Source organism: Gastrolobium bilobum, unplaced genomic scaffold (assembly GCF_033153095.1).
Source record: "Gastrolobium bilobum isolate Gb01-03AN ecotype WA unplaced genomic scaffold, APGP_CSIRO_Gbil_v1 utg494, whole genome shotgun sequence".
Lineage (NCBI taxonomy): Eukaryota > Viridiplantae > Streptophyta > Magnoliopsida > Fabales > Fabaceae > Gastrolobium > Gastrolobium bilobum.
Window position 1 is genome coordinate 708 of NW_026898552.1, and position 72,089 is coordinate 72,796.

Consider the following 72,089-nt stretch of genomic DNA (forward strand, 5'->3'; position numbering starts at 1 on the left):
ACACAAGATCGGGTGTGTGGGAGTTCAGTGGTATGCCCCAGGTTGAGGTTCCTTATGTTGCCCCAGATGACCATATTGTTGAGCCAGAGGTGGAGGAGGAGGAGGAGGAGGATGTGGCTGAGGTTGAGGAGATAGCTGAACCTGAAGGTGGATTTTCACTGCGTGATGTCATGAAGGGCATAAATGCAATGACAAAGAAGATAGGAAAGATGGCGCTGGCACATAAAAAATGGAGAAAGAAAGGGAATGAAAGGTTTAGACACATACAGGGAAGGTTTAAGGGTGTGGAAGACAGGCTTGCTCGTCTGGAGCTTGCAAGAGGTGGTGAGGTAGCTGAGGCAGCAGGGGATGGGGGTCATGTGTCAGATGAGGACGACTCGGAGACGGACACAGACGGGGATGACGAGTAGATTTAGGGTTTACATCATGTTATTATGTTTTGTTCATGTATTTCCTTTAAGTCGTTGATGTAATGTAACTTTTTTTAATGAATGCAGAATTGTTATGTTTTTTGGATCTATGTTATGTTGTGTAATGAATTGAATTCCATTTCAATATTGTATAACTTATGAATGGAACCTTTTTAGCAATTTGATCATCACGGCACAAAACAATATTGAACAGGTCACATTCGTCCATAACACATCACAGCAAATCAGTACATGTGTTTAAAAAGGCTACATCTTGTATTGTTAACCGTAAACAAACGTTATGACAACATACGACTTGGTTTTAGGAATTTAATGTCCACATGGGTTTTTTGACTCGGAAATTATGCTCCCTAAGTCACACTCCCTTAGTGGATCAGTGTAGAGTGGAAACCTAGGGCAAAAAACATGTGTAATTCGGATTTGGGGTCCTAAACCAACAATTTAGTCGATTAACCTGTACTGGTTTAGGTTAAACCAGTACAGGTTAATCGACTAAATTGTTGGTTTAGGACCCCAAATCCAAATTACACATGTTTTTTGCCCTAGGTTTCCACTCTACACTGATCCACTAAGGGAGTGTGACTTAGGGAGCATAATTTCCGAGTCAAAAAACTAAGATGAAGTTAAATTCATACATGGTTTACGTACTGTGTCAAAACGTTGGTGTATGCGCACCAAATCTGCGTTGTAACAATTTAAACACATATAATTTATTAATACAAGCATCATTACATCAACCCGTTCATTTTTTTCAAATACAAATATCATGACATCAAATACAAACATAGCACCGTCATTACATTCAAATACAAACATCATGACATCAAATACAAGCATATAAAACCATAAATGCCTATAATGTTAAACCATCAAAACATTAAGCCCCTCCCCTGCTTCCTCCGCAATTCATCTTGTATTGGGAATCCTCATAGGACATGTACGTTTATAGTGACCAATTTGCTTACACAGGCTACATCTACTCTGAGTGCTTGTCGGTTGAGACTCAACCCAATCCATCTCATTCTGTATCCTTGACGATTTGGGTCTTCCTTGTGCACGTACCAAAGATGCATTTGGGATAATGGTTGGGCCATCAATTTGTGGAATCAACAACTCATTGCCCATTGGATACCAATGTGCAGCATATACCTTATCAATTTGTGCAATTGATAACACAGGATCAACATAATCATAGTGGTTCAACTTTTCTACCTTGCACACCGCTAAGACGTGACTGCAAGGAAATCTTCTAGATGTGAACCGTCCACATTGACATTTGCGATTGAGTAAGTCCACCCTCATTATGTCACCTGCATCATGAGTTGATTGATTGTAGGCATCCTCAACTTCAAATAGCTGCAGGTCCCTATCAAAAACCCGCACACGGAGGCTCTCTGTTAATTGATCATTTTTTTGGATGATATCCTCAACTTTTTTTGCAATTCTCCAACCCTTTGCCTTTGCTTTTTGGATCTTTTCACGTCTCTTGACGAAATACTCAACAAGTCTACTTTGAGTCATCTTCACCAATGTTGTTATAGGCAAATTACGTGCACCCCTCAGGACCTTATTCACACACTCAGATAGGTTAGTCGTAATGTGACCAAACCTCCGACCCTCCTCATCGTAAGACCTGCACCATTTTTCTTTGGGAATCTGATCTATCCATGAAGCTACTTGAGGGTTACTGTCGATAAATTCCTAGAATCTGATATCAAAATGAATCTTTGAACTCAAGTACCCTGGAATACAAAATGATGCGTTAGATACAAAAGGATTAATTATATACAATTTGTACATATTAAAAAGAAGATTGTACCTAGCTTCATCAGGGTTTTCTTTAATTCCACATCTCTAAACTTAGTGTTAAAGTTGCTTCCGATGTGGCGTAGACAAAACACATGATACGCAAATGGTGGCTGCCAACCGGCATGATCTCTTACAGCCCTGATGATGCTAGGATGACGATCGGATATTAGACAAATGCCATGCTTATGCGTGACGTGAAAACACATGAGGCTAAGAAACCACGACCAATCATCCAATCTCTCACCCGGAGGACCAATAGCAAATGCAATAGGGAGAATGTAACCATCTCCATCTTGTGAAGTTGCAATCAAAAGAGTTCCTTTGTATTTACCGTACAAATGCGTGCCATCAATTTGGATTATGGGTTTACAATATTTGAAGGCCTCAATGCACTGGTGAAAGGTCCAAAATACTCGGTGAAAGACAGCCTTATCCGTATACACTCGACGTTCATCAACACATTGGTTCGTATCAATCTTGAACACAGAACCCACATTAACCTGCGTCATGTATGTCAGCCAACCAGGCAAGAATGCATACGATTTATCCCAGTCGCCAAATAACTTGACAATGGCTTTCATTTTAGCCTTCCAAGCTTTCCTGTAAGATATGTTGTATCCATACAAACATTGTACCCTCTCTTGAATAAGAACTGGCTTCAATGATGGATCTTCTTTTAACATACCTATATAAAAAAAACACTGACCAACAGTCAGAATACAAACTGATTAACGTAAACATACCTTAGGAAGTTAGATATATCGAATAATACATACTGATAATGGTTGCACATATCACATCAGAATCCAACTGTCTATGATCCCGGGTAAGACCTTGGTTTAGGCAGGTGTGTTCTTTAACCCACTTACTAACCACCCAAGTATTTCCATTCTTCGGCAACAATGCCCTCACATACCAGGGACATCCATCATTATGGTGTCGACACTTCATCACAAATCTATGGTCATCACTTTTTGCCACAACGGCAGTACGGTGAGCCTTCATACAATATAATTTGACTGCATGTTGCATTTCAGATTTGCTACGAAACTCCTGATACAAATATAAAGGATCCCCTAATTGCCAGCCACCGTGATCATCATCGTCACCATACAATATCTCCGTCTCATCATTAGGGTGGGCCCAATTAATGAAGGAATAATGTGAGCTTTCATTCCAAAATGGCTCGACCTCAGAACCTACGGATGCATTATAATGCCACCGTCAATACCATTCATAACAAAAAAAATAATTGCTAAATTAAATCTTTAAAAAACAAATCTTACCACTGCTAACAGGGTCAACACGAAGTGGTCTCGTAACCTACGAACCCGGGGATGGTGAGCTTGTGTCAGCGTCGAAATCATCCTCTACGTCAGTATCTGACGTGTCACCTAGCGGAATAACACTCTCAGGTTCACCGTCCTCATCGCTGTCCATATCGGCATCCTGTTCATCCTCATCTATTTCCCGCAGTGTTATCTGACTTATGACATGTGCAGGTGCAGATAAATCGACTACTCTTTCTTCATGACCAAAATACGGTTCACTTCTTGTATGCATGGGTGCAGATGAAGATTGACCACAATCTAATTCAACATATATCTCAATAAAATTTTGAAATTTTCGGTCAACAATTGCATCTATGACACATTCGACATCTTCATCATCACATATATCGTTACCAATGTAGTAAATAGCATCCTTACCAACTGTTGTCTCTACCCTGGCAATCATCCGTTGAACGCATTGGCTGCCTTGCAGACCCAATTTTTGCTGAATTCTCTCCTTTAACTCATTGTATGTAGTGCCCCGTTTGATTTTCAACATTTTCGTTTTTCCTTCAAATTGAACACCATTGGGGCCTTCATAATGCTTTTCATCATAGTAGATCATTGTCACATACATGTTTGGACTTGTGCTCATCTTCCTCACGAAATTGGGACTTGGGTTCTGAAGTTGGGGGTTTGGGTTCGGATTTTGGGGTTTGGAATTGGGCAATGACAATGATTTCACAATATTAGGTCTGTAGAGATGGTGGGATGAAATACAATCGGATTGAGAGGATTACACATGAACAAAGGGAGCTATTTAGGTTTACACAACAACAACAATCGAAATGAGACCGAAAACATGGAAAATATAGGGTTTCAGTCGATATATAGTCGACTAAATATCGTTACTTAGTCGACTACATATCCCAAAAATGTAGTCGATTAAGATGCTTTTCTAGTCGACTAAATATGCGGTAGTCCACTTTCTGAAGTTTGACCATTTGCTCGACTAAAAAAGCAAGGTAGTCGACTAAAAGGGGGCAGGTTGGTGGATAGTTCTGGATCAGGGGCAAATTGGTTATTAATTAATTAATGAGGGGCAAAAGGGTCAAAAAGCCAGCCATACCACCATTAGCAGTTTTAATTTGATTTTTAGTACAAGGAAACACATGTGTCAATAATGAGGCATCACAGATCATATGATCTGACGCGCCTGAATCAATTATCCAACATAAATTCCTACTGTGAGCAGAGAGAGCAAGAGGGTTACCTAAAATGCCTTCATACACTGTATTGGCCTGAGGAGCGGAGGAGGAATTACCATCTACAAAAATCTGAAGTGCTTTGGAGGGGATTTTTCGGCGAGGGTGTTTGGTGAAGTCCCACCATTCCGGATAGCCAACGATCTCATAGCATCTACTCTTCGAGTGTCCAGAATCCCCGCAATGAGAACACACTAGAGGTTTTGCCGAGGAAGGACCTCTGCGTGGTTTGGGAGATGAGGGCACAGCAGTGTTGCGTGGAATACAAGACAGAAAAGTAGAGGTTTCCGGTGAAGAAGCAGGGCGGCTCATTGTGACTCGTTGGTGATGCTCGCGACGGACAAACGCGTAGGTGCTTTCAAGATCCAGTTTGGTTTCTTTTCGAAGGATGTCTCCACGGACCTGATCAAAATTGGAGTCCAAGCCATTCAATAAGATGTAGACGCGGAGACGGTCCATGGAGAAGTGCGTCTGAACCACGCCATCAACGGTGGAAGCAGAGGAGGCCATGCGGTAATCAATCTCCTGAAAGTTGGAGAAAAGCTCAGTATAATAGACCGAGAGGGCTCGTCCATGTTGTTTAGCAGAGAAGGCACGCTGATGGAGTTCGAACAGGAGGGTTTCATCAGACCCATCGTAGAACGTCCGACGAGCAACCTCCCAAATTTTGTGTGTAGATTTCAGGCGGATGAACCGCTGCATGAGGGCTGGGCTCATGGACTCAATGAGCCAGCTTTTGACTCTGTTGTTTTCGGTAACCCAGGTGGCATGGGTGGGATCAGTGGCTGGCGGTTTGGACGTGTGGCCAGTGAGGAAGCCGGACTTATTACGGGCTCCGATGCGCATCTCCATTAGTTGAGACCAAATAGGATAGTTGGATTCATCCAAAATGAGAGTTACGGGAAAGGAAGAATGTTCTTGCTGAATAATAATGTTGGAGTGAGGAACGGTGGAAGAGGGTGACGAAGAGGTGTTGTTGGTAGTGTTTTCGGTGGAGGTGTTGTTGGTAGTATGTTCGGTGGTGTCCTCCATGGCTGCTAGGGAGGTAGGGATCTGATGCAGAGAGAAAAGAAGAGCGGGTCAGGTTTGGGAAATTAGGGATTGGAATATTGCAAAGGAATTGGGATGCGGGTTGGGTAAGAAAGGTTACACAGGAAAGGAAGGATACATGTTGTGGAAAAAATTAAAGAAGCGATGTGGGGCCGTGTAAGGGTTATTTGGATCAAAAAAATTCAACTGATACCATGTTGAAACTAATTCATAGAACTGTACAACATCTTCATTCATAGTTACCTCTCAAATGAGGTTTATTTATACATGTCATGTTAACAACTTATCAGAATAAATAGGAACATAAATATACAAACAAACTCTAATTTAAACAACTTAATCTAAACAAACTAAACTTATCTCAACAGTAATTTAAAATTAATTTCTTTCTTCAACACTCACGTTGGGTTATAGAAAGTCATGGCGGCAGAGCTAATCGCTGGGGTATTTCTTCAGTCTTTCTTTAAAGTTACTTTCGACAGGTTGGCATCCATTGCTTTCCTCCGTGGAAGCAAACTTAAGGTTGTGCTGAAAAAACTCGAGCTTACAGTTAATTCTATCAACCATGTGGTTGATGATGCAGAGAAAAAAATCGCTGGTACCTGTAGCTAATTATGTGGCTAACAAAAACCTGACACATCAGCCAATATACTTTGCAGTTATGTGTAACGAATTACGTGGCATTCAGGAAATTTGAACTATTCATGTAACATTCTGGTTGATAATTTGATGAACAATGACAATTTCATCACTGTTACGTGGATTGTCTTATATTGGATGCAAGCATGTACTATGGAATGCCTTGTTTGTGGGGCTAGAAGCTTAAGAAAAAAAATGCAAAATACGATATAAAGGGTAAAAAAATGTAGAGTAAATATCTTTTTTGGTCCTCAGCAAATTCTACGATGCCTGCTTTAGTCTTTAGCAAATAAAAAGGCTATTTGTGGTCCCTAAGAAATTCAAAATGGACCCATTTAGTTTAAATCGTGGTCCATCACAAATTCAAAAAAGACCCACGTTAGTTCTTCAAAAGAATTAAAATGGATCCACTTTGAATTTCTAAAGGATCGCGAATAACCTTTTTATTTGCTAGGACTAAAACGGGTATCGTAAAATTTGCTAAGGACCAAAAAAATATTTACTCAAAAATGTATTAGCTTCGGCTTGGAGTATAAGTCATTTGTTGTAGGAAGTCTCCTAATTAAACAGTTAGTTAGGTAATAACATTTCACAATATGTGGTTTTTTTCAATATTATTAAACTCGACCTGAATATTGATCGAATTGGGAAAATGAATTACTGATTGGATTGATTGACATGAACATATATAAATATTAATATTTAAATTTAATTATATTATCATATTTAAAATGTGTTAAATAAGATTCAGTATATAAGCTCAAAAATTAGCCAATCACACTTTTACAAGTTTGTGAAGCATAAATAAATAAAAATACATGTTATTACTACGTCAATTTAAATGCAACTCAAAATCTCCATAAGCATTCCTTTTAATGACATTTAAAATGCTGGATGTTGAGAATTCATATTTTTCCAATTCATCTACATTAAAATAAAATGACATATAACATATGTCATATTCTTTTAATTTATTGGTCCGCAAATTACTTCAGTATTGGAAGTTGAGATTTGAGGTCATTTTAAAAGAGTATACTGTCGTTATTCAAGAATTGCAGTTCCAGAATTTGCAGCTCCCATCACGTGAAGACTGCAATTTGACCGACACAACAGGATGCAAGATGGCAGCGTGCAACTGCAAGGTGAGCTTAAACTTTTGACTTGTTTGAAAATTAGTTTTAACAAAAAAGATAATAATTTTTTTTCTTTATTTATGAGTTTAAAAAAGCAAAGAATTTTTTAGGAATTTTCATAAATTTTTTCGAAACTCTTATTATTTCTAAAATTAAAGTTTCTTAAATTCGGAGAATTTTAATTTACAAATAAGGGAAAAGAATACATTTCATTTTTCTTTCCTCTCCTTCATTTTCTTTGAATTTTTTTTCTACCTTTTTCCTTCAAATTCTCAAATAAAACCTTAATATATTATATAGAAAGTCTCAATAGATTCGATTAGCCATGCATAAGTACAATTGAATTAATAAGTTGGTAAATAATATTTCTAAAATTTCTTTTGACCAAAATACCTTTGGGAATTTATCAATGCGCAAATTTAAAAAGGTACGTGGATAAAAAAAACTTACTTAATTCCACCAGTCATTGCAAAATTTTAATGTAAAATTATTAAAAATTTTATGTCACGTATTATTATTAGGTAAGTTATGCAACTAAACAATTCATCGTATACATATTATTATTAGGTAAGTTGCGCGACTAATTATTATATAGAAAAATTGTTTGTCATTTTAAATAATATAAAGTTATTTTATTTTAAATAATATAAATTTATATCATTTTAAGAGAGAAATAAAGACAAAATAATATTTTTTTATTTAAAATTTAAATTAAAAAAAGCCACCCACTTTCTTCCCCATAATTTTTATTCCTTGTGTCTATCTCTCTTCTAAAATGACATAACTTATGTTATTTAAAATGACAAACATCAAACTCTTACTATATATTTGTAAATAGATTCTAAATTGTTATTTTTTTCTTCATATTTTCTTATTTAATTTGTAATATTTAAATTCTTTGCCTGGGAAATTAACACATAGTAAATAATAAAAGGCACATGCTAATGTAAATAAGAAAGGCATCTAATTATAAAACATGAGTTACAATATTGATTGTTTAATTTATTGTTATCTTTTTTTTTTTAGGTTACAAGGAATAGAACACACAACCACACACTCACACACACCCTATTACACACACCCACACCACTAGGCTAGCCCTAGTGGATAATTTATTTTATTGTTATCTTTTAAAATAAAAGATCTTGTATACATATATTTTGATATTATGAAACCTAAAACAAATTAAACTTAATTATATGAACTTTCAATTAATAAGAATGGATAAGCTATAAATATTTGGACATAATTTTTTTTTGCTAGACAGACGTAAATTTTAATTTCATCAAAGTAAGCAACAAATCAAAAATTTAAAATGAAAAATACATTAAAGACTTAAGCTAAATATTTATCGTAATTCTTATATCACATTTTATATATAGGAAATTAGGATAGATGAAATGGTAGATGTGGATTTAAATAGAGAAAAAAAAAAATAGAGCTGTTGGAAGTTTCAAACATATATAATGGAAATAGTAGATAGAGAATTAAATAAAAAATTTGGAAGTTAATTGCAACTTCATATAGGCCATTAAACAACTAGAAGACTTAAATTCATTTGACTCAATTAATGTAAACCTGCATTTTTTTTAGGGTTATGTTTATGTCATTTTACATGAGATAAATAACTTTTCCACACAAAAAAAGGTTGGGTCCCACCACTCTTTTTTTTTCTCCTCTTATCTGTGGGTTCCACTGATATTTTTATTTTTACAACATAAGATAATTTCTTTCCTACAACATAAGAAAAATATATCTTTTTTTATTATGTGCTGTTACTCTATAAGTTTATCTGAAGCGTTACAAAGAGTTGGATATATTTATATTAACTGATGTTTAAAAAAAAAAACAGACATTAGATCAAATGTTTAATTTATTTTCTCCAACTATTAACTATGTTTCACATATTAAAATTTAGAGGTAAATATCAAATAATGGTAGTTTACTTAGCCAGGAAGGTGAAGTTATTTGGAATCCCCCAGAAAGATTGCTAACTTCCTCTTTGGTGGATCCATCAAGCAGCACATATGGTAGAGATGTAGAAAAAGAGGAAATAATCGAATTTTTACTTTCAGACAATGTCACTGACAATGTAAAGAACAAGCAGGTACCTATAATTAGCACAGTGACAGTGGCGGAGTCAGAATTTATTTTTAGTCAGAGGCAAAAAATTTGACATGTCAAAATATTTATCATAATTACACATACCTTTTATTTTTTAATAATATATATTTATGATATATATTATTCATTTAAAAATATATTCTGATATCATAATTTGTAACATTAATTTTCAAAGTAATAGGATTAATGTTATTTTAACAAATAATAAATATTTATTTAAAATTTAAAATATAAAATAAAATTCAATTAGTAAAGAAAGTGCAAATTATATGTATATATACATATATGAAATTTTAATGTGATTTTTATGAGCATTTTCATGTGATCTTTATGAATATTATTTCATGTGATTGTAATGAAAATTTATTTCATGTGATCTTTGTGAATACTTTTTTTTATCTTTTACATTTCAATTTGGTTTGGGCTTATAAACTTTAGGGGATGTATTAAATTATGATTTTAAAAGACTTTTTTTGAGATAAAAAATCTTATAAATTTTAATAGAATTTATAAGATTTGAAAGGACAATATGGATTTATACGATTTTAAAAAACCATATAAATTTTTAACAAAAAATTTAAAATTACAAGAGTCAATAAAAATAATAATAAATAAATGAAATGATATTAATAAAAAAATAAAACCTAATATAATTTTTTCAATCAGTAAAACTTAATATAATTTTTAACAAACATTCAAAATTATTAAGCATCAGCTCTTCACATATCTAAAGCTATACTAGTCATCCACGCATCAGCATCTTCTTATTCCTGCTCTTGGGTTTGACCAATGAGTTAAAAATTATCTTCTTCATTAACTGGTGATACTGAAGATGAAGATGCATCTGCTATTTCAATTGAAAATTTATTTGAACAACATTCTTTGCGAAGAAAGTTATGTAGTCCTATACATGCTAGCACAAGCTCTGCTTGTGTTTTAAATGGAAATGAAGGTGTTGACTTAAAAATTGTGAACCGTGATTTAAATATGCCAAATATCCTCTCAGTTACATTTCCCAATGATGCATGATGAAAATTGAACACGAAGAATATTAGGATTATTTGGATTTTTAATAGAGCTTGCCACCAGATTATTAAGATTTTTAATATGTATCATTGCCAAACACGAAGAATATTAGGATTTTATGCTCATTATAATCCAAAAATTATACAAAAGAAGAAGGTCGACAAAGAATGTATGTGGTAAGCTTATTAGTTCATTTTTTGAAATTAGATACATGTTTATCGTCAACTCTATACAACTATGGTAAAAAAAATGAAACACATCATTAATCGTGAAGGAGGAATACCAAAACCTGGTAAATACATACGACAAACACAATCATTAATCATGAAGGAAGAATACCCAAATCTAAGAGAATATATGAGAGTCAAAAAAGAACATACCTTGGCTTTGAGAAAATGCTAGAGTAGATTGTGAGGCATTACAGTAGAGAAATCTCAAGAAATTCTAGGGGTTATGGTGAGATTGTGAGAAAGACATCTTATGTATATTTCTCACTAAAAAGTCTCACGAAATCCACACCAATGGAAAATTCATTAAAATCGTCAAATTTTTTAATACCACAATATTGTTTTTCCTTTGTTTAAAATCCTGATTGAATACCAACGGATTTGGACGGAGTCTAAATTAATATTTTAAAATTCTAATCGAATACCACATGACTTTTTTTCAATCCTTTAAAATTCTAATTGAATACCAATGGAATTTTTTGTCCAAAATTAATCCATTAAAATCCTCTAAAATCCTAATCCAGTACACCCCCTTAGTTTGCAACTCGGTAGGCCTTACAGACCACATTAGGTTTATTAGTTTTTTATAATAAGTCAGGTCAAACCAATAAATCAAGCCTTTAATAGGCTAATAGGCTAGTATAGGCTCTAAATATTTTAGATAAGTTTAGGCTATTAAAGCCCAAACATGCAGGCCTAACCTACCCCATTTACACCCCTAGTCGTAACCTGTGAGGAACATGAACATAGAGGGACAGAACAAACTTCACAATTAAAAAGAAACATGGAACAATCAGCGATAAATGTCTAAAATCATTTAAATGACATTGGATCCACATAAATCATTTAATCAATATTTTAATATTAATTTTTTTAAAAAATACTAAAAAAACAAAGAATTTATTAATGGGTATGTACAAGAAATTTTCATACTCCATATATATACATATATCTTCATTGAATTTTCTCTTTAACAGTTTTTACTTATTAATTGCCAAAAAATTTATTCCTGTTGTGAAATCAAATACAAATAACACGAAGAAACAATTTAATTTCATTACCACTAGCAACTGTAGCTCTACATTAAATTATTTTTAAAAAAAAAATAAACGTAAAACAACACTCTATTTTTCAAAACAAATAAAATCAATAAAACAACCACACAAAAAAGTTGTAAATAAAAAAAAGGCATGAATTTCACTCATGTTTGAAACACCCAATAAACAATTATGGTCAGCAAAGACAAAAAATTTCCCTTTTACAATGTTCAAAAATGTAAATAAATTTTTTTCTCATCGGATAATATAATTACAAATGCATATTCTAAGAACATCTATCCGTAAAATCTTGAGAAAGGAACGAAATATCGTACATTGTCGCAGAATGGCTGAGTTCCGGGTGGTTAGTGCGAATAAGAAAAAAAAAAGGTTAGAAGAAAATCCTAATTAAAAAAAGATGAAAGAAGAATAAGAAATTAAGAAGAAAGCGTTATCTGGTCACACACACAAAGCAGCTCAAAATCTTCGTCTGTTATAAATTTAGCTAAGGCCAACTTACAATTTGAGATAGGACCCAATTATAGTTATTTATATAATTATATATAATAAATAAAATTTACAGAAATGTAACTGAGGCCCGGGCCCTACCTAAGCATAAAGTGGCTTCGCCACTGCATAGTGGGTTTCGGTGGGATGGGAAAGACAACCCTTGCTCAGCTTGTGTACCATGACCAAAGGATGAAGGAGCAGTTTGAATCTAGTAGAGCATGGGTCTGTGTTTCGGATTATTCTAATGTTGTTGGACTTACAAAAGCAATTCTTGAGTCGTTTAAGTTTTCAACAGATGCTGAAGACTTTATACCACTCCAAGATGAATTGGCGGAGAGAGTAATTGGCAAGAAATATTTGCTTGTTCTAGATGATGTCTGGAATCTTGATCGGGAAAGTTGGGAGGCCCTACATGCTGCCCTTAACTGTGGATCTCCTGGAAGTAGAATTCTTGTCACTACACGTGATAACAAGGTAGCATCAGTCATGAATTCCCAACTACTTTGTTTAAAGGAATTGAAGGAAAATGATTGCTGGAGTTTATTTGTGAGACTTGCTTTAGGGGACAAGGATGTAAGTGAATATCGAAATCTTGAATCAATTGGCAGGAAAATTATAGAGAAGTGTGGAGGGTTGCCTTTGGCTATAAACGTATTGGGAAATCTCTTGGGAGGAAATCTGTAACACCCTCTCTTGTAGGCCTCCAAAAGAGTTGTTTGCTAAGCGGAATTGAAGTTCTTTAATAGTATTTTAAAGACTAAAAAAATTCGCTTTTACATTGCCAATTAAAACTAAAGAGGGGATCTGGTTAATTACAAAAATCAGAGTAAACAAAATTTCTTAAACTTATTAAAAATATAAATTTCCTGATGGACCTTGCTGTCTTTAAAAATTCGTATAAAATCCAGTTCAACAATTTAAAAATATATTCTTTGTAATCTGGAAACTAGACATCTGGGGATTCACGTTCATATAAAATAATAGTGATTTGGAGTTCGTTTTCCCCTCGAAACATAACTCGCAAAATAAGAGAGAAAATAGTGGAAATATCACAAATGTCCTGGCTGGTAAAATTCATAATAAATCGATCTTTCAGAATTTCTTTGCAAGGTTTATATATAATGAAACTAGACACCTGGGGCTACGCGTGCATATAAATTATAAGAAAATCGGAGGTCTGTAGCCCCAGTACGACAACTTACAAAGTGCTCGCAAAGACTTTTCAAAACTCAGCATTTAGATAACATGTCAAAATCCTTTTCGCAAACGTTTCAACATCTGTTTCCAAAATACTTGCTGGTCATAAAATCGTAATGCACTAATAAAATCATAGTTCACGTAATACAAGCTTCTCAATTTCATACAGTCATCCATAAAATATCACATCAATAGTAGCATGCCCAAACAGTAGAGGTCAACAGCAAATATCCAAGTCCTCAAAAGCTTTTACGTCCTCCTGCCATTTTGTAAAAATAGCAGCCCCAAAGGGGTGAGAGAAAATCCCAGTAGTGTGGCAACAAAACCATAACGCAACAATATTAACTAGGCACAAAATCATAAATAGTCACTTCAAACATTTAATCATTTTCATCATATATCATAACGCGTATATAACGCCCTTTTTCCTTTACGCTCATAGCACCGTCGTGCGCATAGCATCACAGTGGGTATTCCTAATGGCTCCCATGAAGGTGAATCCCACTGTGGAACCTATGCGGACTGAAGCCAAGTGTCTCCTCTCCTGGTACCAGGCATGCCTATATGATGCATGCTCAGTCACATGTCCTCAATACAAATATATATATATATATATATTCAAGATGTCATGAATCAAGTATACATGCCATGTTATGCAATCGCACTCAACAGAAAAATGTATTATGATGTAAAATGCATGCATATATCATATCATCCTTTCATATGCTTACCATTGGCTCATCATCATCATAACATACATAGAACAAATGTGAGCAACACATCACAATTCCATACACTAGCCAATAGTCACATTAGGTAATACCGCCTACACATACCTTGTGTCCAAGCAATAATCAACAGCACCAAAATTCAGCTCACTCAATAAGAATTATGTGCACCTAAAATACATGTGTGACAAATCAGAATTTGTCCCATGCCATTCCCATAGTTCATCAACGAATTTTCATGCTTTTCATTTCTATTCTGTGATCGGTTTTCCCTAACTCCTACACCATATTAATTTCTTACTCAAGTTAATATACCAATTGTCCTTAATTAACAGAATCCAAGCTAGTTACACATGCATGTAAATTCGGCTCCTTGCCCATGGATTAAGTGCTACATATATAGTATTACCTAACCTGATTTACACTAACTAGAGTGTGCTAGTGAGGCATACAGTATGCTGCCAAGTAAATCTTAAATTCTTAAGAATTTGATACAGCTACATGATCCCACACTAGTTACCTTGTCCTAAATTAACAGAATACTCAGATCAGAATTTTAATACATTTTTCCCATATCATATGAAATTTCCATTCCTCTGGGTACTTAATTTTATAATCGAATTCCAAGGTCTTTAACTAAGTAGATTTTCTGACTTATGTTTGGTTTTATTACTTATACTCAATAGTCAACACTCAAGGTTCCTCATCCATACAGATTCGGTCTTTATGGTCATTAATTAGGGACTCTCAGCTTATTTTGTTTAACATAGCATTATTCATTTAAATTAAGCATGTGTTAATTAAACATTCACTTGCTGCCTCCATCGCTTATTAACCAAGGCAAGGTATCCCCCTAACATGTATATGAATGGCCGAACAACCAAGACAAAAGGGATTCTAACGTTTGACTTATATTTACTTGTTAACAACACCACAATCCAAAGCCCCAACACATTCTGATTCGATTTCTTTTTTTTTTTAAGGTACTAAGTGTGTGTAATTTTTATTCAATTCAAAATTGACAAAATTCTAAGACTACATAAGCATACAGATTCAGTTTCGAAAACTATTCCCTAGAGGCTCAGAATTTTAGTTAGATCAAACTGCTTACATGACTTAAAATTAAATCAATAATCCTTTAGTGTGAGATTTATCCAACTTAAACATGTGCCACACTACTAGTTTTCTGTCTTCATATTATTTTACTGATGTGCATAGCTAAAGATTCTAGCACCTACCTAAACGGTTTAGGCTAGAGGCTAGAAGTCATAATTTTGTTCATTTATTTATCCTCTTCTACAAGACCAATGATGCGCTAAAAGGAACCAATAAGCATGCTGTAATTTATCTTTTACACAAGCAGAGTCACTAGTCTACGAAACAGATTAATTGAGACCCAAAGGGAGCTATTTCCATGCTCCAAACGATCCTTTAAGCTAGTCTACACCAAGGTTCCAATGCAACAGAATTAGGAGCAAGGAGAATGAAAAATGTACATCCTCCTAGGCTGCATACCACAACCGAGACAGACAGAGTGAAGAGTCTAAGGTTTTAGGTTTAATTACCTCCTCCCAAGTGAGCTACGGTTCTCTAATGGCCAAGAATAGAGTCCCCAATATAGGCGTCACGGTTCTCCCTCTTTTACTCTCCCAAGTCCACGAACTCAGCCACATGCAAGGGAGTTTACCCCATTAAACCGATTCATGAAATAGAAAGTAAGGAGATGAAGAAATGTCTCACCTCCTTGATGGTGGTTGCTTCGGCTGGAAAGGAGAAGAAGGGATCGCCGATTCTGCATGCAGAGGGACTCTTCATCAACCGAGGATGGTAGGGTGGAGCTAGGAAGCAACAAAGAGTTTACTTCTCCACTCGGTTATGTCTAAGGCCGAACCGAAAGATGACAAGCAAGGAAAGTTAGATGATGGTGGTTCTTCTCTATTGGTTTCTACGGTCATTTGGAATGAGAGGAGGCCCAACTTTGTTTCTGTATCTAAATTAAATCTCCCCCGTACAGTCTCCCCCAAATAGCGCCTAGGAAGTACTACCATAATGGTTTGAATGCTGATAAAAGGGTCACCAGAGACCAGAAGATGCTAGGCTTTTTCTCCGTTCATGCGCACAAGGGCTGAAGGGGTTTGAGGGTGCTTTGTGTGAGTAACTTTGGACAATGATACAAGCAATCAGAGTTCCTTTTCTCCATTACACCATGCGCATGCAGTGATGAGGGAAACAAGTGGCTGATTCTCTACCAATAATAGGCGGACATGTAAGATTTGTTTGGGGTAAGATAAGGGGTCATGTGGAGAAGTACCTTGGGCTGATTTTTTGGCTTCAATTTTGGAGATTTGGGTCGTGGCCCTAATGGAGGGTGGTTCCAAATATATAAGTCCAATAAAGGGTTTGTTCTTTGAAATAAAATTAATCACATAACTCTAATGAATACTCATATAGTTCTAATTAGTGTTACACTTTCTATATGTTATCTTCATTTGTCCCTATATTTTTAACAAGGGTGTCAATTGCCTACAATAAATATTCATCATAATTGTTATCCCACTACTTAATCAAATTGAATTTAATTCCATTCTTGGGGAATAGCTATATGTCATAATTAAATTCTTCCTATACTTATAACTAGAATTTCACATGCATAACATAGATACTCACCTTCTATGGTAATACAAATAATTCTCTACTTTCATTTAACTCGCCCCTAAAGCAAGCATTTATATAAAATCCGAAGGCACGTGCTCTGCCACATTCCTAATCGCAGTTTAAATAAATTCCTAATTAGACGGGATGTTACAAAATCTCTCTCAACTTTTTTGGAATAAGATACTGAACACTGATATGTGGATTTTATCGAATAAAAGTAACATTAATCCGGTACTGAGATTGAGTTACCATCCAATCTGAAGCGTTGTTTGCTTATTGTTCCTTGTTTCCCAAAGGTTACCGGTTCATAAAGGAAGAATTAATCAGGCTTTGGATGGCAGAAGGTTTGCTGAAATGCAACCCAACAGATGAAAGCGAAGAAGAGTTGGGTATTCAATTCTTCAATCGTGTCTAGAGTCAATTTCATTTTTCCAACAAGCAGGAGGTAGAGATGATTGCTCCGTCATGCATGATCTTGTCAATGATTTAGCAAAATCGGTGTTAGGAGAATTTTGTTTACGAATAGAGAGTGATAGGGTGCCAAATATCCCTGAAAAGACACGTCACATTTGGTGGTGCTCTGATGAAGTAAAAGATGTTGATAAAATATTAGAGCAAATTTACAAAAAAGGTGTAACACCTCGTATATATCCCGGCAATGTTATTATAATATCGTATTAAGCTGCGCTTAATTAAAAATGCGGAATTACTTTTTCTTTTCAATTATGATGCCATTAACATTACCAACTTGCTTAATAATCCATTAATAAAATATCGCTTGTATGTAATTGCAATAAAACAGCTAACTGAAATACCTCATAACATAGATAATATAAGTGTGGCTCTAGTCACGGAACTACAACAACGTAGACCGGACCATCTAACAGTTTATACAACTCCAATCTAAAAAGTACTAACAGAAAGTGTCATGGACAATCCCCATGTTCACTCAAATAAGGCAACATGCCCAACATCAGTCTCAACAACAACATATCATACATAGTGGAAAACATAAACAGCATCCAAATCCAGTCATGCTAACATAAAGCAGTAAAACATAATCAGCTAAGCTCCGGCCTCCTGCCGCCTGAGGCATCAGTACCCATACTACCTTATCCTGAAATAAGCATTCCCCAAACGTGGGGTAAGATCTCTAAACTAGAAATCTCAGTAAGACAGTGCGTCCTCAAGGATCTTCCACCCCAAGCTCACTTACATGTGCAATATAAGTTCAAAAGCAGTTTATCATTTATCATTTCTAAAATAATGCAATGCAGCAGATAATCATGCCATGTGTGTCAATACTAATCTACTGGCCAGAGACAGTGCAGGTATACGTCTATCACCTACACACCGTGCAAGTACCACTTGCATTCACCCCGGTACACCGTCTTGTATAGCGCTACATACTCAGGCTTCCCGTCAAGATGAAACAACACATGCATATTAAAAGTCATTACATGTAAAGTTCAATCATCATATCAAATATCCGAAAGCATGTACACAGCATGCATAAACCATACCCCCATGGGACATGGTGGAACCACAACATGGCTAAACCGAGGACACGAAAGCTTACCTCTAAGCTAGCTATCCAATGCCACAAGCTCAAAGTCCAACCACAGCAGATCACAATATGATATGGACCAAATATAAATCAATAACATGTACCACATGCATACAAATTAAAGACAACGCCTTTTCATTACGCTTTATGTCTTAAGGCTTCTCACCAAGTCATAAGCCCTTAATCACTTGATTCTGACTTAGTTTAATTAAAACAGAAGTTCAACTTCATCAATCTAGGGTCCACAAACCCCCAATAGCCTACTGTCCTCACAGCATAGCTATTGTTCTTCGAAATCCCAGAATATCCGGATATTCCTCGGGACCATATCCGGATATTCAATATCCGGATATCTCACTGTGCATATCCGGATATCCAGAATCCCATATCCAGATACCAAATATCCGGATATCCAAAACCCCATATCCGGATATCACATATCCGAATATTCATCAGGCAGATATCCGGATATTTCACGACAGAATGCAGTTCTGCATTTTCGTGAAGATATCCATCCAAAGTTGGGTTTTTAACGATTTAAAGCACCTAAACATGCATTTATAGGTGTGTTCAACATTACCCAACAACAAGTTATCATCTTTAAGCCTTAACATGCATCAAGCTTTCATTTTTAAGCATTAAACTCATGATCAAAGGTTGGTATACATACCAAAGGCCAAAACAGAGGGTCAACTGCTCATGAAGCTCCCAAAACAGCTTCAACAGCTACTGGGAATATGGTGTACGAAAATACTACACCAAGACTTGACCTTTCTACCCAAATGTTGCTTCTTTAAGCAACAAAATGCCCAACTCAAGCTTCCACAACCAAGCCAACCAAGTCAGCCCCAAAACTCTCACCAACAGTGGCTGAGCACTCAGAGAAAAGCACCATTCTCCCTCACCAAGCTCACTCTCAAGTGTTTACAAAGGAAGGATGAAGGAAAAACAAGAAAGGAAGTGCCTTGGACCCAAAATGGAGAAGAAACCCCACAAGTCAGCCAAGCTGATCAGCCACCCTCAACTCTCACGTTCTAAATCTGTTTTCTAGGGCATTGTACCCTTAGAAATGGGTATTTATAGCCACAAGTCACTTAAACACACAGTATTAACTTTAATTGCTACGCTTAGCATTTTAATCCCAAACTTTAGATTATGGAACTACATAATTTTCTAAGATTTATCATATTTTTCTTATAATTTTCTGAGCACCTTTCCGGTACGCGCTTTTCCAAGCCAGTACCGGTTTCTAGCACCAGTTCTCATTATCTGGACTTGAAACTCGTTTTGCAAGTCCTACATATTATTCTAGTAATTAACATGCACTTACTTTAATTTTCCGGGATACTTTTTCGGTACTCATTTATACCGACTAGCAGAATCAGTATCTGCACTTTTCTTCCGAAAAGCGACTTTCAGCAATATTACCCACTTACTATAATTATTAAAGCCTCATAATAATTATTAGGGTCAATTATGGAATCATTTCCTATTTTCTCATAATTTATTAATTAAATTCCTTAATTAACGGTGCGAGTTCTTACAAAAGGCTAAGCCTGTGTTTAAATATGTCAGCTTGACCAAGCCTGTTATCTGTTCTGAATATAATTATCGGTATGTGGCTTGACTTATTTACAAAAAAATAAATGCCTGGTTTAGCTTATTAAAAAAAAATAAGACAACAAAAATTTATCCAAAAAAATATCCAATCAACAAAACTAGTGATTCCATAAATATTCATAAATTCAATGTATATCTAAACAGCATAATATAGAACAAAATCATTCAAAAAGTCTGTTTAACTAATAAAATAGGGTGAAATAAATTGAGGAGAGAGAAGGTTATTATAAGTAGTATAAAAAATATACAATAAAATAAAAATTAATATACTAGGTCAGCCGGAGAGGCTCTACGGCCGAGCTTTTGAATTGGAGCCTGAGGCCTTTTTATTAAACGAGCTTTTACACAAGTCCAAGCATTGTTTCAACAACCAATTCTAGACATGTAACTTCAGGCTTTCACGAGCCGAGCCAAAGGCCCTTGATTTGTTTACCACCCCTAGCTAGTTGCCAACAAACTACGGGTGGTTCATCAATATTTGCCTAAAACTAAAAATAAAAAGTTGAAGCTTTTGTATTTTATAAATGGGCTTTATTAATCTCATGTAATAGGAGAGAAGTTCTCTCTTGTTGTAGAGATAATTATGTATGGGACTCACCTGCTTATAAAAAAAGTAAAAAAGAAGAAAAATAATACGAAAATCAATGTATGTATAGGAGAAAAAAATATTCCCATATAACATAAGAGTATATTTTTCCTTTATTAAATATTACATTATATTTATATAAAGAAAAGATAAGGTAACAATTGTCTTAATTACTTTGTTTAGTTAATTTTTAGAAAAAAATACTCTCATCAGGCACTGAAGGTAGCCATGATATTATTTTAAAGTAGCGTTTGATTTTATTTTTTTTAGTTAATGTTTTTTTTAGGTTTTTTTTGACTTTTTTATCCTTTATTAATTAATTAATAATTATTTTATCCCTCATTCAAAACTATTTACTAATCTATCCCTTTTTAATCGATTAACTTGAAGATTTAATCGATTAAATTATCAAAACTAACAAAAATAATTGACTTAAAGATTTAATCGATTAAATCTTCAATTTAATCGATTAAATCTTCAAAAAAAAAAATGAAAAAACATTTGAGAGGCTTCATGACATTTGAGAGCCTGCCGTTAATCCGTGCGGTTTTTCTATTAAATGCAAAGACGAAGAGGTAAGGGAGAGGAATCAGTGACTCTCACTCATTATTCTTCTTCTCAGGTACCATGTTTTTTTGCTTTTTCAGAAATTGAAAAATTATGATATGGTGTATTGAATATAAAGGAAGAGAAGAAAGAGACAATTGAAAGAGACCCTTGTTGTGAGTACAGACATGGAATTGCAATAATGAAAAGTGAAAGGAAAGGGCTTTCGGAGGTGGACAAAAAATTGCAATATAATAACGACATTGTCTGGCCATAAAACAATTGTAGGAAGCCGCTCAAATGTCTTTTCGTTTTTTTTTTTTTTTTTAAAATTTAATCGATTAAATTAAAAATTTAATTGATTAAAATGAAAATTTAATCGATTAAATCTTTAAATCAATTATTTTTATCAGTTTTGATTATTTAATTGATTAAATCTTCAATTTAATCGATTAAAGAGGTGTAAATTGTGTTGGATATATGCTCTTTTGGTCACTAAAGTCCTATTGGGCTTCAGTGACACTTGAGCCCATGAGGCTTAGGGTTGAGTTATGTCTAAGACCTAAGCGTATATATTCATAGTTTTCTCCTCTTGTGCCTCCAAGGTGAACAGATCATCAGAAACAAACCCCAAGAGGCAGACGTTCATCATCTGAACGGTTGCCCACACAACCATCTCATCCTCCTCGAGAGATAGTCTGGAAGATCACAATCCAGCTTCAAGGAGGTTGTTCGTGCTGCGGCGCTGAGGTGAGCTGTTCGTGAAGAGGAATCCTACAAGGGAAGATTCTACACGAGACCTGCGCACCGAGAGGTAATTGTGAAACAAGGATGATTCGATAAGCATACCAATGTACTAGGTCCTAAACCGCTTCCGCATAAATCTAAGATTTCCTTCAATTGGTATCAGAGCCTTGGCTGTACATTGGTATGTGAATCTAGTTTCACTATTCATGTAATTAGTTTTGCTTCTTGAAATGTGGCACCTAGGGTTCTAGGATTATGGTATGAATCTAGCATGTGTATTTTATAATTCATTTTCATAAAAGTTTAAATTTTAATCGGTAAAAATGCTTTAATCCATGGTTAGGGTCTCTCGTGTATTTCTCGATTTGTAACAAGGAGGCTAATCCCATATGATTAGGTTTCCTCCTTGTTGGTTTTGTTTATTTTTGGAATTTCTGTGTATTTTTTCAAATATTTTGTAAAAGTTCAAGATCGAGAAACCGCGAGTAAGATGCGCAGTCAGAACTGTCGGAGACTTTTCGAGGTCTTCCCGATCTCGGAATGAGGCGATCTATATATGGTTGGAAAGAGGACGGAAAGACGAACGCAACGTTGGGTGGCTTACCGCCATCTGAGTTTACACGCGCCCCCACGCGCCTCCACAAGATTCTGAGAGTGGCCGCCACTCTCCGGCAAAGAATGGGAGAGTGAGGGAGCGTCCGGCCACCTTTTTGGGTGATTCCGGCGGCGGTGCACTCGTCTATACGTGACGGTCCTTCCCCTGGAGTTTCAGCTTGATTTGACTTCGGGTGACGGCGCGGCAGACCTGACGGCTAGGGTTTCTCTTTCGCGTCCTAGGGTTTCTCGCCAAAGGATTGGGTCTTTGGGCTTTTGGGCCCATGAAACCCTAAAGGGGCTTGAGACAGATACTATGGGCTAGGCGAAAGTCGAATTCCAAAGTTGTATTATTTTATTTTATTTTATTTTCTTTAAAATAGGAAGGCCATGGATTAAAGTAATTAGATTTTATTATTTAATGCTTTTATTGATTGGTATAAATTATATGATTGATAACATGCTTTATTGCGATAACATGCCATATAGAATAGGTGGTGCCATATTGTTGCATAACTTGTATGATTGCATGAGCATAATAGCTATTATGTCTTCAGCGACTAGTATGATAGTTATTATGGGATTATTTTGATTTTAAATCATCCTAAGAAATTAATTAATAATTATTATGATTTTTATTAAAAATCTAGATTAATAATTGAATTAATTAATTTTGGATAATTAACATCAAGACAAATAATCGTTATGGAAATTATTTTGATTTCAAATTATCCTCGTAAATGATAATTATTATGATTGTTGCAATCTAGATTAATAATTAAGTCAGCTATTTGGATGATTTAAATCTGGAAAAATAATTAGAGAAAATTTCCTAAGAGAATTCTTTTATTTTGCGAGTAATTTGTGGGTTTTTCTGAAATGGTCATGGAATAACACACGCTGCATACAACATTCATGTATCATGATTGTTTGGAGCACACGCTGACGTAAAGTGACCGGATTCCAGGACCTTAATGCTTTCAAAATTATGTTAAGCTTAGTGCACGTTTATCGGCGCTCTTACTTATATAGTTTTTGAAATCAAACAAAGGATACTCTCAATTAAATAATTCTTGGAAATTAGAAAATGTTGCTTATGTTGAATGGAAGGAGATTTAAATTAAGAGATTAATTTAACCTTCAAGCGCATTATAGGACCATTAATAAAATAATCATGTGAAGTCCCATCGAATAAGCATGATTGGATTTTATTAGATTGGACTTAAATATCTATGGGAGGAGATTTAAATTAAGAAATCAATTTAACCTCCAGGCGCATTGTGGGCCTATCAATAAAATAATCATGTGAGGCCCCAACGGATTAGCATGATTGGATTTTATTGGGCCTTAATAAATTTCAAAATTTTAATAAAGTATTGTACGACCCATCGTCGATAATACTAAGTTATTAAAGATAATTTTGAAATTAAACAATGAATTCGACTGGGCTTATGAAAATTCTCAAACAAAAATGTTGAACGAGTGAAGGTTTTAAAAATTAAATAATTTTAAAACCTGCGGGCTCCATTTGTGGGTTTATTAGTGAAAAGATTATCGCTGAAGCCCCATCGGATAAGGATAATCAGATTTCACTAGATTAAATCTTAATAATTTCAAAATTTTAGTAAAGTATTGTACGGCCCATCGTCGGCAATGCTTAGACACTAATGATAATTTTGAAATTAAACAATGGTTAATTACATTCAACTTTGGTAAAATTGTTAACCCTCCTATCGAGGCTCTGGCAATGGCACTGAAGGCCCAAATAACAATTTTGGTTTTTACAAGTGACTTGCCCATCGTAAGCCTTGTAAAGATAAACTGAAGGATTGTTAACAATAAACAAGAGTAGTTACGAGAATCTACTTTCACTTCGTTTGTTTATTGCATTATTTGTTTGTAATTGTGTGCTTTATATGTTTTTCAGAAAATATCTTATAAATGATTTTGAGTCGAAAACCTCTAGATGGTACCAACTATGAATAAGTGAAAAGCAAATCTTTGATATTGTTCTAAAACATGGAAGCTAAAATTTGTCCTGACAATGTGAGGGCCATAGCAACCTGCAGAGAAAGCGTTTAAGGAAACTAAGATGCATTTCTCAGATTGAGAAAGGGCAGATATGGTAGTTTGTTGCTATATTATTGTCAGTCTTTCCAAATACTTGCAAAAGCAAGTGTACATGATTAAGAGTGGAGTAAAAATGCTTCAGACTCTTAATGACATGTTTGCTGCATCTAGCAGCTCTGCTAGACAGAATGCAGTCGGTGCAGGTTTTGCTAAGAGTCTTGTTAAATCCAAAGGGAAACCCAAGGGTGGTAACAAGAACAAAATGACTTGGTTATCAGTTGTCAAACCAGTTGCTATGAAGAAGCCGCAAGGCAAGTTCTTCAAGTACAGACTAAAGGGACACTGAAAGAAAAATTTCCCAGAGGTGATGAAAAGAACCAGACATGGGCATATCAAGGCCTGATCAGTGAATGAATTATTGATTCAGGAATCACTGATTATGTTTGTTACTCTTTGTAGTAGTTCAAACATGGCATACCTGTCAGCAATGGACATAGATATTTTAAGCTTGAAAATGGGAACTTGTGTCTGCATTTGCAGTAGGACAAGTTATTTATAAGACTATGGTTTTGGGTGACTATTTGTTTGTTCCAGATTTCAAGAGGAATTCAATTATTGTTAGTTGTTTTGATTAAAACATGGTTTGACAATGCAATTGATTCCTCAGTTACATTTCGAAGTTCATCTTCGTCTTGTTTTGTTCTGGTACATTGTTTAAATAGTCTTTATTACCTATGTCCTATACCCTTTTTAAATTTGTTATGTTCAATGGAAAGGATGATGAACAAGAACTTTCACCAAAGAAATAAAAATTTTCAAATGAAATATAACTTTGGCCTTTGTGATTGAGTCATATTATCTCAAGTAGGAAACATATTTTAGTTAAAAGAGGGACTGAAAGTTCAATAATATTTTAACTAACAGCTACATGTTAGTCCTATTTGGAAGGTAAAGTGGCCAAGCAATCCTACAAGGGCCAAAAAGGTTTGCGCAACTATTCAACTGGAACTGGTACATACTAATGTATGTGGACCAATTAGTGTTCAGACCAGAAGAGGTGAGGAGTACTTCATTATATGAATGTTTACTCTGGATTTGGACAGATGAACCAAGTGCGCCATAAGTCTAAAGCTTTTGGAAATTCCAAGAGGTTTAGTCTGAGGCAGAAAAGCATGTAGGTGTTCAAATCAAAAACCACTTTGGTCTACTAAAGTGTTTGGCTACCTGTCTGGTAATTTCAGGTCTTACCTGATTTAAGAGGAGATAGTTTTCGTAACTGTCAACTCTAAGAACGCGTTAGTTGAATGAAGTTGCAGTATGCAAAAATCAAACATTTCTAGACTTGGTGAAGATCATGTTCAGTTATTCATCTTTGTCAATGTTGTTCAAGGGAGATGCCTAAGAGAAGGAAATGTACCTTCTTAACTTGGTTCCGTCAACGTTTGTTGTAAAGACACCTAAAGAATTATGGAAGGGGTGCAAGCCCAGATCAAACCATATTCGAATTTAGGGTGCTACGACACACGTCCTACAACAGCAGTCAAATGAGATGGAATCTTGTATGGAAGTGTGCATATCTTTTGGCTACCCTAAGAGAACTAGGGATGATTTCTTATTTAGTCTTAAGGACAAGATAATCTAAGTGAGCACTCACATGATTTTCTTAAAGGAGGACTAGATAAGAAATTACAAGCTCTTAAGTTAGGTTATTCTCGATGAGATTTATCTCAGATCAAGAATTTCCAGAATCTCTAGAAGCTTCATCCATTGTTCCCTTGATTGTTCAAGAGGGGATAGATATATCTCTAAGTGAACAAACAAGAGAACCATGATTGGAAATTCAACATGATAATATATAAGTGAAACTAGTAGAAATATTAGTATCACATGTAAAGGAACAATATCAAGGATAAGCGGATCCTCAAGAAATTGAAGATCCATCATTTGACCTACTTTTTGTTTTACCTATAAATACACAAGGTCTAGTGCAGTACATTCGTAATGGGAGAGAACCTTGTTAACTCTCAAGTTGTCTCTTGTTGAGTGATATTGATCCTACTAGTTACGATAATGCACTAGAAGATGTTGTTGATCAAGTGTTGCTCAGGCTATGAACAATGAGATGAAATACTTGTATTTCAACTCCGTTCGGTCCTAGTAAATACACCAAGAGGGGTAAAACCCACAAGGTGCATGTGGACATAAAAGGCAAAGAGAGGATGGACAGAAAGGTGAAAACCTTCAAAGCTAGCTTGGAGACATTTTTTGCCAGACGCCATGCTTGAGTCTATCCAGATTCTCTTAGTTGCTATAAGTCTCAATTATGAGATTTCATTTTGGGAGTTGGATGTCAGGATATCTACATACAACAACCAAAAAGGTTTATAGCAAATGAGTAGGAACACACGGTATGCAAGTTGTGAAAGTCTATTTCATAGACTTAAGCAAGCATCCAGGTCTTGAAACATCAGTTTTGATCAGGTTATCAAAATTTTGATTTTGAGAGAACCTTGATGAATGATGTGTATTTGTATGTAAAGGATACAACGGAAGACAGTAGCTTTTCTGGTACTTTATGTAGATGATATGCTCCTTATTAGAAACAATGTGGAGGTAATATCAAGCATAAAGAGTTGGCTAAGTTAGTGTTTTGGTATGGAAGTACTGGGGAAGCCAATTATATTCTTGGTATAAAACTCTTATGAGACCGGAAGAATAAGTTGTTGGCATCACCTCAGGCTACTTACATTGACAAAACCCAAAATTCAACATGAGAATTCTAAGAGAAGAATTATAATTCTCAGATGTGGAATTCATCTTCCTAAGGAGTGACCAAAGACTTCTAAGAAGGAAGAATGCATGAGCAAGATATCTTATGCTTTGGCAAAGGTAGACTCACGCATATCATGTTCGGCGTTAAACCAAACATCTGTCACGCAGTGGGAGTAGTGAGATAGTACCATTTTGAACCTAGAGGAATACTAGATTATTGTTAAGCATGTACTCAAGTATCTTTGGAGAACGAGAGATTATATGCTGATATATTCTAGTGGGAGTCTTGAAAAGTTGAGTTTTCAAAAATTCAGTTATTTCAAGTGGATATTGACTCAAGAAAATCAACCTCGAGCTATGAGTTTTTCACTAAACTCAGATAGCATTAGAGGTGGATCTTGCAAACCCAGTTACTAAGAGTTTGCCTGAACTTGTGTTCGAGAGGCATGTTACTTCTTTGGGTCTTAGGATGATCTCAGACTTGCATTAAGCAAGTGGGAGTTATTGGTTTTATTGTGCTCTTGGAATAAGACGATGAAACAATAAAATCATTTTCTGAATTTCATAAATAAGGTTTTATTTATTTATTTTGCGCACTATTTACAAACATAAAGGTCCGGATCAAATTGTGGAGTATATGATCATATGGATACGTTCATGGAGGACATGATCATAGGATCTCACAATTGATGAATGGAGTCACAGCCGTTAAATAAAGTTGGGCACTTTATTCAGGCTGCAATATTTTATGAAATGATTTTGTCCGAATCATTGTAAAATATTGGTGTGAATTAACATTCACATTGAAAGGATCAATGAGAGATTTGATTAAGGTTGTTTTTCTGTCATAAGGTATCAAATCTCCAGTTAACTAGTTATGTGATTGCTCTTAATCCTGAGTTTATTATAAATAGGTAATCAAATAGTTTTCATTCTTTGATTTACCAACGGGTGAGGTTCGATCTATTGACGGCCAATAACTCGGTATTTTGGGAGTGAGATTATTTGATTATCGGTATTTATGAGATAAACAACATGGAATTTGTAGGATATGTCCCCTTGATAGGTTTCGGTACTTGGATATTAAAGACACTGGCCAGTGCATGTAATCCATTAGAGAAACTATCATAGTCAAGGGAATAAATAATTGATTGAGTTACAGAAAACTTGTCAATCAATTATAGACATTCTACAAAGGGGCAATGCATATTCATGTTATAAAGGTCATTAATCTTGGAGTTCACGTTCGGGCTTTTAGTGGAGTAGCGCCGAATTAGATAATCTTTCAAAGATTATCAGGAGCCTTGATCAATGACAAATGGTAGGTCCCCAGGCTAGCTCGAGACAAGGGATGGGGTATATTATCAGATGATGATAGCTTATGGGCTACATGGCCTTGGGTTTACGAACTCAAGTTTGTATCTTAAAGAGCAAGTGGGAGATTGTTGGATATATTCTCTTTTGGTCACTAAAGTCCTATTGGGCTTCAGTGACACTTGAGCCCATGAGGCTTAGGGTTGAGTTATGTCTAAGACCTAAGCGTATATATTCATAGTTTTCTCCTCTTGTGCCTCCAAGGTGAACAGATCATCAGAAACAAACCCCAAGAGGCAGACGTTCATCATCTGAACGGTTGCCCACACAACCATCTCATCCTCCTCGAGAGATAGTCTGGAAGATCACAATCCAGCTTCAAGGAGGTTGTTCGTGCTGCGGCGCTGAGGTGAGCTGTTCGTGAAGAGGAATCCTACAAGGGAAGATTCTACACGAGACCTGCGCACAGAGAGGTAATTGTGAAACAAGGATGATTCGATAAGCATACCAATGTACTAGGTCCTAAACCGCTTCCGCATAAATCTAAGATTTCCTTCAAATTGATAGATAATTTTGAACGAAAGACAAAATAATTATTATTTAATTAATAAAGAGTAAAAGGATAAAAAAACCGTTATTTTTATGTATAAATACAAAAAAGATCACCTTATTTTTATTAGTTTTTCGTATTTTCGAAAATTTACAAGTGAAAACAATTGTTTTCACTGTTTCCCCTTGTAATTTCCTTTGCAAATTTAATGAAGAGCAGCAATTTCGTCACTGTTACGTGGATTGTCTTGTATTGGATGCAAGCATGTACTATGGAATGCCTTGTTTGTGGGGCTAGAAGCTTGAGAAAAAAAATGAAAAATAGGACATAAAGGGTAAAAAATGTATTAGCTTCAGCTTGGAGTATAAGCCATTTGTTGTAGGAAGTCTCCTAATTAAATAGTTAGTCAGGTAATAATGTTGCACAATATGTGGTTTTTGTCGATATTATTAAACTCGACCTGAATATTGATCCGAGTAGAATATTAAATTACTGGTTGGATCGGTTGATCTGAATATATATAAATACAAATATCTAAATTTAATTCCAATATCCATATCTAAAATACATTAAATAAAATTCATTAAATAAGTTCAAAAATTAGCAATCATATTTTTACAAGTTCATGAAGCATAAATAAATAAAAATATACGTTATTATTATGTCAATTTAAATTGCAATTCAAAATCTCTATAAACATTTCTTTTAATGACATTCAAAATATCAGATGTTGTGAATTCATATTTTTGCAATTCATCTACATTAAAATAAAATGAAATATGTTACATTCTTTTAATTCATTATTCCACAAATTGTTTCAGTATTGGAAGTTGAGATTTGAGGTCATTGTAAAAGAGTATACTACTAGTAAATAAAATTATAAAAAAATTTAAAATGAGTTATATATTTTTTTCTGACAAAATGAAACAATTTTGTAACCCTAAAAATGCATGACTCGATTAGGTCATTGATTTTGATCGAATTTGATGCATGACAGATCCAATACTTGGCTTGAATTGATCCATTGACTGATTTATCAGATTTTGGGTTGACTCGATTTAACCGGGTTCAATTTTATAACACTAATTTTTTAATTAAATTTATAATTATTTTATAATTTCAGAAGTAAAACGCATACCGTAATATTATATATATTTTTAAACGAAGTTGTAAAATAATTATATGACTTCCCGTGAGCCTCGAGGGCTACGAGGGTCGAGGGGAAGGTTTCAAAACTATAGTATATTTTATGGGCTTTATAGCTCTGCTATTATTGTAGAGGTTCAGATTTATCAGCAAAGAGAAAAAGTGTGAGACTCATCATATTTTTTGAAAAAATAAATAAATATAATACGTCATAGATTTTGGTGAGTCTATATGGTTGCAAAGAAGAAGTGTTTTACCCATATTTTATAACAGAAAAAATATTTCTGCAGTTATTTTATATAAGTTACTTGCATTTATTTTTAAAATGATGTTATTTTAAGATTGTAAAATTAAAAAATTATAATTATAAAGACTATAATAATTCTGAAATAAATTAAAATTACAAAAATATCATGATTTCTGTCCCAAAATAATATCATATTAGATTTACTGCAGAAAAAGCGAATTCATTTATAACAGGAAACAAGTATATGATGTAGAATAATTCTTTTGTTATATTATAAAGACAATTAACGTTGTCCATAATTTTAAAAAAAAATGAAAAAACAATACAAATATTGATGTATCCGTAAAAAAATTCTATTGTTATATTATAAAGACAAATACAAATATTGATGTGTCCATAATTTAGGAATTTTCATAAAATTATTCAAAACTCTTATTATTTCTAAAATTAAAGTTTCTTAAATTCGGAAAGTTTTAATTTACAAATAAGGGAAAAGAATACATTTCATTTTTCTTTCCTCTCCTCCATTTTCCTTGAATTTTTTTTCTTCCCTTTTCCTCCAAATTCTCAAATAAAACCTTAATATATTATATAGAAAGTCTCAATAGATTCGATTAGCCATGCATAAGTACAATTGAATTAATAAGTTGGTAAATAATATTTCGAAAATTTCTTTTGACCAAATACCTTTGGGAATTTATCAATGCGCAAATTTAAAAAGGTATGTGGATAGAAAAAACTTACTTAATTCCACCAGTCATTGCAAAATTTTAATGTAAAATTATTAAAAATTTTATGTCACGTATTATTATTAGGTAAGTTGTGCAACTAAACAATTCATCGTATACATATTATTAGGTAAGTTGCGCGACTAATTATTATAAGAAAAAATTATTTGTCATTTTAAATAATATAATTTTTTTTTTTTATAACAATATAAAGTTATTTTATTTTAAATAACATAAAATTATGTATTTTAAGAGAGAAATAGAGATAAGATAATATTTTTTTATTTAAAATTTAAATTAAAAAGCCACTCACTTCCTTTCCCATAATTTTTATTCCTTGTGTCTATCTAGATTCTAAAACGACATAACTTATGTCATTTAAGATGACAAATATCAAACCCTTACTATATATTTGTAAATAGATTCTAAATTGTTTTTTTTTCTTAATATTTTCTTATTTAATTTGTAATATTTAAATTCTTTGCCTGCAAAATTAACACATAGTAAATAATAAAAGGCACAGGCTAATGTAAACAAGAAAGGCATCTAATTATAGAACATGAGTTACAATATTGATTGTTTAATTTATTGTTATGCTTTAAAATAAAAGATCTTAGTATACATACATTTTGATATTATGAAACTTAAAACAAATTAAACTTAATTATATGAACTTTCAATTAATAAGAATGGATAAGCTATAAATATTTGGACATAATTTTTTTTTGCTAAACAGACGTAAATTTTAATTCCATCAAAGTAAGCAACAAATCAAAAATTTAAAATGAAAAATACATTAAAGATTTAAGCAAAATATTTATCGTAATTCTTATATCACATTTTATATATAGGAAATTAGGATAGATGAAATGGTAGATGTGGATTTAAATAGAGAAATAAAAAATAGAGCTGTTGGAAGTTTCAAACATATATAGTGGAAATAGTAGATAGAGAATTAAATAGAAAATTTGGAAGTTAATTGCAACTTCATATAGGCCATTAAACAACTAGAAGACTTAAATTCATTTGACTCAATTAATATAAACCTGCATTTTTATTTTATTTTTAGGGTTATGTTTATCTCATTCTACATGAGATAAATAATTTTTCTACACATAAAAAGGGGTTGGGTCCCACCACTCTTTTTTCTTTCTCCTATTATCTGTGGGTTCCACTGATATTTTTATTTCTACAACATAAGATAATTTCTTTCCTACAAAATAAGAAAAATATATATATTTTTATTATGTGCTGTTACTCTATAAGTTTATTTGAAGCATTACAAAGAGTTGAATATATTTATAGGAAAAAATATTTATTCTTTTAAATGACATAACTTATCTTCGAGCATCTCATATTGATCCTTTTTTGTGCTCTCAATATTCCATCTCAGGTTGGTTGGGTCACAGAAAGTCATGGCGGAGCTAATCGGAGAAGCATTTCTTTCGTCTTTCTTTCAACTGACTTTGCAGGGGTTGGCATCCAGTGATTTCTTCCGTGGAGGCGAACGTAAGGCTGGGCTGCTGAAGAAACTTGAGATAACCTTAAATTCTATCAGCCAAGTGCTGGATGATGCAGAGAAAAAGCAGTACCAAAACCCGCGGGTGAAGAAGTGGCTTGATGAACTCACACATGTTGCGTATGAGACAGAACAACTGTTAGATGAGATTGCTACTAATGCAGCACTGAAGAAGAAGCTCAAGGCTATTTATTACCCGCAAGGTACGAGGCTTCTTGTCACCTTGTATGGAATAAGATACTGAAGTCTGATAGGTGGATTTTATCGGATAAAAATAACATTAATCCGGTGAGATTGAGTTACCATGTCCTTCCGTCCAATCTGAAGCGTTGTTTTGCTTATTGTTCCTTGTTTCCCAAAGGTTACCGGTTCATAAAGGAAGAATTAATCAGGCTTTGGATGGCAGAAGGTTTGCTGAAATGCAACCCAACAGATGAAAGCGAAGAAGAGTTGGGTATTCAATTTCATTTTTCCAACCAGCAGGAGGTAGAGATGATTGCTTCGTCATGCATGATCTTGTCAATGATTTAGCAAAATCGGTGTCAGGAGAATTTTGTTTACGAATAGATGGTGATAGGGTGCCAGATATCCCTGAAAAGACACGTCACATTTGGTGGTGCTCTGATGAAGTAAAAGATGTTGATAAAATATTAGAGCAAATTTACAAATGTAAGGGGTTACACAGTAGATATAAAAATAAGGGAAGATGATGACCCAGGCTTCAAGATATGCAACAATGTTATGTTTTCAACACTAAAATATTTGCGGGTGTTATCATTCACATATTGTTATTTCTTGGAGAAGCTAGCTGATGAGATAGGCAATTTGCAAAGAAGGAAGGTGTTGAGGCAGGGCATTTTTCAACTTGGGACAGTCGAATATGTAAAGCTCTTTAAGAGATGGGAAACCTTCACACCATCTTCCAAACATAACCATTCCTTCCATCTGAGCATATCTCGAAATTCCAAGATTTCAAGAGACCTGAATGGATGAGTTGACAAATTATCACCGTAAAACTCTCTACCAATGATCTCTACTTCATCAAAGCCTGAAATAAAAAGCTCCTTGAGAGAGGAGCTGCCCAAGCCAATCTGGAAATCTTTTGCCACGATAGTCTGTGATAGTGAGCCTATTCAGGTTGCTATAGAGTTGAAGCGCCTCCAAGACACGATAGTCATCGTTTTCTCCACTTCTGCCATCAAAGCTTAACCGTAATTCTTCTAAATGTTTATTATCTTTCAAATTGGTTCCGCTGCATCTGCAGGATCAGTCACATTTTCCAACCCTGAAATTTAAAGTTCTCTTTGAAGGTTACCTGTTTCGATTTGTATGTTGTACAATTTGCAGACAATGAAATTGTTTGGGTGCAGTTATTTGACTGAGCTCCCATCAGATTTTTACAAACTAGTCAATTTACGTCATCTTGAACTGGAAGTCACACCAATTAAGAAGATGCCAAAGCATATAGGAAGACTAATCCATCTTCAGACGCTGATTGATTTTGTTGTGGGAGAGCACAGTGGATCTGATATCGCATATAGGAAGGCTAATCCATCTTCAGACGCTGACTGATTTTGTTGTGGGAGAGCACAGTAGATCTGATATTAAGGAGTTGGCGAAACTGAACCATCTTCCCATCAGATTTTTACAAACTAGTCAATTTACGTCATCTTGAGCTGGAAGTCACACCAATTAAGAAGATGCCAAAGCATATAGGAAGACTAATCCATCTTCAGACGCTGACTGATTTTGTAAAATGAACCATCTTCAAGGAGAACTTTATATTTCAGGGTTGAAAAATGTGACTGATCCTACAGATGCAGCGGAACCAATTTGAAAGATAAGAAACATTTAGAAGAATTACGGTTGAGCTTTGGTTGCAGAAGTGGAGAAAACGATGACTATCGTGTCTTGGTGTGAAGATGGATTAGTCTTCCTATATGCTTTGGCATCTTCTTAATTGGTGTGACTTCCAGCTCAAGATGACGTAAATTGACTAGTTTGTAAAAATCTGATGGGAAGATGGTTCAGTTTAGCCAACTCCTTAATATCAGATCCACTGTGCTCTCCCACAACAAAATCAGTCAGCGTCTGAAGATGGATTAGCCTTCCTATATGCGATATCAGATCCACTGTGCTCTCCCACAACAAAATCAGTCAGCGTCTGAAGATGGATTAGTCTTTCTATATGTTTTGGCATCTTCTTAATTGGTGTGCCTTCCAGCTCAAGATGACGTAAATTGATTAGTTTGTAAAAATCTGATAGGAGCTCAGTCAAATAACTGCACCCAAACAATTTCATTGTCTGCAAATTATACAACATTCAAATCGAATCAGGTAACCTTCAAGGAGAATTTTATATTTCAGGGTTGGAAAATGTGACTGATCCTGCAGATGCAGCGGAACCAATTTGAAAGATAATAAACATTTAGAAGAATTACGGTTGAGCTTTGGTGGCAGAAGTGGAGAAAACGATGACTATCGTGTCTTGGAGGCGCTTCAACTCCTTAGCAACCTGAATAGGCTCACTATAGCGGAAAAAGATTTCCAGATTGGCTTGGGCAGCTCCCCTCTCTCAAGGAGCTTTTTATTTCAGGCTTTGATTAGGTAGAGATCATTGGTAGAGAGTTTTACGGTGATAATTTGTCAACTGATCCATTCAGGTCTCTTGAAATCTTGGAATTTCGAGATATGCTCAGATGGAAGGAATGGTTATGTTTGGAAGATGGTGAAGGTTTCCCATCTCTTAAAGAGCTTTACATATTCGACTGTCCCAAGTTGAAAAATGCCCTGCCTCAACACCTTCCTTCTTTGCAAATATTAGCTATTCATGAATGCCACGAGTTGGAGGCTTCACTTCCCGAGGCTCCTAATATTGTTAAGTTACGACTAAAGGGATGTGAAAACATTTCAGTCAATATATTGCCATCCAACTTGAAAGAAGTGGACATTAGTGGAACTCGATAATTTGAGTCCTCCTTGAAGCAAATTCTATTGAACAATACCTCTCTTGAAGTGTTGGAGGTTGGTGAACTTCCAAATGTCTCCTCTTTGAAATTGAGCTACATTCCTCTTCCCACTCTACACTTTACAAAGGGGTACTTTTCCTCCTCGTGGCCTTTCACACTAGACATGTTCACCAATCTTCATTCTCTCAAATTGTATGATTGTCCAGAGCTGGAATCGTTTCCTGAGGGAGGTTTTCCTTCCAGTCTGAGCAGCCTCGCAATAAGGAGATGCCCCAAACTGATTGCTTCGAGAGAGGAGTGGAGAGAGGAGTGGGGTTTGTCCAAACTTCATTCTCTGAAACAATTCATAGTTAGTGATGACTTTGAAAACGTGGAGTCCTTCCCGGAGGAGAATCTGCTGCCACCCAATATTGACCATCTCTGTATATGGAGTTGTTCAGAGCTAAGAATAATTAACTACAGAGGATTTTCCCATCTCAAATCTCTCAAAAACCTTATATATTTGTTTTTGCCCTTGTGTTGAGTACTTGCCAGAGGAGGGTCTACCCAACTCCCTTTCTACTTTAGGGATTGTTGGTTGTCCATTACTTAAGCAGCGCTTTCAGAAGGAGGGAGGAGAGCATTGGCATAAAATTCGTCACATCCCTTCTGTGAAATTTTTCTAGTTGCTGAATGAGATGTTAGGATATGCAGGTGTGCCACATTTTTGCATCTGTTTATATTCAGTGCTTTACCTGTCAAACTTTTGTAATTTTTATTTTTTATATTTTTGAAAAAAGAAATGAGATAAGATTCTATATTTCATGTTGGAACAGTGCCACGTGGTTTGTGACTTGTCCTAAGAATTCCATGACACTAGCTATTTGAGATCCTGCTATGACTCGCTTTTTATTTTTATTTTTTTATTTTTATTGCAATATGTGAATAGTTATTATATTTAATTTGCTAAAAACGTAGTTTTACAAAGACACTATGTCGAGGGCCATTAACGAATCCCATTCAGATAATAATAATAATAAAATTCTTCGTTATATTGTTTTTAATATTCAAACAAGTAACAGAAGGAATACTCCATGCCCCAATAAATTAACGTGTCTACAATTTATATATGTAAGTATTGGTCTAAAAAAACACTATGCTGTGTGTTGTTGTAAAGGCCACCAAATGCATTGCTACACAAAGCAACAGAGCAAGCAAGTGCAAGCAAGTGCAGTTAACTTAGAGCTATGAGAACCTCTCCCTCATTATGTTTTATGTGCAATTCATTTGGTTGCATCTGACACTGTGCTCTTCATACATTGGTGATCTTGAAGCTCAAGGTTGCTTGACACACACTCACTCACTCTGCAATTGTTGATATTTGCAAGCAACAACCTCAACGGTCACTCTGCTAAACTATCTCTTTCTATTGATTCAGGTGACTATGGATGGAGTTCTCTATATCACTAGTGATCCAATTACCAGTAATTAATCATGTTTTTGTTTTGTGAGGACAGTAATAGAAAGATTGGATTTTTATTTTTATTTTTATTTTCCTTTGTGGGTTTTCCTCTGAATTAGTTAGTACGGATCCCTCACCTATTTTGCTTTTCATGTGTTTGACTTTTTTCTGTGGTGATCTTGTCAGTGATCGTTTGCTATGCTGCATTTTTTATTTTTTTTGTGATGGTTGTTTTTTAAATCAGAGTGGTGGTGCTGTTACTATTTACTAAACCATGAGTGGATAATGGAATGGTTAGCTCAATTGTATGAGTCTTTCACTGTGGATGTTCACTAGGTTGATTTGATTTTGTGATCTCTTTGTGATTCCATTTTGTTGTATAAATTCCCATTGCTGTTGATCTTCCCTGCAAGTATTCTGTTATTAAGAATCTAACTATCTAACAACCACGAAAGGCTTTTTTCTTTGTTACTTTTTTTTTTTTTTTTTTTTTGGGTTAGGATTTAAGATGTAGGATATTGGTAAATATCACTTTTCTATGTCTCACTATTCTGCTGATTGGGCTTGGTTGCTGGGACAACCTTGAATCCCTAATGTTATCTCTGTAATTTACTTTATTATTTGAGACAATTGCTCAAGTTTGGTTGTGGAGTTACACATTCCATCAATTAAATCTATACCATGCTCTTTACTTTTTAGTTGGTTCTCTCTTGAGAGGACATAGTGTCATTGATATGATGTGATGAATAATAAATTATATTTTTGTAGTACATGGCTACATTCTCATTTTAACTACTTTTTTAGGTACTGAGTAAGATTGTCCTGAAGTTAGTCTACTTGGCTGACAAGTTCTAATGGCATTGGTATCTGGAAGAAGTTCTACTTTGCACCCAAATGCACCTCTCTTCATCGCCTGCAAAGCACTTTGAGAAGCCAGCACAGCAAGTGAACATCAAGTGTGCACATCGAAGAATTCAACAACCTCTTTAAGAGAAACTTTGAAGCTTATGGAGTATGAGATCTCTGTTGAAGTAACTTTTGTATATAGAAGATGCAGTGTCTTTGTACTTTCTTGTTCATTGTCGTGTCTTGAACTTTAGGTAGGTGAGACTTTAATTTTGACCTGCCAAAATCCTGGTTGATCAACTTTGTGTCTCCTCATTTTGTAATAAATCTTACATGGCATAATAGAATGAGTGGATATAAGTTGTAGGTGTATCCCATTTAATGTGGCAATTAGTACGAACTTTTCAAGGCTTGTGATTTACATCTGGAATGAAAATGGTAGGCTTATATAAATACCTATCCATTATATGGCCATGCCAAATTTAGTTAACAATTTTCCTACTTTAAAAATGGAACCATGTCGTAGTGTCATGATGTATAACTCATGCTAAACAATTTAAGGCAGACGTGTGCTTGGACATACTTCATGTGCTGACTTCAACTTGAAAGTTATGTAAAAATGTAATAATGGAGTAAGATCTTTGATGGTTGAGAAATCATGTATGGTTCTAAACTGGCAGCAATGAAAACTCGTTGATGCTGGGTTAGTTCCTTGCAAGGTACTTTAAAAATGCTTTTGTGTTGCATTTTCATTTACTAGTTTCAGTTGTGTTTTGAGGAAGCTTGGTGGTCTTGACTGTTTATGTGGAAGGAAAGCTTAGAGTGAGAGCTGTCTTCTCCATTATGCTATGTCATTGTGTTTCTGCCGTGAATACCTTTCCACACCATGGTATTTAGTGCGTGGAGTTTTCTTTTATATCACGAGGACTAATATGTGATATTGGGTGCGCGTAAAAGCTATCCTTTTACTTAAATACTGAGCCCCCCCCATCATGGAAAGAAAGAAATGCTGAATCCGAAAGTACAAATGAAACTAAATACAAACAGAAAAGGAATTAACAATAATAGTAGCTCAACTATTCTAATTATAGAAATCCCATTAACAAGCATCCAAGAGATTGGTTCAGTACTTTTTTTTTTTGGTAATACATAGAGAAAATAAACTAGGCTAAAACAAAGCGAGGGAAAGCTACTCCCCTATAATCTTGAAGAAATCTATGTTTGCAACCTACAGGAGGTGTGTTAAAAAACTGAATATCCCAGTTTGCAGAAAAAGCATGCGTAGCTAACCAATCAGCTACACCATTCGCTTCTCTATAAATATGAGAGACATAAACCTGCCAGCTTCTCCCCAATAATTCCTTGATACGTAAAATCAGTCCATTTAAAGGATGCATCTCAGTATTTTGATTGGAAAATAAATTAATTGCAATTGTAGAGTCACCTTCAAGCCACACCTTTCTATAACCACATTCCCAAGCTATTTGAAGACCCAAATAAGAACCCCAAATCTCAGTAGCAACCGATGAACTATGCCCCAAATTCTTTGAGAAACCAACTAACCAATCACCTCTACAATCTCTTATAACCCTTCCACATCCAGACTGTAGTCCACCTTGAGCACAAGAACCATCTATATTAATCTTTATCCACCCTTCCAAAGGAAACTTCCAATTAATGAAAGTTTGAATCCTAGGTGATTGCAACCGAAGACCGCCTTGATTCAGCAGCAATTGAGCTTGGAAGTAATTATCTCTCAAAAAAAAAGCTGAACGAATAATGCTAGAAGGATCAGTCTCCAAATGCTTAAAAATCCATTCATTTCTTGCTTTCCAAATTAACCAGCACATAATACCAAAAAGAGTTGACCAATTCCCAGACACCTGCTCCATGTAATCAGTTGAGAGATTAAAATGTAGCCACTCACCCAGATCTTGCGCAAAGAAGGATTGCCACTTATGATGAGGAATCAGATGGCACCATATTTCCCGAACCTTCCAACAATCTCTAACCACATGAATACAATCCTCGTGACCATAGATACACCGAGAACACAAACTATTATCAGAAAGGTGACGACGCAAGCGTTGAGCATTAGTCAAAATGTTATTCCCCAACAGCAACCAAAGAAAAGTTTTAACTCTAGGTGGCCCATTCCAACCCCACACTTTGTCCCAGGAGCAAACTCTCAACCCTTGAATATACCGCTGCTGGAGACGTAAAGACTGGTCATTTAAAAATAAGTAAGCAGAATGTACCGTAAATCTACCATTAGCAGTCAAAGCCCATATCACACGGTCACTACCACCAAGAGGATATGGAGGGTGAATATTTGCAATGCGCATGCAAACCTCAGGTGGAAGAAGATGAAGAAATCTAGACCAATTCCAGGACCCTTCCTCCGTAACATACTGAAGAGTTGAGCAATCAATTTCCTCGTCTGGGACAACCTGCAAGACAAAATTGATTAATCTAGTACTTTCAAGAGGTACTCTTCTAACCAACAGCCACCTCAGCAGAAATATTCTCTCTCCTCTAACAGAGTTGTGCATTCTTCAATTGTGAAGGTGTGACCATTTGACTAAGACTTCAATTCTGCCATAAGAGTTTTTTCGCCATTGAAAGACGTTCTTAGGTTCCACTTTCAATTCGCATTCCTCTGTAAGCATAGGAGGGAGAGGTTGAATGGGGACTGAATGAGAAACAACCCTCTTTAGAAGGGATATATGAAATACCAGATAAATTCTACAATCCCTTGGTAATTCCAACTTATAAGCAACAAATCCAATTCTGGAATGAATTTTATATGGCCCGTAGAATCTAGGACTAAGCTTCTCATTCATTTTTCTTGCTAAGGAACAAAGTCTATGAGGCTGGAGTTTTAAAGAAACCATGTCCCCCACCTCAAATTCCACATCCCTGCTTCAAGTTATGTTGCAACTCCTGAATGATGGAATCACGGTCTTGGAGCAGTCTGGAGACCTCATCAAAGGGTGAAACAGTAAAAATAGTTCGAACTTCGGACCAACATAGGGGTGCCTCAACCATATAACACCTTGAAGGCTTGAAGGGGGTGGTGCCTGTATAGCTCTTGTAAGAATTGGTATACCAAAACTCCACGGAATGTAACCAAGAAGGCCAGGACTTTCGGTTTGGGGCTGAAAAAACAACAAAGATCAGATTTCAAACAAAGATTGACAACTCGTTTGTCCATTGGATTGTGGGTGATATGCTGTGCTAAAATACAAATTAGTGCCACAACATCATACATATTCTGACCAAAAATAACTGAGAAATACTCTTTCTCTATCACTCAATCACAATTGAGGATGGAAAGCCTTATTATCAGATTAAGGTTTTAAATTCTTTTTAATTATGCTATTTGAAAAAATTGAACACGTGCTCTCCTCTTTATTTACTTAGCTCACATGCATCAATTAAGCTATTATAATATCTTTTAATGGCATCTTAAGTCATTTTTCTCATTTTTATTATTATTGAAGCCTGTGTATGATAATTATTCCGTTCTTTTGGATAGAATTTTTTTTATTTCTGTGTTTTACGAAAAGTGTTTAGGAAAATATTATATTTGATAATATAATTTATTTTTATTACCATGAAAGATAATATATATTTAAAAATAGTATGTCGGAAAAAATTATTTTTTATTTTTATCAATTTATATTTTTGAACTATCAATTTATTCTCTCGAAGAAAAGAATAGATCAATTTTATTAAATATTATTTCTAATTAATTTCGTTTCAAAAATTTAAAAAGAAAGAAACTTTTTTATTGAACATTGTCATTAATACCCTAAACCTACACAATTATTAAAAAAAATATTGCACAGTGTTTTTCCCAATTTAGTGTAACTAATCGTGATTATTTATTAAAAATACAAATATAATGATAACTGCGAAGAGTAACGTAAATTTACAAATTATTTGATGTTAAATAAATAAAAGGGATTCTACTAAAAAAATAAGGGTTCGGTGTTTGTCATTTTAAATGACATAAGTTAGGTCATTTTAGGAGAGAGATAGACACAAGAAAACGGAAATCATAGGAGAGAGAAAGTGAGTGGTTTTTTTAAATTTAAAATTCAAATTTTTTGTGTCTGTACCTCTCTTAAAATGACATAACTTTCTGTCATTTAAAATGAGAAACACTTTCTCAAAAAATAAAATGGAAATTTTTCAAATTTCAAATTTTATTTTTTAAGGGTTATTAACTCTACAAGTTAAAAATAAACTGCAAAAGATTGTGTTGGTTTTTTCTTGCTTACTTTATTTTTAGTTTTATTATATTTTTTTTATTTTTCATTCTATTATATTTTTAAATTTTAAAGGAAATTTCTCATTAGTTTTTGAATAAATACTCTTTTGGATCCCTAACAAAAAACACAGTTCCCATTTTATTCTCTTACAAAAATAAATTAGTCATCCGGTCCCTATAAAATTTTAAATGGACCCATTTTAGTCCTTTTGACTTTGAGGGACTAATGTGGATTTTTTTTTGAATTTGTGAGGAACCACGATTACAACTAAATGGATTCATTTTAAATTTCTTAGAAACCTCGAGACTAATTTATTTTTGTAAGTGACTAAAATGGGGATCATATTTTTTCTTCAGGAACCCAAAAAAATATTTACTCTTAATTTTTATGCCATCTTGTCCCGAGAGGAAAAATTATCGTACCCACTGTAAAGCAAGAGAAACCAATGCACTCTATTCTGAGTCAATGTGCTACAAGTGTTAACGGGCCGGGCCGGGCCGAGCTTTGGACTTAAAAGGTTAAGCCTGTGTTTAAATATGTCAGCATGACCAAGCCTGTTACCTATTCTGAATATAATTATCGGCATGTGGCCTGATTTATTTACAAAAAATAAATGTCTGGTTTAGCTTGTTAAAAAAAAATAAGACAACAAAAATTTATCCAAAAAAAATCTCCAATCAAAAACACTAGTGATTCCATAAATATTCATAAATTCAATGTATATCTAAACAACATAATATAGAACAAAATCATTCAAAAAGTCTGTTTAACTAATAAAATGGGGTGAAATGAATTGGGAAGAGAGAGAGGATTATTACAAGTAGTATAAAAAATATACAATAAAAATAAAAATTAATATACTAGGCCAGCCGGAGAGGCTCTAAGGCCGAGCTTTTGAGTTGGAGTCTGAGGCCTTTTTATTAAACGAGTTTTTACACAAGTTCAAGCCTTGTTACAACAATCAATTCTAGACATGTAAGTTTAGGCTTTCACGAGCTGAGCGAAAGGCCCTGATTTGTTTACCACCCCTAGCTAGTTGCCAAGAAACTAGGGTGGATCATCAATATTTGCCTAAAACTAAAAATAAAAAGTTGAAGCTTTTGTATTTTATAAATGGGTTTTATTAATCTCATGTAATAGGAGAGAGAAGTTCTCTCATGCTGTGGAGACAATTATGTAAGGGACCCATCTACTTATAAAAAAAGGAGAAAAATAATACGAAAATCAATGTATGTATAGGAAAAAAAATACTCTCCTATAATATAAGAGTATATTTTTCCTTTATTAAATATTACATTATATTTATATAAAGAAAAGATAAGGTAACAATTGTCTTAATTACTTTGTTTAGTTAATTTTTAGAAAAAATACTCTCATTAGGCACTGAAGGTAGCCATGATATTATTTTAAAGTAGCGTTTGATTTTATTTTTTTTAGTTAATGTTATTTTTATCTATAAATACAAAAAAGATCACCTTATTTTTATTAGTTTTTCGTATTTTCGAAAATTTACAAGTGAAAACAATTGTTTTCACTGTTTCCCCTTGTAATTTCCTTTGCAAATTTAATGAAGAGCGGCAATTTCGTCACTGTTACGTGGATTGTCTTATATTGGATGCAAGCATGTACTATGGAATGCCTTGTTTGTGGGGCTAGAAGCTTGAGAAAAAATGCAAAATAGGACATAAAGGGTAAAAAATGTATTAGCTTCAGCTTGGAGTATAAGCCATTTGTTGCATAATATGTGGTTTTTGTCGATATTATTAAACTCGACCTGAATACTGATTCGAGTGGAATATTGAATTACTGGTTGGATGGGTTGATCTAAATATATATAAATATAAATATTTAAATTTAATTCCAATATCTATATCTAAAATACATTAAATAAAATTCGTTAAATAAATTCAAAAATTAGCAATCATACTTTTACAAGTTCATGAAGCATAAATAAATAAAAATATACGCTATTATTATATCAATTTAAATTGCAATTCAAAATCTCTATAAATATTTCTTTTAATGACATTCAAAATGCCAGATATTGTGAACTCATATTTTTACAATTCATCTACATTAAAATAAAATGACATATGTTACATTCTTTTAATTCATTATTCAACAAACTGCTTCAGTATTAGAAGTTGAGATTTGATGTCATTATAAAAGAGTATACTACTAGCAAATAAAATTATAAAAAAAATTAAAATGAGTTATACATTTTTTTCTGACAAAATGAAACAATTTTGTTTTTATAAAAATGCATGACTCGATTAGGTCATTGATTTTGATCGATTTTGATACATGGCAGATCCAATACTTGGCTTGAATTGATCCAATGACAGATTTATCAGATTTTGGGTTGACTCGGTTTAACCGGGTTCGATTTTATAACACTAATTTTTTAATTCTATTTATAAATATTTTATAATTTTAGAAGTAAAGCCCATACCGTAATATTATATATATTTTAAAACGAAGTTGTAAAATAATTATGACTTTCCGTGAGCCTCGAGGGCTACGAGGGGAAGGTTTCAAAACTACAGTATATTTTTATGGGCTTTATAGCTCTGCTATTATTGTAGAGGTTCAGATTTGTCAGCAAAGAGAAAAAGTGTGAGACTCATCATATTTTTTTTAAAAATAAGTAAATATAATACGGCATAGATTTTGGTGAGTCTATGGTTGCAAAAAAATTCTTTTGCTGTGACATAAGAAGTGTTTTACTCATATTTTATAAGACCAAAATATTTCTGTATTTATTGCATATAAGTTACTTGCATTTATTTTAACAATGATATTATTTTAGGATTGAAAGATTAAAACATTATAATTATAAAAATTATAATAATTTTAAAATAAATTAAAATTATAAAAATATCATGATTTCTGTCTCAAAATAATATTATATTAAATTTACTGCAGATAATTTATCTACATCAACAACAGAAAAAACGAATTTATATATAACAGAAAACAAGTATATGATGTAGAATTACGAATTCATATATAACAGAAAACAAGTATATGATGTAGAATAATTCTTTTGTTATATTATAAAGACAATATACGTTGGGTCATAATTTAAAAAAAAAAAATGAAAAAACAATACAAATATTGATGTATCCGTAAAAAAATTCTGTTGTTATATTATAAAGACAATTAACGTTGGGTCCATCACTTTTTACAAAACATTTCAGCCTTCTCGTTATTCAAGAATTGCAGTTCCAGAATTTGCAGCTCCCATCACGTGAAGACTGCAATTTGGCCGACACAACAGGATGCAAGATGGCAGCGTGCAACTGCAAGGTGAGCATAAACTTTTGACTTGTTTGGAAATTAGTTTTAACAAAAAAGATAATAATTTTTTTTCTTTATTTATGAGTTTAAAACAGCAAAGAATTTTTTTAAGAATTTTCATAAAATTATTCAAAACTCTTATTATTTCTAAAATTAAAGTTTCTTAAATTCGGAGAATTTTAATTTACAAATAAGGGAAAAGAATATATTTCATTTTTCTTTCCTCTCCTTCATTTTCTTTAATTTTCTTTTTCTTTTTCCTTCAAATTCTCAAATAAAACCTTCATATATTATATAGAAAGTCTCAACAGATTCGATTAGCCATGCATAAGTACAATTGAATTAATAAGTTGTTAAATAATATTTCTAAAATTTCTTTTGACCAAATACTTTTGGGAATTTATCAATGCGCAAATTTAAAAAGGTATGTGGATAAAAAAAACTTACTTAGTTCCACCAGTCATTGCAAAATTTTAATGTAAAATTATTAAAAAATTTATGTCACGTATTATTATTAGGTAAGTTGTGCAACTAAATGTAACACCCCGTAGTACTCCGTTTGTTAACATACATGATATTTAACATTAACAGCGGAAGACTTTATTTGAAAAGGAATAAAGCATCTTATAAAAATACGAGTAAACTTTTTCCAAAACATTTCATAAAAACATTTCTAAAAACGTTCACGTTAGATACTGCGAAAGCGTAAATCTGAATATACATCTACTAATTAATCCCATGAGCCAGTATTAGTGGCCATTGGCCATCAAGATATGACATCAAGTGTCATTCCTGACGGAGTCTCACGGACAGCATGACGGCTGTATTTCGGATAACTAGAAACATGATTCCACACATACAGATAACCTAATTAATACAACAATTTAAACAGATAGCTTGCAAGTCCCACACGGACTGCAATCCCCTTAATGGGTCAATACAACTAATAAGGCTCCATGCCCAAATTAACTGAATACATGCATCAAGTCTATATTAATTCGAAGTATAAAAGTATCAGTAAATAATCCATGGCTCTAAGAATACTATCATGAGCCTAAATAAATACATACAATAATCTCCATAAAATAATTAAGCATGTTAATAAGTCTACATGCCAACATCAAATCTAAACATAATATAAAATCATCAGCTGCATCATCAACTACTCCAATGCGGGGGCCTTGCCCCTAGAAGCATCACCACTACTCTGGGTACCTGAAATGATGTCCCCAAACGGGGTAAGATAACAACATCTCAGTAAGCTCAAGGTTCATAGAGGATCCTCTAACCCCTGAGCCCACTTCCTGCATAACAAGTCAGATATAAAGCATATAATATAGACATACAGCATAAACATAGCATCATCATATCATCCTTGTGTAACCCCAGGGTCAAAGCCATAGACGGTTACACATGTGTGACTTCCAGGGTCAAGCCATAGACAGTCAACACAACCTTAGTATGAAATAGCTCCCAGAGTCAAGTCATAGGCAGCCTACATACCATGATCACTGGCCAGGATCCTCATAACATATATCATCAGTGCATCATCATAACATCAAGATCATATAACATCTATATGAATGTGAATGAATGCACATATACATCATACCATATACTTCCATACAATATAACCATAATGTCCACCATCATGGTGGGGCCACAAGAGAGAGGAGTCAACTAGAACTAGGAGCTTACTTTAGGGAGCTTAGCACAAGCCCACACTCCAATATAATACGTATGCTCCAACAAAATCCTCAAGTGCACGGTTCTCTAGGCACACCTAGAGTAGGAACCATTCACATCATTAATTACATATTAATTAATCAAGTCATATCCACGACTTAATCATTTAATGATTCCACTTTTCATACTCATATGCCAATAATATGCCCATTACAAGCCTAGACCAATTATTACTTATTACATATTTTAGTGCATTATTACAAGCCACTTTAATCTTCAATTACTTACATAGCTTAGAATCACATGCAAGGCTCACTTAGATTATTTTCAACTCATCCAAGTCATATTTATGATTATTATAAGTTACTAAGGGTTCCCCTAAGCCCACTTAGCTTAAATATCACTTTTACGGTTTTTCCATAACTGTACATGCTTCTGTTTTCTAGTTACTGGGCGTGACTCACTTGTTATAAAATTCTCATCTTTTAGTATGTTAATCTAGACTCAATTATCTTTCCAACAAGGTATCATATGCCTCATTTGAAGTTTCCTAGCTCCGGTTATCACCATTTGAAGTCGGACAAACAAAGCTGTTTGCCAACTCCGAACAGGGCCCTAAACATCCTTTACCATTTCTGCGATTATGGAAATTCTACTAAATCAATTGCTCTAAAAATTTTATGTAGACAACTAGACACCTTTATCTTTAATTAGACATATTATGAGCCTAATTTGAGTAATAATTGAGGGAGAAAAATTCATGGAAGTGTCAGCCATGTACAGCGCCCCTGCACATGCCTCCCTGTGCAGTCCTCACTCAAACGAACATACAGAACGGAATATATCTTCAATTGATACCAAATTTTGACACCACGTAGATAACGTATCAATCTTCAATTTGATATAAGGCACATCCCTATATGACCTCTGTGGAGGGAGATATGCTCTCCCCAATTTTGCCTAAAAACTGGTTACTTAGCCTTAAATGTGTTTACTTAACAAACCTTAATTACTTTTGATTATAAATCCTAATTCACATTAATTCTTGGATTTTTTCTATTATTAAGTCACATTATGAAATATCCTTAGTCCCATTATGTCATGATACTTAAATTTTACTAATTATTTAATTAGTGTACCTAAACCTTACTTTAGTCCAATTTTAGAGTTAAATCCTTGATTACTTTTGTTAATTAATCTCTACCCTTAATTAATCACCTAATTCATCATCTCCTTAATTTTAACACAAACTAAACCCTTATGTACTTTATGGGGCAGATTTGATTAGCTATATTAATTAGGATTTTTAGCCATTATTAATCATGATTAGTGAGTTTTACTTAGAGTTAACCCACCTAGATAATCTTTCTAATCATTTTTCCACACTTAACAACTTAATCACATTTTTTTTGTCATCAAACCCTATCCTTACATGATATGGCTGAAATGGTCATGGTCCATTTTTGAGTTCATAGTCATCTTTTTACATGAACATCACTCAAAGGTCCAAAGGTGGCACCTTTAGTCATCCAATCCATCATTCCATGGTTCCAAACACACACACACTTAAGAATCATCATCAAACCATGACATTACGAAATTTTAAACAACATTCTCCTCATGAACATATCAAAACCAAGGCACTCAACAAGAAAAAGGGAGGCTTTTTGGTTCATATTTCCCAAGTGGGAGCTTACATCTTCAAGGTTTCTCTTTTAGCTCAAGTCTCCACTTTTTTTCCACCAAGAACACGCCTTTAGGCAAGCACACACCTTCATGAACATGCTCATGAGTTAGGCTCAAGAACATAAGAAGAAAAGATGATATTTTTCATGAAAAAATTTAAGAACACTTACCCAAAAATCAAAGGAAACAAGCAAGCAAGTATGATTCTTCAAGAGAGCTCAAGAACACAACTCCATAGCCTTTGCTCTCCACAAAACCATGGCTGTTTGGGATGATAAGGGACACGAAATTTTTGATTCACACCATGAAAATGGTATGGTTGTGAAGAGGAGAGTGAGGGGAACAATCTTTGTGAAGGAAGTTTGGTGGTTTAGAGAGATTTATGTGAAGAAATCTTAGAGAGAAGTGAGAGAGTTTTCAAAATTTGAAACTTAGAGAGAGAAGGAGGTGAAGGGGCTGCTGATCAGAAATGGAAGGGAAGGATAGGAGGGTGCCCTAATGAGGGGTGCCATGTCACTTAAGTGATATTCGTCCTTTAGTGAGACCCGGTGTAATTTTTAACTGATCCGTCGTCAAATTTTTACCCGAAAACTCTCAAGACTCTAACTTTAAGTACTTAACATTAATTTTGTCTAATTATCATGTTCATAACTTAAAAATTTGATTAGTAGATCACAGATCCACTAACAGTTGTTTAATTGCACTGTAGTCTTTACCGGTGTTCTTAACTGTACCCGGATTTCATAATCTTCTTAACTTTAACATTTTTGGTCTAATTATGACTTGTTAGGCATATATTGGTCTTTATTTCTATTTTCTTATCTTTTTCCTGTTCCGGGATTCTACCGGATGCTGCTACAGCAGTACAAAATACCCGGCAGAAGTGACTTTTCAAAAATAACCCAATATGGGTATCAATCTTCACCAAATTATATCCTAACCTCATTCATGATGTTTATATTATTAGATTAGCTCTCTAACTATAATTTGCTAACTTGGAGCTATTCTACTAACTGTTATTACGTCAGCAGTCAAATTTAACAGATAAAAATTCATCTGTGCATAATACCTCAATATGGGTATCAAAATTCTTATAATTTTATGCTCATTCCATTTATGACTATAAGGTCCTCATTATAACCCTCTAATTTAAAAGTCATATAATTAGGGTTATTATACTAAACAATTCATCGTACACATATTATTATTAGGTAAGTTGCGCGACTAATTATTATATGAAAAAATTGTTTGTCATTTTAAAAGAAAAATAGAGACAAAATAATATTTTTTATTTAAAATTTAAATTAAAAAAAGCCACTCACTTTCTTCCCCATAATTTCTATTCCTTGTGTCTATCTCTCTTCTAAAATGACATAACTTATGTCATTTAAAATGACAAACACCAAACTCTTACTATATATTTGTAAATAGATTCTAAATTGTTATTTTTTCTTCATATTTTCTTATTTAATTTGTAATATTTAAATTCTTTGCCTGCAAAATTAACACATAGTAAATAATAAAAGGCACATGCTAATGTAAATAAGAAAGGCATCTAATTATAAAACATGAGTTACAATATTGATTGTTTAATTTATTGTTATCCTTTAAAATAAAAGATCTTGTTGTTGGACAAATGGCTTCAATACTCAAGAGTAGTGATCAACAAAGTAAGCAATTGAATAAATAAAGACAATCTAAAATACAATTTTAATACTTAAATAAAGAGATTAAGGATAGAGAAATTGCAAACTAGATGTATCCTAGTTCGGTCACAACCACCGTGACCTACGTCCAAACTGAAGCCGCTCGATAAATTCTTTTCATTAACTATCAAGCTTGAGGGTGCTTGACAAACCACTACAACCTTTCAAGACTTCGGGCTCTTGATGCCTTACACTTTTTCACTCCAAATTTTCTTAGGAATTTGGTGACCTTTCAAGTGTGTAGGGTTCACTCCCCTAGCTACTCAAGTAATCAAAGGAAGGTGTTTAATATTGGCTAAGTACTCTCAAAGTACAAATAACACAAGTTGAAGAACAAGGGTATATGACACTCTTACAAGAATAAAGCTCAAAAGGAATTTATGATCAAGAAGACAAGAATAATGCAAATAGGATGAAAATTAATGAGTAATAATGATCAAGAAGTGTGTGCCATCAATGGGAACAGTAATCTCTATTTATAGAGGGCCCCCATGGCCTTTTTCCTACTCATTTTCGCAAACTAGCCGTTTATAGCCATTATTTTTGCCTCTGTACAGTAGGTAATCGATTACCATTGAGTGGGTAATCGATTACCATGAAGGGTAATCGATTACCATTGTTTGGTAATCGATTACCAACCTGTTGAAATGTTGGTTTTCGCCCTAAAATGGTTTTCTCTTGATTCACATCATTTTCAAATATTGTTTAAACATTTTATGAACATTGAAAAGTATGTTTTCATGTTAAGAATGTATTTGAATGTCAAACGATGATTTAATGCATGTATTTAAAAAATACTTTGAGCTTCGTTCTTGTAAAGAATCAATTTACAAATAATCCTAAGTCCTACAGTATATTACTCTGAGTTTGGACTTAGAGACTTCTCTTGAAGCTTGAGTCTTGATCTTGTTTAGACTTCGTTTTTATGGTTGCACCTTGAAACTTTCTTTCCATGTTTGTTATCATCGAAATCGTTGAACCTTTATATTCTTTTCATAAAGTGCATTGGTTCCACAATCTCCCCTTTTTTGATGATGACAAACTCAAATTGAGAAAAGGATTAGTATAGCATGTATTTAGACAAGTATAGTATTGAAACTCCCCCTTAATATATGATTGATATACAAGGTGTCATCTAATCTTCCTTTTATATTTGAATTTTATTCTCCCCCTCTTTACCTTAATATATGCTTATGATTTTCTCAATTTATGTATCTTTCTCCCCCTTTGACAACATCAAAAAGCATGAGTGGATAAATAGAAATCTTGAAATAATTCATGCAAAAAGCGAGAAGAAAACATAATAATCCACAGGAGTTCATAATAGCCCATAATCTAAGCAACTATAGTCCATAAAGCTAGAGTCCAAGAGATGCAAAATATCCAAAGTAGCATAGTAAAATAGAAGCATAAGATAAGTCCAAAAGCATAAAAAATAAATAGCAGGGACTAAAAGTCATCAGAGTCATGTAGAGGCGGTAGCGGTAGAGACAGAAGAGGAGGAATGTGAAGGTAGTCCTCAATGCGCTTCAGACGAAGCTCCATATTAGCATGCCTAGAGTTCACAGTAGCAAAGTCGGATTCCACAGTAGTCATTAACCGATTAAGAGATGTGAGAATGGAACCCAAAGTATGATCTGCGGAGGAAGAAGAGTCAGTAGGATGATCAGCGGCTGGAGGATCAGTGTCCTCGGTAATGTCAGCAGGGGCTGCTCCGACTTTAGGAGGAGCAGTTGTTTTACACCATATACCATTAATTTTTTTGATTTGCATTTAGGCCAGTAAATTCATGCCAAGGCTGTGAATTTCATCGGACAGAATCTCACCATCCATAAAGATTTGCTGATGACGCAGAATCTCAACAATTGCAGTAGCATAAGGAAGTGCAGCAGAAGAGTTTTTTAGATTTAATTATTTGTGAGCAGATATAATAGGGTCAGTTGAAACTAACTCCAGAACAGATAACCCACATCAGATAGATATCAGCATCAAGCACCCGAGAGTAGTTAGAGGGTTGCGGTGACAGCATGTGAGTGACAACGTAATGCAGAATCCGGTTGTCTATAGTCAACAAAGAGTCGCTGAACTTTGATTGAGTAACTATGATGTCGGGTTCCACAATTGACTGCGTGAAGGTGTTTTTGTTATATTCAGGAAAATCATACACACCATACTTGTGTCCACTGTAGGCAGGACCAAATATACAAGGTCATTCCTCAGGAGGTACTGAAAAGAGCTTGCCCTTGATGTCGGCCTTGAGTGTGTCATTTGCAAAGCTGACAGTGCAGTAGAAGGCCCGAACCATATCTTCTGAATATCTCTCTTTGAGGAGAGTCAATTGTAGGACTCGAGCATGAGTCATGTTATTACAAATTTCAAAGCCTTCATCACTCATGAATTGTATATCCAAGCATTTTGGAGCAATGAGTTAGCGGGAGGCATAATGTTCCTTGAATGCGGCATACTTAGCAGCTGTAGAGAAGTATTTGCCATGAAGGCAGGAACCTCGGGGCCTCTTGCGAATAGAGGCAGATGAAGAAGCCATGGAGTCAATGGAAACCTACACAATAAAATTTCATGAAGTTAGATTCCAAATATATATCCAAAAGAATATCTCATTTAAGTGAAATTATCACATGAGAGAGCAATGAGCAACTGTATGAGTAAGAGGGTAGGCATGTCATAATACGAAGGCATAAAGTTCAAGAAGCAGCCAAATAAGATATCAATGGAAACAACCACAGATATGTGCAAAAAGATCGATCCATCCAGAAATATAAAGTAAAAAGTAGTGAAGCAGATGGCATATAGTATAACACAAAAAAAGAGGAATTGAAGAAGGGCAAATAAGTGTAGGTCCTAGACAAAAGGAAATGAGCATATAGCATACAACAAGAATTAATTGCAAGGACCAACACTCGAATGCATAAAATGGGCATGTTGATGATCTGGTTTAACATATAACTCCACGGTTTAATCAACAAATCAGTCACACACAATTATTATATGGTTGAACCAATATTGGGTGTAAACTAAAGCATCATCGTGCAGTGTTTGTAACTGGTTACAAAGAAAAAATTGCACAGATAAGTCAGCCACACAATGGAAAACGCAGGTACACAGTGAGTCCAAAAAAAATTGACTAAATGACAGAATTACAACAAAAAGGCAGACCTCACAATTTCCTTACTGGTTCATAAAAGTCTCTAAAAACAATTAATGGAAGCATGTGGTGACCAAGACAGAGTTCGATTTCAACAATCAGCATTAGGGCATGCATTCAGAACAGATGAATAACAGATAGCAAAAAAAATGGTTGAAAGATAAATGAGGAGAAGTCAGTGGTTGTAGGTGGGTGGATTTAAGTGAACAAACCAAAAAAAAATTTCACAACCCTAAAAGAAAAGGTAAACAACAGTGAATCAAGTTAAAGGAAGAAAATGGCGGTAACAAGAAATGGAAGAACCTGATGGGCAGAGGCAAGAGGCGAGAAGGCGGTAAGCAAGCCCTCGATGCAGATACTCGATGGTGTTCGTGTGGAGAGAGTGATGCTAAATGAGGAGAAAGAGACCATTCACGTTTTTAAGAAATAAAGAAACTGACTGGGAAGAGGCTCTGTTCGTGGATTTAAAACGCAGAGCACGAACAGTAATCGGTTACCCCTTCATGGTAATCGATTACCCCTTCTTGGTAATCGGTTACCAAGGGCTTGGTAATCGATCACCCAAGAGTTCTGGGCAGATTTGAGGCACGAAACAGACAAGAAGGAGAAGAGAGAGGGGTTCCATGTGACATATAACAGATATAATCTTTAATTTTATATATGGAACATGATTCAAAACAAACTATGCAATAGTTTTCAAAAGCAAAATTAGTTGAATTAAGCATGAGATAAATTGAAGTGATTTAGAAAGTAATAATACAATCATATGTAGGATGGATCAATGAGACCAATTTCTCTTCTTAAGTTATAGAATACTTCCCTTGGGAGTGGTTTGGTGAAGATGTCACCCAGTTGCTTCGAAGATTCCACGAATTCCACGATGCATTCACCACTTTGCACATGATCTCTTACGAAATGATGTCTAATATCAATATGTTTTGTTCTAGAGTGCATTATGGGATTCTTTGTGAGGTTTATGGCACTAGCGTTATCACACCTTATGGGGATGTGATCAAGTTCAACCCCAAAGTACTTGAGTTGCTGTTTCATCCAAATGATTTGAGCACAACAACTACCGGCCACCACATATTCGGCTTCGGCGTGGACAAAGCCACACTATTTTGTTTCTTGCTATGCCAAGATACTAAAGAGCAACCAAGAAAGTGGCAAGTGCCACTCGTGCTCTTTCTATCCAATTTGCATCCCGCAAAATTGAAATCGGAATAGCCTAAAAATTCACATGATGCACCCTTAGGGTACCATAATCCCATTTGTGAAGTGCCTACAAGATATCTCATAATTCTTTTTACGGCAGTTAAGTGTGATTCTTTAGGATTAGCTTGAAATTTAGCACACATGCACACACTAAACATAATATCGGGCCTACTTGCGGTTAAGTAAAGGAGTGAGCCGATCATACCTCGATATTTAGTAATTTCTATGGATTTACCTCATTCATCCTTGTCTAAAGAACAAGATGTACCCATGGGAGTATCAATAGCCTTGGAGTTGTCCATTCCAAATTTTTTGAGTAACTCCTTGCAATATTTAGCTTGATTGATGAATATCCCATCTTTTTGTTGCTTTATTTAAAGACCAAGGAAGAAGTTTAGCTCTCCCATCATAGACATCTCAAATTCACTTTGCAGAAGGTTGGCGAACTCTTCACAAAGGTGAACATTAGTGGCACCAAATATAATGTCATCAACATAGATTTGAGCAAATAATAGATGATCATTTTTCTTCTTTATAAAGAGAGTTGTGTCCACTTTTCCTCTTGAAAAACCCTTTTCTAAAAGAAATTTGCTTAATCTTTCATACCAAGCTCTTGGAGCTTGTTTTAAACCATATAAAGCCTTTTTAAGTTTGAAGACATGGTTGGGTAAATCATGATCTTCAAACCGGGAGGTTGATCAATATATACTTCTTCTTGAATATATCCATTTTAAAAGGCACTTTTAACATCCATTTAAAAGAGTTTGAAATCCATTATACATGCAAATGCAAGTAATAATCTAATAGCTTCTAATCTAGCAACGAGAGCATAAGTTTCATCATAGTCAATACCTTCATCTTGATTATAACCTTTGGCAACAAGTCTAGCTTTATTTCTAGTAATTATGCCATTTTCATCAAGTTTATTCCTAAAGACCCATTTGGTTCCAATTATTGGATAATCATTTGGTTTTGGCACAAGTTCCCAAACTTGATTTCTTTCAAATTGATTTAGTTCTTCTTGCATTGCCAAGAACCAATGTTCATCAGTAATTGCTTCATTTATAGTCTTAGGTTCAATTTGAGAAACAAATGCTAAGTGATTACAAATATTTCTAATTGAGTTTCTAGTGGTTACCCCTTTGGATATATCACCAATTACCACATCAATGGGGTGTCCTCTAGCTACTCTCCAATCTTGTGGTAGATTGTTCCCGTCATTGATTTGTTGACTTGATGTTTCTTCATTGTTTGCTTCATCTTCTTTTTGTCTTTCATTGTTCTCTTTGCCATCAAGTTTATGTTTTCCATGCTTTCTATAAGATCATCATCACAAGGTTCCTTTCTAGGCAAGGCATTGTTAGTCTCATTAAATACAACATGAATAGACTCTTCAATTACCATTATTTTTTTATTATAGATTCTATAAGCTCTACTTGTAAGTGAATATCCTAGAAATATGCCTTCATCGGCTTTAGAGTCAAATTTGCCAAGGTTTTCTTTTCCATTATTTAAAACAAAACATTTGCAACCAAAGACATGAAAATATGAAATATTGGGTTTTCTTCCTTTGTAAAGTTCATAGGGAGTTTTCTTCAAAATAGGTCTAATTAAAGCACGGTTCATAACATAACACGCGGTGCCAACGGCTTCCGCCCAAAAATATTTTGGAAGATCATTTTCATTTAACATGGTTCTAGCAAGTTCTTCCAATACATGATTTTTCCTTTCTACAACTCCATTTTGTTGTGGAGTTCTAGGAGTGGAAAAATTATGTTCAATACCATTTTCTTCACAAAAGTTTTCAAATTCTTGATTTTCAAATTCTTCACCATGATCGGTTCTAATTGAAACAATATTTGAAGATTGTTCATTTTGAATAAGTTTGGCTAGTCTCTTGAATGATTTAAAAGCATCGCTTTTATGTACCAAAAAAAAAAAAAAAAAAAAGCATCGCTTTTATATGTAAGAAATAGAGTCCAAGTATAGCGAGAATAATCATCCACAATGACCAAAACATAGTAATTGCCACTAAAGCTCATGGTTCTAGTTAGTCCAAAAAGATCCATATGTAAAAGTTGTAAAGACTTTGTGGTAGAAACAATATTTTTTGATTTAAAAGAAGCCTTTACTTGTTTTACCATTTGACAAGCATCACAAACTTTATCCTTCTCAAATTTGAGCTTTGGTAACCCAATCACTAGGTCTAAGGAAATCAATTTGCTTAATTGACTCATGCCAATTTGTGCTATTCTTCTATGCCATAACCAAGAGTCATCTTCCTTACTAATCAAACATTTATTGTCATTTGAAGGCATACCATCTAAGTCTATCATATAAATGTTATCCACTCTATGACCAAGAAACTTAACTTGCCCATCAATTAGACTTTCAATTTTACAAGAGGTTGAGTCAAAAATAATTTTATAATTTTTATCACATAATTGACTAATGCTAAGCAAGTTATGTCAAAGACCCTCAACAAGTAAAACATTTTCTATAAAAACGGAGGAGGAATTACCAACTTTTCCAATACCGAGAATCTTCCTTTTGTTGTTGTCTCTATAGGAAACATGTCCATGCTCTTTCTTTGTGAATGATTGGAATTTAGTTACATCTCCCGTCATGTGACTTGAGCAACCACTATCCAAGTACCACTTGGAACTTTTAGACTTCAAGCAAACCTCGGTTTCAGATTCATTTTTGTCCTCATTTGCCATTAGACATATATGTTGAGTTCCTTTGCTTGATTTCTCCGGTGGTCTTCCATCTTGCATGAAGCATAGGTTTGCTTCTTCCTTGGAGTCATCATCGGAAGAACTAGATTCATCATCCCAAGCAAGATAAGCCTTCTTGAAGTTCCTTCTTCCTGCCTTGCTTCTTTTCATATTTGTCTTTCTTTTGAATGTTTGGACAATCGGATTTGTAGTGACCGGTTTTTCCACATTCAAAGCAAGTGATGGTGAGTTGTGAGGATCCTTCATCCTTAGATCTTCTTCTAGGAGGAAATGCGGATTTCTTTGAGAAATTCTTCTTAAAGAATTTTCCATACTTCTTTACGAAGAGACTCATCTCATCTTCATCAAGACCATTTTCGGAATCTCCATCTTCTTTTTCCTCATCCTTCTCTTTGCTTGGTGTTGAGGCTTTCAAGGCAATTCCTTTACTTTTCTTGATGGCTTGTTCCTTCAAGGTTATTCTAGTTAGCTCCATTTCATACTCTTGGAGCTTGCCGAACAAGGTAGCGAGATCCATAGTTTTCAAATCTTTTGATTCCGTAATAGCCGTCAACTTGGGTTGCCATTCCCTATTGTGCACACTTCTCATCACCTTAGCAATTAACTCAAGGTTAGTAAAAGATTTATCTAAAGCATTTAGATGAGTGACAAGGTGTGTGAATCTCTTTTGCATACTTTGAATACTTTCATTTTCATGAATCTCAAACATTTCAAATTCTCTAGTGAGTGCATTTAATTTTGTAAATTTAACATCACTAGTTCCTTCATGGGTTATTTGAAGAATATCCCACATTTCCTTAGCATTCTTACAATTTGAAACACGAAAGTACTCATCACGACCTAAGGCATTTGTGATCAAGTTTTGAGCTCTAGCATTCCAATTTCCTTTCTTAATTTCATCTTCGGTGTAATTATCTATATCTTTAGGAACATCTTCATCTTTCGCATTTTTTATAGTAGGTGGTGTGTACCCTTTTTCAACTACACTCCATACTCTTAAATCATTAGATTGAAGAAATATTTTCATTCGACTCTTCCAATAAGAATAATCGACGCCATTAAAAAATGGAGGTCTAGTACTAGAAGATCCCTCAAGGGGCATATCATGGTGCAAAGAAGCCATCCCTTCTCTTGAAGCGGTTAAGTTCTTTACACAAGAGTTCAAGCTCTGATACCACTTGTTGGACAAGTGGCTTCAATACTCAAGAGGGGGGGTGAATTGAGTTTTACAAAATCTTTTCACAAAGTACCTCCTTTTGTATTTTAAAGACTATTTCTTCAATGAAGTGATTTAATAAGGAAAAATCTAAGTGTAGTGATCAACAAAGTAAGCAAGTGAATACATAAAGATAATCTAAAATGAAATTTTAATACTTAAATAAAGAGATTAAGGATAGAGAAATTGCGAACTACATGTATCCTGGTTCGGTCACCACCACCGTGACCTACGTCCTGACTGAAGCCGCTCGATCAATTATTTTCACTAACTATCAAGCTTGAGGGTGCTTGACAAACCACTACAACTTTTCAAGACTTCGGGCTCTTGATGCCTTGCACTTTTTCACTCCAAATTTTCTTAGGAATTTGGTGACCTTTCAAGTGTGTAGGGTTCACTCCCCTAGCTACTCAAGTAATCAAAGGAAGGTGTTTAATATTGGCCAAGTACTCTCAAAGTACAAATAACACAAGTTGAAGAACAATGGTATATGACACTCTTACAAGAATAAAGCTCAAATGGAATTTATGATCAAGAAGACAAGAATAATGCAAATAGGATGAGAATTGATGAGTAATAATGATCAAGAAGTGTGTCCCATCAATGGGAACAGTAGTCTCTATTTAAAGAGGGCCCCCATGGCCTTTTTCCCACTCATTTTCGCAAACTAGCCGTTACTTTGTCTTCTGTATAGTAGGTAATCGATTACCATTGAGTGAGTAATCGATTACCATGAAGGGTAATCGATTACCATTGTTGGGTAATCGATTACCAACCTGTTGAAAGGTTGGATTTTACCCTAAAATGGTTTTCTTTTGATTCACACCAGTTTCAAATTTTGTTTAAACATTTTATGAACATTGAAAATAGTATTTTCATGCTAGGAATGTATTTGAATGTCAATTGATAATTTAATGCATGTATTTGAAAAATACTTTGAGCTTCATTCTTGTAAGGAATCAATTTACAAATAATCCTAAGTCCTATAGTATATTACTCTGAGTTTGGACTTAGAGACTTCTCTTGAAGCTTGAGTCTTGATCTTGTTTAGACTTCTTTTTTATGGTTGCACCTTGAAGCTTTCTTTCCATGCTTGTTTGTTATCATCGAAATCATTGAACCTTTATATTCTTTTCATAGAGTGCATTAGTTCCGCACATATTACACACTTGAGCTCCTTTTTATATTTTTTAAACACATTCAAAATTTCAATTAAAAAAATCAGAACAAAAGGTTTGAATCAAAATTAATATTGATTTTTAGATTTAAACCGTATGTTGGGATGTCTTTAGTAGTTATAAATGTTTTTTTTTTGGAAAATCCTTCAAATTTTTGAATTCCACTGAATCAAGGTTAATAAAAATTCAAACTTCAAATTTTAAAAATAAGAAACAAAAATTTGAATAAAAATTATTATTTATTTAGATTGAAATCGTAGGTTGGGATGTTTTTAGTAGTTATAAATGTGATCTTTTTGGAAAATCCAGAATTTTTTTGAATTCCACTGAATCAAGGTTAATTAAAAATTCAAACTTTAAATTTTAAAAATAAGAAACAAAAATTTGAATAAAAATTATTATTTCGTAGGTTAATAAAAATGATTTGAAAATTTAATAAATGTCAGTAAAAAAAAATGATTTCAACATTTTAAGATGTAACTCCAACATTTCAAGATGTAACTCCAACAAAAAAATGTCACTTCAACATTTTGTTTTAATAACAACCAAATTTTTTAAATTCCACTGAATCAAGGTCAATAAAAATTCATATTTTAAATTTTAAAAGTAAGGACCAAATGTTTTAATCAAATGTATTCTTTGTATACATCCAAATCGTAGGTTGGGATGTTTTTAGTACTTATAAATGTGATTTATTTGAAAAAAAAGGAAATTTTTGGAATTCAACACAGCAACACATCACATAACATGACATAGATCAACAGATTAGGATTCCATTGCAAAAAACAGGGTTTATCAATATATCAATATACATCACATAAACGTTATCATTGGCTGAACTCAACACAGCAAAACATCACAAAACGATTTGAATATTTAATAAATGTCACTTAAAAAAATGATTTCAACATTTCAAGATGTAACTCCAACAAAAAAACGTGAATTCAACATTTCTGTAAACATCTTGTCTCCAAGACACAAAATACCACTATTCAGTCACAGTAGCCCAATCTACGGGGTATTCTGATCTGCTTTTGCATGCATCAAATCTATTTAAAAAAAAAGGAAGAAAAAATTCAATTATCAGCATTTTCACTATGCGTAAGCAAATGACATAGTTTGCACATTATATTACGAAAAGCAAAAGAATATATATGCCACATGATTCAATTATAAATATAAATTTGAAAATACGTAAATCTTTTTCAAGCTTTTTCTTTTGGCTGTCCGAACAGCTGGAAAATTAAATTCTCCAGCAACGAAATCATGAGAATTGATCACTGGTGTCAACATTGTCAGAGAGATATCACCAACGTCAGCACTATCACATGTCTGACTCTCAACATCCTATTTATTATTTCGTAAAAAAATAAAGGTACGTTAAGTATCGACTTTTGCATAACATCAATCTAAATTCAAATAATGGGTTACCACAGCCTTTTCTGGTTCTGACGATACAATTTCATTTTCGCGTGCATCCTCAAAATTTGCTTCATCTTGTGATATACAATAACCAACAACAGTCAACAAAATGAATAAGAAAAATGGATACCCAACAGAAATAGAGAAGCAACATACATTTGGATCGATAAGGGACTTAATGAACGCTGAGATTATGTCTTCGCTGATACAAATTTTAGAAACTTGATACTTGGGCTCACTATATGAGTTCCAATCCTTTTGCTTGATTTTTAGTTTGAACAACATCGACTTCTTATTCAGAACATTTAACTCTTCTGGAAATTGATCCAAATTCGCACCCTACAGAAAAAAAGGATGATCAATTAAACAGGGGAAAAAAACAACTACAGCGCATACAGATTGCACTCTACGTCAAAATATACATTTTCAATATTTAATAGCAATGATAATACAAACCCTCTTAAAATGCAGCTCGCGCAATTCACCAGCACTCATCCCCAACAAAGACACACAGTCGCGATCAAACAGAAGAAATGATGTGGAATCCGTGTTATCCACAACTCTTACCTGAACACTAAATCTATCGTTTTGCAAAATTTTATATCAGAAAAAAATATTAAGCATACAGATTAAAGACAAATTAAAAACCAAGAACAATATATTACCTCGGATAATAATATTCCCAATGTTTTTGGCAGTTCTTACAGTACCACTTCTCAAAATCCTCAAAAACGAAAAATGGACATTTTTTGCAAGACTTGTACCACCAGTTGTATTCGCTCTCAATAGATTTTATAGTCTCATACGTGATGCAAGTCGTAACCTTAAATATAGCAATCGTAGGCAAACAGGAAACATCATTCATACAGACTTGATATAATTCAAGAAAAGTAAAAAAACAGAAATTCGATATTTACCTCACCACAAAGCTTCACATCACTGATAGACTTCTTTTCAGTCTCCTTCAGAAAATCATTTTCGTAAGAATAGGAGGACTAAGTAGACAACTGAGTCATCCTCAGACTGCTTTCCACACCATCAGCCGAAAGACTATAAAGAAAAAATTCATAACACCATAAATGATTAACCGATCGAATAAATTGTCAAATGAGTTCAAGAATAACAAACACACCATTTTTTGAACTCAACGATCTCTGGCATCTTCGAATCCATGACAATCCTTGTTGTATATTTTGTATTTGTTAACCCAACCTTACCTATAGAGTTGAGTATATCAAATAAAAACCGAAAAGCCAAAAATAAAATAACGTGAATAAAACAGAATACAGAAGCATCATACTGATAACGATAAAATAAAATCATACCCCTAAAACATTTTATCCTGCCTAGCTGGACTATCATGACGTTATGAGGAGTGTCGCTGTTTGCCAAAAAAGATTGGACCTCATCCACATAATGCTCCCACAAAGTGCACTCCAGCTTGTGGCCCCTTCATATGAGTTGCAGCAACAACAACGGTAATACATGAAAAATATAAGATAACAGAGCTTGACAAAATTATTTATTTTAAATCTATAACTTTAAATACCTCAGGTTATCAAGCTCCAACACAACCATTTTCGCCTTCCTACCAGACACCACACGATCACAAACTTCTCCAATTCCTGAGATTCAACCAATGACGTCTACAAAAAAAAGAGGGCAACAAAGAGTTCGTAAAAAAAATGCAAAAATTAAAAAATTAAAAACAGTTAGGAAAAATATATTACCCACTAAATAAGGAGAGTCAGATGTTTCTTTCTCGATGATGTCATAATCAACAAAATCAAATTCACTCGCAAAAATATTAGAATCAACAATTGATTTAAGATCAGTCCTCAAATTGAAAGACAAACGATACTGATGCTTGGTTGGCCTGAACACATCGCTATTGAATCCAACTCCAATGTTTTTATAAAATAGCACTCTCCTTCATGGATTTTCTTCCGCACCGGCAAAGAACCTTTGACAGTGGCGTGGATCTTACCACCCTACAAAAGAACGCAGCCAACTCACATCAATAACGTTAATTAAAATGATCAGAACAAAGATGGAAGATTTAAAAAAAGCAAAGATGGAAGATTCAAAAAACGCAGACAACTACTGTTCATCCAATAAAACCATTCCAACATTGTCGTCAAAATCTCTACGTTGAAAGTTAGGAACTTTCCAAGCACGAACCACCTTCACCTTAATCCTCCAGTCCTCTTTGGCAAAATTGACATCCTTCAGAAAATCATATTTTGAAAACATATTTTTGGTAAGACGAAAAAAGAGAGAAGGAAGAAGCTATTTGGTTGAGGAAGCTACGCGCAAACAGCTGATATTTGGCAGCAGAAAAAAATAAAAAATTCAGAAGCAACAAAATCATCCCGTGTTCGCATAGAATACAAAGAAGCAGATGTATTTTTTAAATTCTTTAACCAATCCAATGTAGAAAGTAGCTCAACATTAATTGAGTTGCATGCCACAATTCAGAATTCAAAAATCAAATTTAAAATTTCAATTTAAAATTCAAATTCAAATTCCGAAATTCAGAAAGCAGTGAGACATTAACAATAATTTGTAGAAAGTAGAGGTACATTAAATGTTTTGTCTGCCACCAACCATTTATAACAAATCTTGACCATTGATGTAAATGAAGAAATCTTGTCCATCGATTTGCTCTTCAAAAATTGATTTTGTTTTATATTTATTTTATTCACTGATTTATCAAAGTTTTGTAGTGTGAACACAAAGCTGAAAGTGAAGGAGGAAGTGACACGTCAGCGGAGTTGCCAAAGAATGAGTTTTTGTTAGAATATAAGATATCACTATGCTATCTTTACGCTATAGAGAACCAGGGTGTAATATTTTAGTATCTAAGAAAATGATATAAAAATAGGATAAAAAGATATGCATAAATAATTCTCCAAAAAAAAAAAAATATGCATAAATAATATTATTATTTAGCTAATTAATCGAGTCAAAAAAGTATTGTACTTTTAGTTGAAACAATGATCGAGGAGAAAACTGTAACCACACAAAACTAATGGCAGGCCAGTCTCGCCCAACACAGAAAAACAGCAGGGATTAGGCCATTTTGACTTGTGACTTGTATATTGCCTCATGGTCTGTAAATTAGGCAATCGCTTTGCTTGCTTTCCAATTTTTTTTTTTTCTGGAGTCTGTTTGATAAAACTTATCTTTCTATAGCACACGAAAGAAGGAGGCACACATATATACTAATAGATAAATTTATATATCATATATAAAATCATTAATTTGGTCTTCACTTAACCACTTAAATTTTTGAATTGAATATATTGTCATACGTGATATCAAAATTTATGTGACCAAGTAGTGATAAGTTTAATCACCAACATCTTCGTTTCCTAATAAAATAAATAAATTAAAATAAGTACAAGTAAAAAAAAAAAAAAAAGAATCCACTTGCATGCGTCTATGAGTCTATCATGTGCACAATGATATCCATCAGGCTTACAAAATGTACTAATCACAAAATCACTTTCTATAAAACCTCGGTTAGTGAGATTAGGGGACGAGGACAATCCTTATATTCTTACATATTTACAAAAAAACTATTTTCCATATTCAAACCCATTATTTTTTAGTCACAAATAACATTTCTATCATTGCTAAACGCCAGCCCTCTTACAAAAAGGACTAAACAATTAAAATAAAATAAAATAACGCATAGCGTGGAAATAAAACTAAATCACGAAATGGTGAATCTATATATGTATAAGCCACTGACTGAATACATTTAACTTTCATTGCGTGCCATAAAATGAATGAAAAGAATCATCAACATATATACAAGTTTAAGTAAAAAATAAAAAAACTACGGTAAATTGATACTGATAATAGACATTGCTTCTAGCTTGGTGAGGTTAGTAATGGCAATCCACCAAAGAAGATGTAGAGAAGACAATAACATTTTCTCTGGGCAGAAACGTAAACTTGGATTCTCTGTGATCAGCATCCTCTGGTGCTGGAAGATTCAAGTCCAACTTCAAAACATTTCTGGGTTTCTTAGCTTCTTGGGAATCAGAGCTACCACCACCACCAATATTACCACCGCTCATAGAAGTTGTTGTGGATGTATTCACAAAACTTCTGTGCCGTCTCATATGGCCCCCCAAGGCTTGCCCAGAAGAGAACTCAACCCCACAAATAGAACACTCGTGAATTTTGGATTTTGTTGCAGTTGTGGTAGTAGTAGTAGTAGTAATAGTGTTGTTGTTATACATAGCCCTATTTGGTATTTGCAAGGAAAGTATGGTACTTGTGATGGGATCATAATGATTAGTACCGTTTGTCTTAGGTTTCTTGTGGCTTGTTCTATGTCCACCAAGAGCTTGGAATGAAGGGAAGCATCGGTTACAAGTCTTGCATTGGTAAAGGTATTGGCCTAACTTGTTATGCTTGTTATCATGACCTTGAGCCAAGAGAATGAGACAATTGGCCATGTCTTCTTCTTCGGTTCTGTCCCTCAACTCAATTGTGGTGTTGGGCGAGGTTGTTGTTGTTGTTGTAACCATGTCAAGTCCTTCACAATTGTCACTACAAGAAGTTGAAGGCATGGCTACCCGTAGTGGGGTTGGTAACCTTTGACGCTTGGCGCGCTTGCCTTTGCCTTTGATTATCTGCGTTTGATCCTTGGAAACCACGAGTTCCTCCTGGACTTGCATGTTGCAATTGTTTCTATGTGTCAAGGTCAAGAATGAGAATAAAGGGTGATCGAGAGAGAATGAAGAATTGTAAGAGAGTTTGAGTTATAATATATTAGTGGTGTGAGAAGGTTTCAAGTAGAGGCAAAGGCCTTCCCCGTGAAGAGTATATAATTAACCGCGTTTTTGGTTTTGCCAGACTTGCGTTTTCCAACCTTGGAAGTTATATATTTAGGGATATAATATTGTAACTATACAGGTGTACGTGTTGTGTAGGGAAGAGAGAGAGAGATGCAATGTTTAGTATGAGGAGGCGAGGAAACGAGTGAGATTCGGTTGGCTTTGAAGCAAACTCATTACTTTTTTTTTTTTCTCAACGATTCCTTTCTAGATTGGCTTGCAAGACTAGAACCAAACACAAAGAATTTGCAACTTTCTCATCTCACTTTTTTTATCTCCTTTTTATTTGCTTTTCTTGCTTGTGTTTCTGTTCATTCTTAATTTCTAGCTTGCTTCCTTTGCTTCTAATAGTACAGCTTTAATTTAACTAATTTTATACCCAATTCAATTAGTAATCAATTAAAAAACTCCATGCGAAGAAATTGTGGGTTGGACATGATCCTTATGACTTGTGATGCGAGATTATCGTGTATTGTTAATTATTATTCTAGCTAGAAGCCATGACTTAAAAGAGCAATTATAAATGGAATGAATATACACACTTGCTAAGAAGGGAATTCATGTGCACTCCACTTACTTTGCACATAGTCACTACCTCAGTTGACAATAACCCAACAATCACGCCGCATATATGCAACACAATTATGCGATTTATATAGTCGTACCCAATCATTTGGTTTTCGGTAAAAAGCACTATATATTATATATTGAGTATGAATGTGTCTTAAGTCTTTAAATATTACAATCAATTAATGCACACCCTCGTAATCATCCATGTTTTCTCAAGTTAAAATGTGAACTGACTCTATGATTAGCATGTAACAAAATTTCAAAATAGGATTATATGATATTAGAATACCAAAAGATTCAGGCTTACTTGATTCTTGATTTCTTGAAGCTTCTTGTTTCCTCAACGCTCCTGCAATGGAAAGACTAGAATCTTCCTCTGCATTTCACACCACTCCCTGATCACAACCGTTGATGGGGCGAGTTGTGGAGTAACGGTTTTCTAACACGTTGTGAATGCGGAGGGGACCTAGCCAAACTTATTAACCCTAGTCCCCTTCCCATCATGGGCCTATGGGTTAGGTCTACAGTGTTACCCACACTAATCAATTTATAGATATCCAAGCCCAAACAAAAGGATCACTAATTAAATGGGCTTTATACTGCACCCCTTTATGGATCATGACTTAGCCCGTTTTTATTAAAACAAGAAAAAACTACAATTGATTGAAGCCCACAATTATTATAAAATTTTCTTAGATAGCATTGTTGTGAAACCCGACCTGATCGGGTTGGAACTTGGCGAATCAATCATCGGATCAGTTCGGATTAAGCATTGGACCGATCATGCATTGGATCCGATTAAATCCGGACAAAGCCGGTCAAACCCGATCAAAACTCGTGACCTAGTCAAGTCATGCATTTAAAAACAAAAAACAAAATCAAAATTGTTTTATCTTGTCAGAAAAAAATGTAGAATTCATTTTAAAAACTTTTTGTAATTTTATTTGCTAGTATACTCTTCTACAATTATCTCGAATTTCATTTTCCAGCAAAATGCGAAATAATAAATTAAGATAATGTGACATATGTCATTTCAATGTAAATGAATTTGAAAAATATGAGTTAAATGTCATTGAGAGGTATGTTTATTTGTGCTAGCGTGCATTTTTATTTATTTGTGCTTCATGTTTTTGAACTTATTTAGTGAAGCTTGTTTAACTCATTTTAGATATAGAAAATATAATTAAATTTACATGTTTATATTTATATATATTTATATATATCCGGGTTAATCGGTTTGACCAGTGATCTACCGGTCCGACCAGCGATCTAGTAACCCCGTACCCCAACCAGATTAATGCTGGGTCGGGTTTAATAACACTGATGATTAATATGAATAAAATAACGGCGCTTTCACACCAATGAAACTTTCATTTATTCTATAATTAGTCAACTACTTTTTCCCCCTCTCCTTAATTAATTTGAATCCGGTATAACTACTTTACTGAACATAACTAATTTATAGTAAAGCAATTTTGTTACTTAAGTTTTGCCTTGTGAAAGCAGCCGAATGATTGGACTGAGATGAGAATTAATTAAGTATAAGCTCGAGTTGTGCTAATCACTACTTACTGTACTAAAATAACTAAATAAGTATTATCCAACTTTTTTCATTTAATTTTTTCTGTAGATACCAACTGATATTCGAAATCTTAAGGTAGTGTTTGGTTGGGGAGAAATTTTTTGAATACTAGAGAAATGTAATTACTGGGAAATGGTTGGAAAGTGAGTTTGGTAGGAAAGTTAAAAAAAAGTTGTTTGGTTAGATATAATTTTACCGGGAAAGTTGAGTAAATTTTTTGAATGTGTGTTTGGTTAAAATTAAAATATTGATGGGTAAATTTAGTTAAATTACCAAATAACCCTTATTTGAAACAACCCTTTATTCAACAAGCTTATTCCACATCGTCTTCCCTGTTTATGTTTGGCATCTCTGTCTCTCTCCCACTTTGTCACTGTCTCCGCGTGTGGTTCCAATTTGACCTCTACCATCTGATTGTGGTTCCAATCGGTGGCAAGATTGAGAAAACCCCAAGGTTGGAGATGACGTCGTTGTTCTGCACTTTTGTTTTTCCGTTTCCATTTCATTCAACTATTGTAATAGGTCCTGTGTAATTTGTGTTTGCGCATTATGTGCAAGCAACATTTGCTAGGTCAAATACCACTACTCTCTGTGTGGAGATATCAATTCGGGTTGATATAACACGAATCTTGTGTCGTGCATCAAGAATTGATACTCCTATATATGGGTGAGCTCACTTACCTGGAGATTCTCGAATTCCACGAGCTACCCAAACTCACCGCCCTAATCCAGCCCACCATCGCAAAGCTCACCAAACTCAAGTTCCTCACCTTAAAAAAGAGGGGTATATTTGTCATGCATTTTTAACCTTTTTCACTTATCCGATACCCTCAACTAAAACCACCTATTGAAATGGCTTCCCCAACAATGTCGATATCTGATTTTTGCACTTGAGATTGCTTTGCAGGGGAAACGGCTTTGCTGAGGAAATTTTCCTCAAAGCTTCAACCAAACGTGGTTGAGTGAGATTCCCACATGCACTTACCCACCAAAATTTCAACTTCTCCCCAACCAAACACTACCTAATAGATCACCCCACAAATCCAGTTTCATGATTGTGCCTCACCACCCTCCCCATGAATTACAACTCTCGGAAGTCAGATTTATTATCCTTGAGGCAAGTTAAATCTAGAGATTTAACTAGGTCACCATTAATTAGACCAACAACTCTTAAATTTTTAATATTTGAATAATACATGTTTATACGTATATATAATTAACTAGCCAATTGAAGTTAAGATAGTGTTATGAGGCCTAACATCATTCCGGCCAGAAAATTTGTTTTCTTAAGAAAGGAATCAAATTAATGAAGAAAATTAAAAAAAAAAAAAGGTAGTGGAGTATGTTGTATTATACATGCATGGACGGTTGACGTACGGGTTTTAGTGGTGTAAGGTATAGAGTATGGGAAGATACGAAGGTAAGACAGATTCTTAGCGTAAGGAATTCTTATGGAATGGATGGGTTGAGGGCCACGTAACGGCCAACGCCAGCATCAGGTATAGGTTAGTTGCTTCGTGGCTCAAAGCAAAGCATCTTTTTCTCTGCTGCTTAATAATCTTATTATAAAACTCTTCTCAATTATTGTGGATTTAATTATAATCAAATTCAATCGATGCAAGAATGAATACTAGACCTACACTCCTACTACGCTAACTCTCCACCTTCTCGTATCTCCGAAAATATGAGAATCTTTATATGATAATGCTGTTTGAGCTTAGAAAAGACACAAAACGCGTTTGTAGGTGAGAACACCATGCAATTCATATATAACAATAACGTGTATATATTAATCCATATATATGTTATGTGTTTTTTTTTATTAGAAGAATATGTACCTTATTATTTAGATGTTCTATTATTGTATACTAGTACTAAATAGCTTCATGATTATTATTATTTTTTATTTTATTCAATGTGACGTTTGCTACATAATTATTATTTAACTTATTATTAGTTTTTAATCTTATAAAACAGATAATATAATTCCTTTATGTTAATTTAAAAAATCACTCAACTTAATTTTATAATTTCATATTAACTTATTATTTGATATATATATATATATATATATATATATATATATATATATATATATATATAAGTTATGAAATATAATATGAATATATTATATCCATTCAACCACGTAAATTTCAATCACTGTAAAATAATAAATAGTAAATAAATATCTTCAACATCATATCTAATTTCAAAAATATTGGGCCAAGGAAATTGAAGTTTCCAAAATAATGTGTGGAAAGGAACAGGAACTTTACTCAGTTATATATAGCTAATGATGATATTAATTAATTGTGTATATTTCCATGCGAAGTACGTATTGACAGAGTTGTTCCTTCTTGGATTAAGAGTCAACGCTCAGAAGAAAGAAGCTGTTAAGCGAGAAACGTAATATTAGTTTCAATAGCTATTTCAATAATTAATATTTCCGAAAAGCGTTCATCTTGTGGCTGTAGTTTAGTGGTAAGAATTCCACGTTGTGGCCGTGGAGACCTGGGCTCGAATCCCAGCAGCCACATTTTGTGTTTAACAGGGGTTTTAAAAAAAATTCAGTTATAGTTTTAAAAAAATTCTCAAAAAGTAAAACTAATTAACGTGATCATGACTACTTATACATCTAATAACTTATGGGGATATTTTAATGAGCAAGGTTATAGTTACAACTTTTTTTTTATAATCTCTTATAATCATATCTTATCGTTGATTTTCGTCAATCAACGGTTATGATTTTAGCAAATTAAACTCATTAATTAATTATTAATTCACAATAAATGATAACTGTTGATTGACGGAAATCAATGGTGATAAGCTATGATTGTAAGAGGTTATAAAAAAAAGGTTGTAAATATAACCTTCCTCTATTTTAATCGTACAATTGATACTACCTAACTTATATGGCTCTATTATAAATTTTTGTTATACTCTTAAAAATATTTTCAAAAAATAAAATTAATTACTAATATTACGAAGTTGTTACTACTTATTTACCTGAAAAATTTTAGAGATTAACATTTTTTCTACAACGGGAAATAAAATAATTTCCTGCATTTCTAAAATGATGCTTTTTTAATGTTTGAAAAAAAAATACATGATATTTTGATAAAATTCATAATAC

The 72,089-nt window shown here is 34.1% G+C and overlaps 2 protein-coding genes, 1 long non-coding RNA gene and 1 other non-coding gene across 4 annotated transcripts; 2 read left to right on the top strand and 2 right to left on the bottom strand.

The window, feature by feature from the left end:
• Nucleotides 1–6,246: 6,246 nt before the first annotated feature.
• LOC133317347 (putative late blight resistance protein homolog R1B-16) lies at nt 6,247–36,742 on the top strand. The gene is given in 10 exon segments (XM_061519208.1): nt 6,247–6,424; nt 6,515–6,630; nt 7,461–7,607; nt 9,553–9,723; nt 12,634–13,202; nt 33,312–33,562; nt 33,565–33,793; nt 33,795–33,990; nt 35,716–36,564; nt 36,566–36,742. Coding segments are annotated over 10 exon segments (2,883 nt in total).
• LOC133317346 (uncharacterized) lies at nt 13,776–16,637 on the bottom strand. The gene is made up of 3 exons (XR_009752297.1): nt 16,013–16,637; nt 14,556–14,618; nt 13,776–13,978 (listed from the first exon to the last, which is right to left on the bottom strand). It is a non-coding gene; the product is annotated as an uncharacterized LOC133317346 (long non-coding RNA).
• Nucleotides 36,743–65,844: 29,102 nt separating the features above from the next.
• Nucleotides 65,845–66,645, bottom strand: LOC133317349 (zinc finger protein ZAT5-like). The gene has a single exon (XM_061519210.1). The coding sequence runs from the start codon at nt 66,643–66,645 to the stop codon at nt 65,845–65,847; it is 801 nt and encodes a 266-aa protein (XP_061375194.1).
• A 4,775-nt stretch (nt 66,646–71,420) lies between these two features.
• Nucleotides 71,421–71,492, top strand: TRNAH-GUG (transfer RNA histidin (anticodon GUG)). The gene has a single exon. It is a non-coding gene; the product is annotated as a tRNA-His (tRNA).
• Nucleotides 71,493–72,089: the final 597 nt, after the last annotated feature.

What these genes read in the sequence shown, in the direction of transcription:
- LOC133317349 (XM_061519210.1), bottom strand. Translation starts at nt 66,645, where the DNA reads ATGCAAGTCCAGGAGGAACTCGTGGTTTCCAAGGATCAAACGCAGATA.